General features: G+C 34.6%; 3 protein-coding genes across 4 annotated transcripts; 1 reads left to right on the top strand and 2 right to left on the bottom strand.

The window, feature by feature from the left end:
• The first annotated feature begins 2,282 nt into the window (after positions 1–2,282).
• LOC110635808 (4-hydroxy-3-methylbut-2-enyl diphosphate reductase, chloroplastic) lies at positions 2,283–6,509 on the top strand. Its single transcript, XM_021785273.2, has 10 exons — positions 2,283–2,717; positions 2,847–3,043; positions 3,495–3,674; positions 3,772–3,903; positions 4,069–4,143; positions 4,231–4,336; positions 4,434–4,528; positions 4,887–5,072; positions 5,174–5,260; positions 6,178–6,509. The coding sequence occupies exons 1-10, from the start codon at positions 2,453–2,455 to the stop codon at positions 6,241–6,243; spliced, it is 1,389 nt and encodes a 462-aa protein (XP_021640965.2). The 5' UTR covers positions 2,283–2,452; the 3' UTR covers positions 6,244–6,509.
• Positions 6,510–8,905: 2,396 nt separating this feature from the next.
• Positions 8,906–12,160, bottom strand: LOC110635836 (protein DETOXIFICATION 33). Of its 2 annotated transcripts, none has more exons than XM_021785319.2 (7): positions 11,269–12,160; positions 10,453–10,994; positions 10,292–10,378; positions 10,143–10,199; positions 9,806–10,044; positions 9,500–9,705; positions 8,906–9,286 (listed from the first exon to the last, which is right to left on the bottom strand). In XM_021785319.2, the coding sequence occupies exons 1-7, from the start codon at positions 11,551–11,553 to the stop codon at positions 9,200–9,202; spliced, it is 1,503 nt and encodes a 500-aa protein (XP_021641011.2). In that variant the 5' UTR covers positions 11,554–12,160; the 3' UTR covers positions 8,906–9,199. The 2 variants fall into 2 exon arrangements, with proteins under 2 accessions (XP_021641011.2, XP_057996976.1); XM_058140993.1 differs by having other exon boundaries at positions 10,453–10,990; positions 11,269–11,409.
• Positions 12,161–13,655: 1,495 nt separating this feature from the next.
• On the bottom strand, positions 13,656–28,845 carry LOC110635816 (uncharacterized). The gene is made up of 23 exons (XM_021785290.2): positions 28,582–28,845; positions 27,628–27,959; positions 25,861–25,964; positions 25,202–25,270; positions 23,899–23,959; positions 23,526–23,665; positions 23,206–23,395; positions 22,721–22,782; positions 22,298–22,386; positions 21,093–21,165; positions 20,912–20,971; positions 20,178–20,324; positions 20,027–20,065; positions 19,861–19,898; positions 18,556–18,642; positions 18,289–18,454; positions 17,758–17,835; positions 17,497–17,633; positions 16,109–16,185; positions 15,865–15,934; positions 15,583–15,648; positions 14,736–14,887; positions 13,656–14,073 (listed from the first exon to the last, which is right to left on the bottom strand). Exons 1-22 carry the CDS (start codon positions 28,645–28,647, stop codon positions 14,753–14,755), a joined length of 2,286 nt encoding a protein of 761 aa, XP_021640982.1. The 5' UTR covers positions 28,648–28,845; the 3' UTR covers positions 13,656–14,073; positions 14,736–14,752.
• Positions 28,846–60,948: the final 32,103 nt, after the last annotated feature.

Below are 60,948 nucleotides of genomic sequence, written 5' to 3'. Positions count from 1 at the left end.
AGCTTTTAAGAGTAAGTTAGGCCTGAATTATTTTTTTAAAATATCAGTAGAGTATTTTTCAATTAATATTTGAGTCTCTTATAAATATTTCACGCTTAGTATTTGATCTAAACTTAAGGAGGCACATTAATATCTTATATTGATTAAGGTAACGTGTCCTTTATAAAGTCTTATACACTTATTCCTTTTAAGTTAATTATAAAAATAAGTTAATAATGAATTAAATTTGACCCATTTTGCTAAGATATACAATTTTGAAACACTGATAAGAAGTCTAAGGCTGCCAAGAAGATTAGGTAAGAAATAAGAAAGAAAAACTAGAGCAGTAAAGCCACCAAAGTAGAACATAAAACAATTAAATAATTTTATTTATTATTTTTTTTTTCTAAATAGCAATTTGGGTTGCCTATTAGTCTTTTTCTTACTCCAAATTTTGTCTTCACCATAAGAAATTATATACTGATCATTAATAATACAATTCCCAAATGCTTATCAGTCAAGTTCAATTGTCTCTTTTGGTGACTCCCAATATCTCAGGATTAATTAAGACTTCTCTAAGCTTACAACTTTTGACCAATTAATTTTTTCATATCCTCATTTGACCAATTTTTTCCCCCATTCAATTCCAAACTTATGGCATAATTGCATCACAGCCCATTTTTTTTATTTTAAAGATCTTATTTTATTTAAATAATTTATTTTAAAAAAACTTACTTTTCAAAAAATAATTTATTAGAATTAAAATAAGTAAAATTTTAATTTTATAAAAGTCGAAGAATATGATCAATCAAATAAATAAAATTATAATATTTTTTAAAAATTTAAAATTTTTAAACTGAGTTACATTCAACTAAATAAATCCTTATTTTTTATTAAAAAAGTACTGAATTTATTTGGAAAGATAGTTTTTATTTTTAAATGTTATATATTTTATTTATTTAATTATTTATTTAGAAATTTATTCACATTAGGATGATAAAATGAGACCTTTACAAAAAAAATCCAATAAAATGAAGCAAAAAGATGGGTGCAGAAAATGACAAAAAATGAAATGGCCAAGAGACTTAAATGCGATTCACACACTTGGGTGGACGCAAAGAGCCACGTGTCACTCTTTTAACCACCTTAACGTTGTTTCTCATCCCAGCCCAAAAGAGTTGAATTGATAAATTTTAATTTTATAATATTATAATTATTTTTAAAATATAATTTTTTAATTTATGAATTAAATTAAAAATAATTAATTATTTAATAAAATTATTGAAAAATAATTTTAAATAATTTAAATATTTAATATTAATTTAATTTATTAAAATTATTAAAAAATATAAATATTATTATTATTAAAATCAAAATAATGATATTTTTAAGAAATATTAAAATAATATAATCTTTTAATTAATTATAATAGTTTTAAAATAAATATTTAATTTATAAGTAAATATCATTATTTATAATTTTTAATTTATTTAAAATATTTTTATAATTTATAAATCAAATTAAATATTAAATTACTCACCACTTTTACTTAAAAATAAATATAATTAATTTATAAACTAAATTAAAAACCCTTTAAATCTGTCCAACCTTAAATTGAAGACACACCATATACATAAAAATTTGTATATAAAATAAATAAAATTTTTATATTTATATTTTAAATTTATAATTAATTTATAATGATGATTTTCTTCAAAATTAAATTTTATTTTATGTAATGTCGAAGGTCAAGTTCAACATTTCGGTCAAAAATTGGCACCTTCTATATATATATATATATATATATATATATATATATATATATATATATAAAGATTTTTTGTGTTGTTTTTAATTAAGAAAGAAATCAAGCATTTGTTGATTCGTTATTAATAATTAAAAACTTAATATTACCAAATAAAAAATGGAGAAACAAAATCTTAAAAATACAAAATAACTAATTAAATTTCTATTTTAAGACAAATATGCAAAAAGTGTAATAATTTTTTATGAAAAATGCGAAATAATATTTTTTAGTGAATTTAGTTTTAATTTGATTAAAAAAATAAATTTAATATCATGCATAATTTAATAATATTATAGAAAAATGAATTTATAATTGATGGGGGCGCTCGCCAATTGAGACTTTGTTAGAAAATAATTAAAAATAAATAAATAATGAGCATGAAAAATGAGACTGAAGCAGGCAGCCACCAGACCACCACGTGACTCGTTGTACTTGGAATCAAGAATCAATACGCTCTATACCAAAGATCTGATCCCCGTCTACAAAACGACAACGCTTCCACGATAACGAAACCCAAATTTTTTATTTTTAATTTTCAAAAAATTATTGAAAAAAACATGGAACACGCGATTATATTTATTTATTTGTGCCCAATGTGAATTTGGCACCACCGGTCCACCGCCACTGCTTCTGCTAGCTCCACACTTTAGCTTTTCTCTCTCTGCCATGGCTGTCTCTCTGCAACTCTGCCGCGTCTCCCTCCGCAGCGAACTCTTCTCCCGTGAGAATCTTGCTCCTCTTAATCGCAGGAAGTTTCTATCTGTTCGATGCGCTGCTGGTGGCGATGAGTCATCTGCTGGTTCTGTCGCTGTGGAATCCGATTTTGACGCTAAGGTTTTTAGACATAACTTGACGCGAAGCAAGAATTATAATCGGAGAGGTTTTGGACATAAGGAAGAGACTCTTGAGCTCATGAACCAAGAGTATACCAGTGAGTTTTCCTTTTTCTTTTTTTTTGGGGGATGAATTTCATGTTTATTGAGAAGTTCTGTAATTCTTTCATTTTTTTTTTTTCGAATTGGACTTATGTGAAATTCGTTGTTTGTTTGACAAATTTCAGGTGATATCATAAAGACTTTGAAGGAAAATGGCAATCAGTACACATGGGGAGATGTTACCATTAAACTGGCAGAAGCTTATGGGTTTTGCTGGGGAGTTGAGCGGGCTGTCCAGATTGCTTATGAAGCCCGGAAACAGTTTCCTGACGAGAAGATTTGGATTACCAATGAGATTATTCACAATCCAACTGTTAATAAGGTATATACATATTCCGCCCTGTTTGTCTTGTGTTCTTGAGTTTGAAATTTGCTCCTTAAGTTGTGAATGTTTAGTGGTGGCATGTGGCTGTGGGACGATAAGAGTAATACTAATGATATTATGTAGTCATTGTAGTGGTAGTCCTGAATTGGACTTAGGATCTTGATGAGTAGGACATTAAAAGGTTATCATTTTCATCATCATTCGCAGTTGTTTGGGAGATTACTTTCTGGTAATTCTAATGAAGTCAGTATCGTACGTTAGATATTCAGAATCAGAAATTTTGATTTTACGATTTCAAGCTAGATTATTTTTTATTTCTTAACTGGAATTTTAAAGCTTGTTAACAAATTGGTTAAAATGGGTATATAAAGTTTGAATAGATGTGTTTGTTTCCCATCTTTCATCTTTAATATAATGGTTAGTGAAACTCTTTTGTTCTCCATGGCAGCGTTTAGAAGAGATGAATGTCCAAAATATTCCTGTTGGCGAAGGAAAGAAACACTTTGAAGTTGTGGACAGTGGTGATGTTGTGATTTTACCTGCTTTTGGGGCTGCTGTGGAGGAGATGTTGACCTTGAGCAACAAAAATGTGCAAATTGTTGACACAACTTGCCCTTGGGTATCCAAGGTATCTTTATGGGAGACTGTTAGCTGTTACAATAACTTATTGCTTGTAAATCTTTTATCTTTTCTTTGACATGTGTACCCTTTAAACTTGTGTGAAGGTTTGGAATACTGTTGAGAAGCACAAGAAGGGAGACTACACTTCAATCATTCACGGTAAATATTCTCATGAGGAAACTATAGCTACTGCCTCTTTTGCTGGAAAGCATATCATTGTGAAGAATATGGAAGAGGTACATCCTAAAGGCTAAAGGGGGTTATTATCTCTTTTTTCCCCCCTTTTTATATTTCAAAATTTTGTAGTGGGCTTATTATTATTATTATTATTATTATTATTATTATCAAGAGCATAAATGATCACATATTTTTTGGCTCTGAGAAGTTCTTAATTTCTACAGGCAATGTATGTGTGTGATTACATTCTTGGTGGTCAACTTAATGGATCTAGCTCAACAAAAGAGGCATTTCTAGAGGTAATGCTTTAGTTTCATATTAACTTTAAACTAATTATTTTGGTTTTTATGTGGAATTTTATAAGATAAATGTTGCATTGCTTGCAGAAATTTAAATATGCAGTTTCTAAGGGATTTGATCCAGATGTTGACCTGGATAAGGTTGGTATTGCAAATCAAACTACAATGCTTAAGGGAGAAACAGAAGAGATTGGTAGGTTTAAGTTATGACATGTTGTTCCAATTTTTTTTCTCTAAGATATTTCAGTTTGTTATTTTAAAACTATATATGTATTTTTTTTTCCTTACAGGGAAATTGGTGGAGAAGACCATGATGCGTAAATATGGAGTGGAAAATGTTAATGACCACTTTGTCAGCTTTAACACCATTTGTGATGCTACTCAAGTAATTCTCGTCTGCTATCGTGGTTTTGCATGTATTTTTCATTAGAATTGTAGGAAAAATATTATTTTTAAAGAAAATTCCTTACCTAATCTTTTTTTATTTTTATATTTACGAAACACAAAAGGCAGATTTTTTTTCCCTTTTTCTTTTAATTCAAAATTCTACAAGTTAGTTACCTCACTCTCCACGCATCGAATCTTGAGCTTTTTCCTTCTCAAAGGGATGGAAGACAAAAATGGATGACCTATGGTAGCCTGTAACCTGGAATGTGCACACATTCATATAAATCCAATTTGCAAATTAGCTAGAATGAAGTTGCTTTATTGCTAAATGCAACCTTCCTTTGCTTATTTCGCAGGAACGACAAGATGCTATGTTTAAGTTGGTGGAGGAGAAGTTGGATCTTATTTTAGTAGTTGGCGGCTGGAACTCAAGCAACACCTCACACCTCCAAGAAATTGCTGAGCTTCGTGGAATTCCTTCATATTGGATTGACAGTGAACAGAGGATTGGTCCAGGAAACAAAATAGCTTACAAGTTGAATGTAAGTATAGATGCTTGTACTCAACAGTTATTAAAGCAAGTTATGGTTTTCATTTTTCCCTCATTGATTTTTTTTTTCCTTTTCAAATTTTATTTTAATAGCACGGGGAGTTGGTTGAGAAGGAGAACTTCCTACCAGAAGGTCCCATTACAATTGGCATAACATCTGGTGCCTCTACTCCTGATAAGGTAATTCATTTATTTATGTTGTATATCTGTTTTCTTTATTTTGGCCAAATATGCTACAATTATAGATGGTTGAACCTCCCTTAAGCATTTGTGTTGTACATCGTGGAAACGTATAAACTGCAAAGAAACAAAATAAACATACAAAACACTAACATTTACGTGGTTCAACTTCTCGATATTGAGCTACATCCACGGGCATGCCATCTTCCACTATCATCAATAAATAAATTATCATTACAAGCTTATAGCTATACTACCCATCAACCCAATTACACCCAAGAGAACCCATATAACATCAAACTGTTCATAGTAAATGTATTAGTTAGTCCCTCTTAGTCTTTGCTAAACATAACCCAATATATTTACTATTACAACATTACACCACAAAGGGTGCCTTCAACTATATAGGCAACAACCCTCTCACCAATGGACAAGAATCCCTTTCCCTTGAATTCTATGTCCTTACTCCACCTTATGCCAAAGTCTCTCTCCACTGTAATGGGCAAAAGCCCCTCATCAATAGGCAGAGCCAAATCCGTAGCAATTGGCAAGACGCCTCTCTACAATGGGCAACAGGCTCACTCCATGAGCTGAAAGCCAAAAAACATTTTTCATCATTCTTTTATTTATAGTGTTAATTCTCTCAATTCTAATCTGATTAGAAGTCCTACTTAATTTAGGAATAACACTAAAACAAGAATTCTACTCTATATAGAAAATATTCCTTTATCCTATTGAGGAATATTTCTCCTACTCAAATTAGGAAAAGGTCTCTTCAAATCTTACTATGATTTTGAGTAATAATTCTAACAATTTGTTTCTGTTTAATGTTTCTTCTGTTTGCATCCTTGAGACACAGTATTTTTGAGTGCACAGGTGAACTAACTTTGTTTTGTGTTTTATTCATGTTTAATTAGGTTGTTGAAGATGTCCTTGTCAAGGTGTTCGACATCAAGCGTGACGAAGCTTTGCAAGTAGCATAAATGTACCTTGTAGTGCATCATCAACAATGGCAGTAAGACTATATAACTGAGTGTATCATTAACAAGAAAGGCTCTGCAAGATCTCTGATATACCATTCCTTGTACTCAAATTCATAATGTTGGTAATATAGAGATTGTGGTAGAGCTGCAATTAGTGGTTGGATATTTTGACTGGAAAGAACTCTTTAAGTCATACACAGGCGTGCACATACTTAACTAAGATTTCAGAATAAGAAAATTGAAAGTCCTAAGAGACCCTTCTTCCATTTTTTCCCTTAAAATTTCTTTTGCTTGAAGCTTGGCCACTCCCTATAACATGCCATGTGTTGCATTTGATACAAAGTTAACGTGTGGACGTGTAAGGGATACAGTAATTGTTGTTGTATCATGAACGAGGGGTGGCCAGCCGGCTGCCTCCTCTCTCTGTATGAGATTAAATATTATTATAAAAGTATGAAATTCTTATCAAATGCCATTAGTGTCATCATTTCAATTGCTAAGCATGTGACGTTGATGGTGGTGGTGGAGGTACTGGTTGGGTGGTCCATTGGCGACTGTGGTGCTCATGAAGAAAGCTGTTGAGCTAAACTAATGATTACTTAATTATTTATCCAACTAAATCGTAATGGACTATGCATGAATTGTCCGTAACCAACAGGGGAGGAATCACCTTCCTTGATGTTGATGCAGGCATACTTCATAGTTGTTTATAAGTCTAAAAATATTCATTACTCGATATCTGCGCAGATTATATAGTAAGTTGGGCATTTATGAATGATGTAGGTCTTGAAGGAATATCATGTTTGTCATACTTGTGTGGGATAGCAGTCGATGTCATATTCTAAAATGCTGATAGCGGTTATGGCTTTTAGGGTTGATGCGTTAGAGTCATGTAGGTTTCTATAACTTCAATGCATTAAATGTGTTCAATTAGTTGTTTAATGCCTTTAATAGGTTTAAAGTGAGTTGAAATGTAAAGCACCCTAGACCTACTTGATGGTTTTTGGTTTGAACAAACCTACCTAGGTTGTATATGACTTAAGCCTCAGCAATTTGTTTGCTATAACCAGCCAATTATTGGATACATTGCATGATCATAGAGGGTTTAAATCTTTTTCTTATATCAAATTTTAAGAAAAATAACTCATATAAAAAAATATATATTTAAACTCGATTTATTATAAATTATAGAATTTATTAAATAAAATATACATATTAATTAGAGTAAATTATATATAAAATATATATTTTATTTAATAGATGGTATAATTGATTTGTGATGTATTCTTTTTAATTATATATTTTGTTCAAAATTGCTTTGTAAAAATGTATAAATTTATTTTTACATTTTACATTTGGATTGATTTGTTTAGCTTTGTTCATAAGATAATTAAATCAATTTCAATTGATAAAAATATTTATTTAGTATAAAATTTCATTTAAAAATAAATATAAAATATATTTTCTTCTCAAATATAAAATTTAATCAATTGATTAAAAATGTCACGGTAAAGTATGATTGTATTCAAAACTTTTATGCATTAATCAAATAAAATTTTAAGTGCTACATTATAATTTACCGTTAACTTTTCAAATTCAATTTAAATATAATTGTAACAAATCTTAAAAGTTTAGATATTTAACACAAAATTAAAAATTTTAAAATAATCATGATTTAGCCTAAAAGTTTAGCTTTTTTTTTTTAATTGGACTTATAAATATTGTTTCAAATTTCATCAAAAATATATATTAATTTTGTTAATATAATATAATTTTTATGAGAAAAACATTAATTTTTCTTAAAAGAAATAAAGAAAAAGACTTGAAATTCAAAATACAGCATATCCTACCCGATTCGTGCCCCACCCTGCCCATGGAAATGGGATAATAAAATCTGTGTTGAAATATAGGAAGAGAACCGACTAGCTAATACCTACATGACATAATGAAACCTGTTCTTCTCCCGGTGAGATTTTCTTTTTTTCTCTTCCTCTCTTCTCATATTCTGTGTGTTGTTGTGAAAGTTCTTTTTCCTTTATCAAATCTACCCCACCCCAAAATTAAGCTTATCAGTAGATGAAATTTAGACAACACCATTTTTCACAATTAAATGAAGCTCACTCTCTATATTATAGAGAGCATCCATTTTTCTGTGAGAGAGGGAACATTATTTTTTAGTGTTTCCAATGTATCTAATAATTAGTCATATTACGAGAAATTATTAGGTGCACCTGGTGCATATGCACTATTTTTCACAATCATGTGAAACCCACTCTCTATATTATAGAGATGACTCACTTTCCTGTGAGAGATAATACTATTTTTTAGTGTTTCTAGTGTATCTAATAATTAATCATTTTAAGAGAAATTATTAGGTGTACTTAGTGCACATGCACCATCTTTCATAATCATGTGGAACCCACTCTCTATATTATAGAGAGAGAATGCTATTTTTTAGTGTTTCTGGTATATCTAATAATTAGCCATATTAGGAGAAATTATTAGGTATACCTTATGCACATGCACCATCTCTCGTAGAGATGACCTACTTTTAATGTGAGAGAGGAAATACTATTTTATAGTGTTTCCGGTGTGTCTAATAGTTAGCCCAATATTACTACTTCTATCAAGGTCACAAAACTCAAAAAATCTCAACAATCTGGACTCTCAAGTAATTCTACCTTCACTAATGTAATTTCCCATAAGATTGTGCAGCATCCATTAGATAAAGAGAACATAAAAGCGTCAAATTGAAGAGTAAAAACGCTACAACATAAAAAGAAACGGCACTTGCAATTTCAAGAAATGAGCTGCATGTACATTGCAAACTGAATAAAAAAAAAAAAAAAGAGACAGATTTGATGACCCCTTTTGGTGTATATTCAAGTAGAAAATCAATCAGTATAAACTGCAACCTGATATTGATTTTATCAAGTTTCTTTCCACAATGAAATCTTCATTCATTCATGTTGTGTTCTGATGAACTTTGCTGAGGTTCCTCAGAGCCACCCCAAGTTCTGATGCGCTCTTCAGCTTTCAAAGCCTGCATTATTATGTAACTCTGTTAATTCTGCAACAAATGATTGAAAATACTAACAAGAATTTAGGTTCTTGTTGGTGCCATTCAATTCTTAAAACACTTAGGAGACCTTGAAATTTAGTCATTGCCTGTCACCAAGTAGTAGCTATAGAACACGATTTCTACATTGGTTAATTTCTCTGATATCTATTATTCAAGAAAGAATTGTAGACTTACTTCTTTGTTCCAGTTAGTACGCAGAAAGACGAAAGTCAGAATGATTATTTGAAGAACACAACCAGCCAACATTCCTGACCATATGCCCTTAACACCTAGATTTATTTTATAGCCAAGAACAGCACCAATAGGAAGTCCTATGATGTAGTAACATCCAGTATTGATGAAGGCAACTAACAACTGCCACCCGGCACCCACTGCCACCCCTGTAAATGTCAAGAGAAAAACCTTTAGTCACTTGCAGAGGAAAAAGGAGCATGGGTTCATCCCTAGTGCTGTGGATACTGGAGAGTTTAGTTGCAATACCATGGAGCACAGGTTGGATGCTATTGAGGAAGATTGTTGCTGCCAAAAAGTAACCAAGCTTTGATGCCTCCTTCATGACTGCTGGTTTACCAGTGAACACCTTTGGAAAGTCATTCTTGGTTACCAGAATCAACGCTGTGAATACAACTCCAATTATTGTTGAAGTTAAAACGGTCACCACCACTGAGAATTTTGCTGCTTTAGGATTTCCAGCTCCAAGCTCATTTGATACTCGCACACTGCAAGCAAGTCAAGTTGAATTAAAATCCCAAAACCAAGTTTCTAAGTTGGATTAAATCTGTTTTCTGCTATATGCTCCAGGACAGAAGCAACTAACCTTATGGCTGCATTGAAACCAAGAGCAATCATCAGAGCCCACAGTTGCAGGTTCATGCTGCAATTAAGAAGAAATATGAGATGATAAGTATAATACAGAAATCACATTTTTAGCTGGACTAATTTGATAAATAGGAACAGAACTCTTACCAGATGGAAACGGCATCTACTGCAATTTCTGGATTGTCTAACCATCCCACCATGAGAATCACAGCTGTAAAATACCATAACTCCAAGCTGGCATTGCCAAGAAGAGAAGAAAAGTGAAATCCTGAACATGGATTTTGCAAAAATAAAATTTGAAAACTAACCATAACATTACAGCTGATGCAAGTGAGAGCTTTAGAAAACTGGTTAATGACTTCAAAGCTGACCAAGAAAAACCAGTCCAGGCTTCTGGGAAAAAACCACAGACCACATAAATAATCTGACCCAAAACCACAAGCCACCATGAGATGTTCCCTGCGATGGCAGCACCAAGTAGCCCGTGATCCAGTTTTGTGACAAGCACCCAATTCAACAACACATGAAATGCAAGCGCCGCTATGGAAATGATTGTCATAATCCATACTCTGCTCTGCGCTTGGAGAAACTTCTGTATTGGGAAATTTATGGCGTAGGCAAACAATTGAGGAATTACCCATATGGAGTACTTTCCAGCAAGCTTTGAAATGTTTTTATCTTGATGAAGTAGTTGCAGTAATGGTGAAGCAAAAACATAAAAAGGTGTTAAAACCAATGCTGTGACCCCAGTAATGATCCATGATCTTTGCATATAGATTCCAAGCATGTTGAGTTGTCCAGCACCAACAGCTTGCCCACATAGTGTCTCCAGTGCACTTCCCATCCCTAGCTAATACAGAGAAGATAATAAATACACAAAATACAGAGCTTATGTCCTTCTCAGGCATAGCAATTTTAATACACTTCACACATGCATAGATCATCATTAGGGAATTTTGAATGTTAGAATTATTTGGCATAACTTTACAGTATGAATAATATTAACAGCACATTTTCCTTCACTGGTATACTCATTGAACCAAGAAATTTCAGAAACTTATACAGTAGCCTAATTGAGAAAAGGATAAATTCAGATATAATTAAAATTTCTGCAAATTACTTACCATCACACCATAAACAAACCCTTCAATTACATTCTGAACAATGGAAACAGCAGCCAGCTCCACCTCTCCCAAATGGCCAACAAATGCAGAACTGACGAACCCAATAGAGAATTGGGCTACTGCTGTCAACATAGCAGGTGCTGCTATTTCCCACATCTTCTTTGATTCAACCCAGCTTTTCTTCACCATCTTTTTCCTACCCATAACCTCATTACTCACCTGCATCTCTATTCCAAAATGCTTTTCTTGAACTGAATCCTCTTTTTCCTCCATCAGAATAGCCATTTCTTTTCCCCTTTCACTTTATATTGTCAACTCTCTTCACCTATTACCATGTGAGGCCCCTCTCTTTCTGTATATGAATGTCAACAGAAACTTCTAATTCTATGAACTACTGGAGATAAGTTTCAAGTGATATAAACTGGAACAGAGGAATAACATCTGGATCTTCAAAGAATACAAGAAAGATTTACAGGTTTTACCTGAGGCGTAAAGAAAGACCACTGTTTTATGAACAAAACTAAGAAGCTGAAATATTTTTATGATCCTACTTCATATATTTTCTTCCTGGGTTGGTAGGAGAATCATGAGAGGGGGAAGAGTTATTCTCCTTTGAGCAACTCATTTAAAAAAAAAAAAGGATCAGTTAAAGATTCAAATCCCAACAAAACAGGACTCAAAGGCTGTAATAAATCTAAGGTTGTACAAGCTGCTATTGGTTTAATCATGTTGTCAAATTCTGACTTACAATGGAGACAAATACTATATTTTTAATTTACTAGTATTAAAATTTTTTGAGCTGTGAAGACTCGAGTTTAGGTTTCCGATTAGAATATACAAGTGAAAAGATCAGGTACTGAAACATGAAATGTTTTCCACTATAATATATTTACTATGTGAATCAAATAAAGAAACGACGCACTAGAAAAGATACTTTGAATTTGATTTGGTGACCGTCCAAAAAACTATTAAGGGTCAAAGTTTTCATCACTTATTGATCATGCATGTCAAGAAATTGTACTCTGCTGCCACCAACTTTCTGTATTTAGAGAGACTTTTAGAAACCCTAATGAAAATGATTGGAAACCAAAATCAGATATAAACAAACGGATAAAAGCAACATAATGAAGTCATCTAGGGATGTTGCTTACTGATTTGCTTTAGATGGACTTTTGTTGAAGTATCTTATACTTCAGACATAAATTTTTAACTTTATTATTGCCATGTCAAAATTATGGGACAGTGATGGTGACTTGGTTTTGTACAAGTGATCACCAACTCTTTTTTATTTTTTATGTTTAGGTAATGTATTAGGCAAGCAGTCTTTTGGCAACAGGTTTTTCTCCAGATTTCATCATCTTCAAAATAAAAGAATGAATCGGAAAACTGCATATCACTTGAAATCCTGGCAATAGAAAAGGTCAATTACAAGTTTGCAACCCCTTTTAACAAGTCCCACCAACTCTTAAGTAGTTGGCAACAACTTGGTAGGCAGGAGTTGAAAAAACACATTCTTGAAGCCTCCCTCACTTCTCAACACGTCCCTTCTTTTATTTTATTTATATGCATATAACAATTTGCTGATTTGGGTTGACTTTATAATCTTCAGAAACGATCACACAAATAGAAGAACAACTTTCTTAATTCCTGATGTAATAATTGGGTTCACATATGCATGCATGTATATTTCTACTTGTTAATCTTTAACATGGTTATTATTATTATATTTTTTTCCTAAAAGAGTGAAAAGGGAAAAGAAGAGGGACAAGGAGAGGCGGCTAGGGTTTCCCCTGTTGTCTACTGTTAATTTGTTAATTTTTCTAAATGATTTTTTTACGGGCCTTGGCAGCAGCCTTATTTGTTGTAATGCTGGCCTGTTTTGGCCTTGTAACACCTTTCTCCAGCCTTTTTTAAGGCCATTTTTAATGAAGATCTCATCTTTTGGAAAAAAAATAAAATAAACTAAATGCACATGTTTTGAACATCCGCGAGAAGCAACAATGTTCAAAGATCAATTTTTGAAGAGCGTTGGGATTTGACACAAGGAGGCGGCTAGTTTCCCAAGCTTGAGTACCTGTTGTAGGGGATGCAATGGAGCATGGAGGAGCTGAAAGAGCTTACATAATATTTTGGGTTTTGCTTGGAGAAGAAGATTGTGACTCCGCATTTACATTTGAAGGAGAAGAATGTACCAATTACGTTGAAAAGAATGTTAATGTGGAGTGATCAGAGATTGTATGCAAAACGGAAGTGAATAATTTTCTATGCAACTTCCAAACTTAATTTGCGGTTGGGCTAAAAGTTTCCTCGCCTATGACAGCAATTTTCACACTTTTGGCGCTTAAATTATTTCAATTATAGGCTACATGCAGCCCCCGGCTAACCAGTTTCAACTATAATAAAGCAACTCAATTAATTGGCTCTAACGTCAAGCATAAAAGCAGTACATACAGAAATTGATCAAGGAACATGATTGTTCAGCTAAAAACTAAATGATTTTCAGAATTCATCAGCAATTGCTTTCCTTTGTCCATAGGTCTGATACAATTGAAGGATCCAATTGTAACTATATTCTTTTCTTTTTAACCACATTACACCTTCACTTAGAAGTCCAGCAAAACATTCCAGAAAGTTGCAAGCATAATAGATCAACTTGCTGCAAATCAACGTTGTCTTGCATATCTCTAGATATCATGACCAGGTTTCCTCTTCCAACTGAAGGTTAAAACAACAATTCATGCTGTTAATTTCTTTTTATGAGTTCCTTTCATGAGTTCCTGCTAAGTGTTGATTGTTACACAAACCCTGCAAATGGAGAAAATGCAAGTGAGAAAGTCTTTAAGTCCCTTGAATCATCACTAAATTTTCAGCTCTAGGCCTTTGTGCAAAGCCACATTGCATATTTAGAGGTTAGGCAAGCACTTGGAATAGAGGGAAACTATTGCATGAGATATCTTTTGAATAATTGCCAATGACTACCTCCTTAACACCTACTTTCCCCCATAGTTTTGTCATCTTCAGGTCGTAGTTCTTGTTAACATACATGCAACTGGGGAATATCATAATCAAGATTCATGTCTAACATGTCCTCCATGCAGACTGGTGGTACCTAATTCACGTTATATAATACCTTGTATCCAGGATTAAATAATTAAGGAAAGAAAAATTATGAAAGCATAAAGTCATAAAGATTATCCTCAGGTTATAAACATCTGATGTACTGAAAATGAATAATGATACATATGGACCAGCATCAGAAGAAAATGAACAAATAGAGGGCTATCATTTAATGTGTACTATGTTCAACACTTCTCAGTTGCCACAAGACACTTTTCACATGCACATTGCAACAGATTAAGATTTTCTAACCACAAAGAAAATCAGTGACAACTTCAGCGACCAGTAGTAAAAGTAACCCACAGAACATCCATTTCAAATTTTAAATTTAGTTGATTAAAGAGACTTGCTCAACCAGGAAACAGATTCAATGCTGTTTTATTAACAGTTCAATGTCAGCTCCAACTTCAGCAATCTTGGCATCTCTAGAAGTCTTAGCTATTCTGGCAATGTTCTCAACATCAAAGTCCAAAGCTATTTGCTTCACCAGACCATCAAGCATCTGTATTAGGAAGGAAAGAAAAATATTATTAAACAACGTAACAGGTAACCCATAGGTGAAACTCAGATTTATTTAAAAAATAATGTAACCTGTAATACATAATCCAACAAGAATACTTCAGATATATATTTAATACATAATCCAACAAGAATAATTCAGATATATTTTTGCACGTTAATAAGTATGCTGTTCTTTACTCATAAATTCAGTTGATAATAGGCTTTCACCAACTCATTCTTAAAATCTTCACATAACATATTCTTTTACCCTAAAACCAAAAGAAGATGATCCTTGACGCATCAACTCTAATCTGACAAATGTAGATGCTGGCGCAGACATTTCATATTGAATACACCAAGTGATGTGGGTTCCATTAAGATTCCAAACTGTGAACATGACATACATCAAAAGCAAGAGCAAGAAAAGCTTTTTTTTTTTTTAACAAAAAGGAACTTATTATTCAAAGAGCCAGAGAAGTTCATACTTTATTTATCACACAGTGAAAATAAAAAGTTTACCATCAAATATGAGAAAAATGGCAAAGGATTTATTAAGAAAAAGTCATTTCCTAATCAAATTGTTATATATTTGACAAAGGCAAAGAAAAGCTGCCCATTATAGTAAGAGATTACCAAACACTAATACAAGAAGCAAAAACACTACTATTCATTTAATAGATAGGATTGGGAAGCTACCAGTGATCCAATGGCAACTAAAACCCGGAATTTTGAATCAACTTCTACATTTTCCTCTTCTGCAATCTGTGGAAAACCAAAGCCATAGCATCAAGATGAAGAAATTCTAACTCTTAACTCCCCTATACAGAAACACCAATTGAGCATAAAGTGACATATTTCATCTCAAGATGTAGGTAGACAAGGTTTACATTTGCCATACTGCAATCTTGACTCTTAAGGCAACAAATTAGGCGATTAAATGCATTTATGAAATGTTGGAAATAATCAAATAAGGCATACCTCAAGAGCAGCTGAAAGAACTTGTGATTGACCTTCTTGACCCTTTTTTTCTATTAACAGAACAGCATAACTGTGAAGCACAAAATAATGGCTCAGACGGAGGGAAGAAATGCCATTCATTAAAATTATGATACAAGTAAGAAGCCTATAACTGATGGTGCATTTTGAGGACTGATGTCTTATTTTGTCATATGCCGAATCACAAAAAATTGTTTGCACATGTACAACTGAGAAAAACGCTTACTTGAGTATCAAGGTAGAATAAGACAAATGCAAATTCTTGTTTGATGATGAATAACAACTTGAAAATGCATCAAGAATCTGCAAAATAGCCAATCATTAAATCACTGCATTACATACAATTGAAAAATGGAACAGAGTTCAAATCTGCCCCTAAACTTTTAGGGGATGCTCAAATAAGCCCAAAATGACCTCTTTGGCCCAATTAACCCACACCTTTCTATTTAAGTTCAAATAGGACCAACTTTTGGCCAAAAAATTAAAATTATAATATTTCTAATATTTAATAATAAAACATTAATTTATATATTTTAAATATTAAAAAATATTTACTATATTTAATAAAAATAGAAAATCATAAAAAAAAAATCTAATAACACTAATGTAGCAACCCAAATAGACAAACCCACACTTCTCCTTCTTCTCTCTAAATGGAACCCTTCACCTCTTTAAATTCCCTTCATTGAGCGTAGGGGAGTCCAAAGGAATCTTTCATTCAACAAACTTGAATCCCAATCTAAGGAACTTGCAGCAATCTAATGAAACCGAAAGCAAAAGGGAAAAACTAGAAAGGAAGTAAAAAAGGGGATTCTTAGCCAATTTTTGAGCCATTTTCAGAGCTAGCAGTAAGGACACAACAAAGAGTGGAAAAGATGCATCACAAAAGGATCTTTATCAAAAAAGAGCTCAACAGTGAAGACAATAGACATTAGGGAAAGGCTATAGGTGAACAATGATTGTGATGGTCTAGATACAATTGAAAATTGCAGAGCCATGTCAACCATGAGATTTATGAAAACACTAAGAAGATTTGGAAAGGTATTTGATCGAAGAGGATGAGGACCAGAATGTTCTAGAGCCATGACAATACCAGTCAATTGATGGAGACGTCTGGGTTGGAATGAATGTTGTTATTTGATTTTTAAACAGGGTTTGTCTTTGATTGAGAATTTTTTAATTAGTGTTCTTCATTTGAGTTGATGTTAAATTTTTTTTTAATTTTTTGTTTTTTATTTTGATAAAAAATATGTACATAATTTGTAATATTTAAAAATAAGAAAATTAATTTTTATTATTAAAAAATTAGAAAATTAATATTTCTGAGTTTTTTTTATTAAAAAAATGAACCTATTTGAGATTAATCAGAAAAATGTAGGTTAATTGGACCAAAAAAGTCATTTTGGACTTATTTGAATATCCCCAAAAAGTTTAGGGACAGATTTGAACTTTTTCCCCTTGAAAAATATTATGCAAATGCAAGATTTACCATGACAAATTGCATGGTCACGTGAGCATGACACATGTATAGATGCAAACAATGATAAGAATGACCAAGACCAGAAGATGAAATTAAGATTCTTTGACCTAAGGGGCAAAAAAAGTATTATTCACCTCACTGCGATGCCTTAGTAGCCAGTTGTGATAGCATGAATTCTTGAATAGGTTAGTTACCACACGAATGCTGGTTAAAAGGTTCGGAGGCAGCGGAGAATTTGTTGTAACTCTCTTAATCACTTCCATTAGTATATCTAATAGCAGATAAGGCCCACAGTAAAAATCAAATAAAAATAAATAAAACAACATCTCCAGTTTTCAACCATTACTAAACCTTGTCATTATAAAACAAAACACAATATGGACATGTCACTGTACCACTTCCATCCTCAACATGCTTGAGAAGTGCACTCGCCCCATCTGGGTGTAAGACGATCATCCTCAGGATATCTATAACTGTAAAAAAGGTACAATATACTTAATTGGGTAAATTTCATGGATATGGAGGGGGAACAATCCATTATGTAATTGGTACCACTAAAACCAAACACAATAAATTTGCATTTAAGTTAAATGGTAATCAACAAGAAAAGCATTTTACATAAATAGCAGATATATATCAACCATTTAATTGATTCTAAATCCCTGAACATATAACTTCATCTTTATGATAACGAAATTCAAATTTGCTCTTTGGCAAAGTTCAAAGGGAGTTTCATTATCAAATCCTAAATACATCAGCTGTGTGCCATAAATGATTCAATGACTGCTCAAACGAGACTTGTTCATTCAACAGCACCAGACACCACGTAAAGCACAAGATTAAAATATCAGAAAGAACAATTTAATGAAGAAGACCTCAAGAAAAGGTCCACAGATCAAAAGCCTTAAAAAGTGCTGTACACTGACCCGGAAATAGCATTGCTACCGGCCAAGATTTCATTAATTTCAACAGCAAAGCAATTTCAACATCTGCAAATTTACTAGTATGATAATGGGAAGTGTCCTTTAAAATTTTAACAATTGCACCAAGTCTGGATATGTCAAGCTCTGACAAGGACAAGTTCTTTTTGTCCTTCAAAAGAAACAAAAGATATTCAATTAACTAATTATGTAAGTATAAGCCACAATGATGTAGTAGAAAATTAACAGAAGTAAAAGTGCAGAACATCCTACTGGTTCAGATAGAAGAGCATCATTGAACTCATTTATCTTTTTCAGGATCCCATCAAATTGAGCCCCATCAAAAACTAGCATTCCTTTCTGGAAACAAAATTCTCAAAAAAGATAAATAAGATCACTACCAATAAATTTAACTTATCGCATCTCAGCATCAATAGAAATAAAGTATTAATATGGAGAGAACGCTAGTGCACCATGCTCGTATTAGTTAAATACGGAACCCTCATCTTTAGTTGACGAATCAAATTAACTATTCTACATCCTGTCCAGTTCATATCTAGCTTGCTTACTTCCTATACTTCCTTAATGTCAAGGGCTTAATAACTGAATTCTCAGCAAATTTTCAAGAACATAGAAGTTAACCCATAAAAGTAATGCACCACAGAATATGACACAACAAATCTAAAGTCAAGAAGTAAACTCAATTAAGGCACATATGCATCTTTGTATCTGCCATATTACATGCATTCTAACTGAAGAGGATTAAAAATTATTAGAATAATAAAATATACTCCCCCTGATAAAATATAAAGACTGGCCTCCAATAAGAGCATGCGAGACAGTGCCCACATTAAAGTATGGCCAGTTCAGTTTCAACAAAAGTTAGGCTGGCCAAGGCTGTTCGCTACATGGCACAGAAAATATAGCAAAGTAGACCCGATTACATGGCAAGATCACTTGCCTGTCTGAGCCAGACTCAATTAGGTAAACCAACCTGAACACAAGTTGGCAAATATCTGCAGCATCAATCATCTCACCAAGTCAAACCTTGACACTGCTGAGCCAGGTCTGACCTGATATAAGTTCAGAGGAAACAAACAAACAAAACATGGACAAGATAAAGAAGGTCTACATCCCCCAGATCTCCACCAATGTTTCATCAACTAGACGATTCACCTGATGCACACTTCCTCTCCCAGATATCAAAGGTAGGATAAAGGTAGGGGGGCCTCCCTCACAAACTCCGTCCCTCCCCTTCTATCTCTCTCTCTCTCTCTCTCTCATCTTTCTAATGCTCCCAACTTTTTTTTCAATTTTCTGTCACTACATCAGATACACTGACTTCTGCATTGAAGACTACTTGCTGATACACACCTTAAGAGCCTCCTTACCCATTTTTACCCTGTTTTTGAGGTCCCTCCAGCAAAGACAAAATTGTGGCACCCCCTTTATTTGAGGACAAAACTTTGACTTAATCACTATTTAAGCAAAACATGGAAAATCTCACACACAGGATAACTAAAGAATGGTTAATACATTATACATCCCAAATCTTTCTAGTAGCTTTAAGGGCTTTACCTTGGGAATATGCTTGAAAGTAGGCTTTGCTGATACAGCTGTTGTATAAACAAGAAAATACATATTAGAGCAATCAGCAATCCCACCCTTCTATTACTGCAGCTAAATCCCAAGTGCACAGAAGCTAAGCAAAAGTTGAAATCATTTTCAATCAATAGATGCATACCAGACAAGTTAGAAGGTTGCCCAGGTACATAAGCACTTGCTGCGATGTGAAAGAAAGGGAACATTATCGTGCGAGGAATGCAGTAAGGACAATACACTTTCAAAATAACAAACAAAATCCATGTCATAGAATCAAATGAAATTATTCTCACCACCAGTGTATGGGTCACGGAATGATGAATCAAGAGCAATGCTTCTTTGTCCAGAATTTTGGAGTATGAAATCTACAATTTGTTGACGATAGGAAAGAGGAAGATTCTCTTTGATGAGCCACTTATCAGCAACAGAGTATGGATTATCTGTAAATACCTCAGTCTTTGTATTGTCAATTTACAATGTAAAAACATAAAAGCATGATTATTTGCAATAAGCAATCAAGAAAGTCACATTCAAACAAGCTACAGTTATTCTTTGAAAAGTAACAAAAAGAGCAGACATCATCAATGAAATACAGGTGCTTTACACATGCTTTAGAAGTACATCTTCATTAATACTAGAAATCTGGAACTGCAAGAGTCCATAGAAATGCTAGATTTATATAAAATGCCCATGCTCTTGTTATCTGCTACCTCTACCACTTGGTACATTAGATAGGAACAACACTATATCCACTTATGAGCCTGAGAATTTGCATTCAGATGAAAACAATATCCAGCTTCAAATAGACATATATTTCTTTTTTTGGTGGGATGTGGGGCGAAAGAAAAATCAAGTTCCATAAAAAAAAAGCTAAGAACAATTAGAGGGCTTCCTCTCTGACGCATGATTTCCTTTCTCAACTTTCTTTCCGAGAAATAAGAGCAGAAGAACAGAACAGCTGTCAAAGAAAACCGGACCTATCTTGAAATTTCAAGCATCAAAAAATGAAAAGAGAGAATAAAGATACCTGATCGATTATATGGCAACTTTCGAATGGGTTCACCATCTCCGATATCAACATCAAATACTGAATCACAAACATATATCCACCAAAATTTAAATTAATATAAATGAGATTCAAGGTATTCAATGCATAAACAAAGTTTAGGTACACAAGACTCAGAAGTAGTCAAAAGTACAATCCTAACCATAATCATATTCAATTCCATCAAGAACAGGTCGCTTCATGCCATCATCCGGTCCATCAACAACTTCGCCAATCTGAAAATAAAAGAATAATAACCATAACATGAACAATCCTGTAGTTAAGGAATACAAATTCCAAGAAGAAAAGCAGTAAGAAGAGAAGGTGAACCCTATCCATCAACTAAGACATCATTAGCATTTTCATTTCGCCATCAAAAGCTACAAACTTCTATTTCGATATATATATACATATATGATCAGAGAAAATATACCTAATGTTTAGTTTTAATGACTTGGGAAATAAAACCTGACCACGAATTAAAGTTACTTCAAATTATGAGTACATCATACATTTCAAATATGACAACAACAATTCATGCAAGGGCAAGATATTCCTGTATTGTCAAGTCATGATAAAACCTTTCAACTTAGATTTCTTCCCATGTTGTGGTTCTTTATATGCAAAACACGACATTCGTCTTGATTCATCATTCATGCATATCCACTATTACACTTTTTTCCGCTTACAGACCAAAGCATTGTCGCCACACAAATGAAGAACCTACAAATCTCATTGTTTTACGATGAAACAGCTCCAGGACATTGACCAACTCAATTGCTGATATAACTTTATGCCCTTTGTTTGTTCTGAAACTAAAAAGATGACATGTTCTGAAACTAAAAAGATGACACATGATGTGAAGCATTGTGGCATCACTATATAAAGATTTTTCAATCAACAAGCCACCATCAATCAAAACAGTGAAGTGAATTAGAAGTGTCCAACTGAATATCCAGAAAGTTAGAATTTATAAATATCAATAGCTAATTAATGAGATATGACAAAATCCCAGACTGTGAAACAGGTACAATGAATCATCAGAAAGTTAGAAAAGTGTGTGTGTGCGTGTGATGAAGAATAAGCTCCCTTCAAAATGTTAAGTCTTTGTTTTTATCATAAAATAAAAATATGCTGCATCAACTTAAATAATAGAAAACCTACCATGGACTTTCACTTTCACAGTAAAGAGATGAGAGATAGTTACAGAGACAGAACAACAGAGCAAATAGCGCAAAGATCAGTTTATTACAATGGCATGTAGCAAATATGTATGTCAGCATTGCAATGAAATATACATTGAAGAGCTGCCTAGGAAACCAACATGAAGAGAAGTTGAAACATATAATAGTAGAAACTAAGTATTACTTTATCCCACTTCTGCTCTCTCAAATTCCAAGCATATGCTACACCATTGTCCCCTTCTCTGACAATTTTTGTCTGGCCATCAGTAGTTCCTGAAAATAAAAAAATTAGAATGCATCAAATAGTTAGCAAGTTACAACATTGTCTGGCAACAATTACACACCCATTGCCCACAATAGATCACAAAACTCAGCATACTCAGGTGGAATTATCTTGAAAGCAGTATACATAAACATATTGATGATATAACTACAATTCTGTGATATAAAATTCACATTCATCAAGCTTGTTTACTTCTACTTATAACCAATATCCATCAGCCAGAGATAATAGCTTCCATTATCTCAATAATGGAAATTCCTAGATAATTAAAGAGCCATTATACTGAGTAAAATAATTGTGTAGAAGGATAAAATTAAATTACACCTGGAATCTGTAAAGCATCTAGCCCTGGCAAATCTTCCAATTTCAGTCCTCCAACCCTCTTCCTGATACAAATAAATCAAAATTGGATCAGACACTGACAAGTATTAGAGAAAAGAAAACCAAAAACTTTTATGCCAATCCAACTGGAAATAAAAAAGCATATAACATACAACTTAGATGAACTTCCAGAAACAAAAAATACAAAATAAGTTTACATGCAAGGAATTGCCACAAATTATGAAATTCAGATCAGGGTTTACAAGAAATGGGTAACAACAACAATCTAACAATAAACAAACGCATTATATACTCATACATGCAAACAATATGTATGTATAATACCTCATTACAGCAAACATTAGAAAATTATAAATATTAAAAGACAAATTTAACACTGATCCTGATTGACAATGAAAAGCTCCCATTATTAGACATAAGATGCATAGATATCAAATAACATACTAGAAATAGAAGTGCAATTATACCTGCTTAACTTGTATTGAGAAAGTTGGGAAACATATGACTCAAGATCTAGTGGATCTGCAATCCTATCCTGATGCGATGTCCAGATACGTACAACTCCATCTGAACATGCTGTCACAATGTCACCATTTTCTAAGAATTTGGCATCCCAAACACAACCAGGATGCTCTATGCTCTGAACACAAACTCCATCTGCAACATGGCAATGACATCCCACATAAATAATATTTGAAAGAATAAATCACCCATTCTGTTGCAATAACCATTGCAAGCCTTTGAGGTCATAAACCAAATAGAAGCAGCAAAAGCTATAAGCAATCACCTTTCCAGATCTTAGCCGAACAATCTTCACTACCACTGACAATAAGTCCAGACACATGTGAATCAACCGAATAGACAATGGAAGTATGACCAACCATCTCCATCAATACTTGGCCAGTTAATGCCCATAACCTTATTGAACTGTTGCAATAAAACAGGATTAATAATATTGACAACTATATGCAACACAAATAATTTCAACATAAAATTATTCAATATAAAAATGCAGAAGTGCCAGTAAAATATCTACTTGACAAAGTCCCAAACTTGGATACTATCCATTCCACTACTAAGGCAAGAACTGTATAAAGCAGTAAATCCTAAACAGAACCTCCCATCATAAATGAGCAAAGAAATGGGAAAAAATGACTAACCCATCATGTGATGCAGAAAGAATACCCAATCCATGCATCTCTGCCAAGCCTCTAACTGTATCTGCACAATTCTTAAAGTTTATTAGTAAATATAAGCATGTAAGCCATTAAAAACCTACTTAATAATATATAATGTGTGTGTGCATGTACGAATGTATGCATAAGAAGCCTTGGTTACAAGCTACCCTACATAGTTGACCAAGACCTCCTAACAGACTGTCACTTGCAAGTTCTAGTGCATCAATCATCATCCAATGCAGAGTGTCAAGAGTCCCACATCTAAAAGAAACATCAAGTTTAAGGGGTTTATAAGGGTTAAGGGCCAACTAACTAATTGATTAGTTCTAACATTTTAGCAATGGTTGGTCCAAGCCCAAGTGAGCCTAATCTTCATATTGCATGGACTCTTGCCTTTCGCCCATTCATTCACCTCCACCCCTTCAATTTAGTAATATGGCATCTGCGCAAGTCGGGCTCGATTCCAATTTTAATTCAATTTCCTAATGTTGCCACTACATTTCAAGGTTCAAGTTCCAAGGGGGATTTCAAGTTTCAAGTGTCAACTAGATGTCCTTGTTGTCAGTTGAGGGAAAGTGTCAATAGTCTCGCATCTAAAAGAAACATCAAATTTAAGGGATTTATACGGGTCAAAGACCAACTAACTAATTGATTAGTTCTAACATTTTAGCAATGGTTGGTTCAAGACCAAGTAAGTCCAATCTTCATACTTCATGGACTCTTGCCTTTAGCTCACCTCCAGCCTTTCAATTCAATAATACATAGTAACCTAACTCTTAGCAAGTATTATCAAAACCACCCTTCGGGTATGAGTATTGCCATGGAAAACTACTAAATATCAACAAAACATATATAATCCCATTAATATTGATTAAATTACATCATTACCTACACATATATGATATATCTGTTCAAAATTCAAAAGCTCATGTAGTGAGTTAGAGAGTGAAAGGGAAGGTAATTCCAAAAATTTAAAGAGAAAATAAAAACAATACAGAACTGAGAATAGCTAATTTATCTCCGTTGAGAACTAAATATATGCCTTCACAAGCACTAGAAAATAGAGTTACTAAAAATCAGTAACCTCATCATAGCAACTTCAAACAAAAGCACATCCACATTTACTTTTCTCATGACTGGCACTTAACAAGCTATATGATTGCCTCAAAAATGCATCAAAGAACTCTAGCATCCAATTTCTTACCAGACCATTATGATTATAGACAAATATATGCACAATGAAGCAGTAATACAGTAATGTTTGAAAGAAAAGCAGAAAACTAACCTGTATGGCCCACAAAAGTATGCAAACATGTCTTCCCTCTCCAAAGTTTTAAAGTTGTGTCACTTGAACCTGAATTGTGATATAAAGCAGAATCAACACTGAAGGTTCATATGCAGCAACTATTGCACACACACACACACACACACACACACACACACACACACACACACACACACATATTGGCTCATCACATGAACATAACTAAGAGAAGGGGGTGGGGGGACGGACACACACCAACTGCTCCATACCCTACACCAGTGTGAACAAAAATCAAATAGTTTAAGAGATGGGCAAGGGTGGGAAGAAAGAAGTTTGAGTAGTATGAAGAGCCCAGCACCACTTTCATTATATCATGAGACTCAAACTTGACTTAACCAAAGTAATCAACCAACAATAGTCAACATGGCCAAAACATCTCTAATGAATCAATACCAATAATGACACAGAATCTGACTATTAGAAGTACGGTTTTCATTATGTCCAAAAACATTAAAATCAAGTAGCAAAGCAAGCAATGATTTGCTAAGTTAAATATCTCAGCACACAGGATAGTTTGATATTAACAATCGTCCTAAAAAGAAATGAGAAAAAAAAATGCAAAGTCATATCTGATACCTGCAAACAATATATGTTAAACTGCAACAAGCAGAAATTTGTACCTGTAACAAGCTCACCAGAAGGCAGCTTTATCACTGCCTGTATAGCTGACTTATGAGCCTCCCAAGACTCGATACCCTGGCCTTTCCTCCATCGTCTCAAAGTACTTCAATGAAGAAAGCCAAGAGGAAAACAGGTCACATATTAAGTGAAAGCAATAGAATAGTCAAAATTTTAAAAAGAAGTTAACCACTTGTCTCAACCAAATGAAATAGCTTGTTAATAGAGGGAGAATTTAGTCAGCAAAGGACAACGATTTGCTTTTTGCGGGGGAAAAAAAAAGTGCAGCTGTAATTTTGATATGAACTGCCTAACTCTACCTCAAAAGCTAGCTCACAAGGGAAGGTTTGCAAACCCACATATATCCCCGCAGAACCAATGTGGGACGCATCAAATTTGTTCAGGTAATGGATGTTCTGTGCAGATTGGGGGCGTGGGGGAGAACACTCAACTAACTGAGAATGAATTTTAATTGCTGAACACAGGTGGATCTCAATCTACTGATAAGAGTATTTGGAAAAGTAACCAGAAATTCTCAGCGTTAGTGCTGTACTGCTGTTGGCTTTTCTGTAAGCAGAGTAATAAAAAGAAGTTTGCTGCATGCCACAAAACCGCAATGGAAAAAAGGGATAGAATTTTCCAGGAATATTGGATATAGAAGCTAAATGATTCGTACTGACACTTAAGTGCCACTGGGCTTCTCCACAAGCAGGATGCTTGGAAGAGTAGGCATATTTCAGAGGAAACAAGCCAGATTGAAGCCAGTTTAGAAGTGTTTAGCATCAAGCATGTGCATACCAAACTAGTAAGTCGTTACAAATGATGAAGAAAGTGATAGTCATGTTATGGGATTCCATTCCAGATTCTGAAACAAAGTGGAATCTGGTAAGGAGTGAACATAGCAATTACAGTTGTTGACTGATTCTATTTAAAACCCATCCAATAAGCCCCAGCCAAAATTAAAATATAAATAAAGGCCAAACTCCTGCATAATAAACAATAAGGAAAGCTAAACAAACTGAGTTGCATTATAGAGACAAAACTAGTGACATGATGTTTGCAATCTCAACAAATAAACTCAATTTCGTAAATCTAATTATACATGATTGCTTATTTGTAACATAAATTCTTTGGAGATATATATTTCAGGACAACCAAAGCTACCAAATTTGAACTGCTTAAGCTTGCCAGTTTCCAGCTAAATTTGCTCTCTTTGTACTCCCAGTTCGATCAAAGTTAACCAGTTTCCCCCTAGTTTATTTACATGAAACTTCGTTCCTCTAAATAAATTTTCAGCTTTTTGGTAGTATACTTAAGTGATCATGCATTAAATGACAAGCAAAATGACTCTTATATATTTCCTTTCGACAAATAGATCTTCCCAATAGAAATCAACCCCAAAATTTACTGCAGATCCCATTGTGAAGTTACAATTAAAGTTCCATATTGCAGTGTTCAAGTGTTATAAAAAATTTTCAACAGCCAAAGACGCTTGAGTTCGTGCAAATTAGAACTACTTATGTTTATTTAGATAGAAAGATAGCATTGAAAAATACATTAATCTAGTTATTAAAAGTTGATGCAAACCTCTATCAGTCCATCAATATACATATAAGTACACTGAATCTTATTGGAAAGTGTACAGCCCAAACTCCTTGCTTTCACTTAATAATAAACTAATTACTCAATGAAGTACAGGGAGTTCCAAAACAATTAAATAATTAAACCAGGATTTGAAATGGAAAATAGCCCACAATAAATAAGCTTACCAATCAACAGAGGATGACACAATGTCCCCATTATCCAATGCAATGCCAGTGACTTGCAACTGATGGCCCCTCAAAACCTGCACCTTGTCTCCAGTACTCGAGTTCCACACCAAAACCAGTGTATCCATGCCACCAGAGACAATCCCACCTTCTGGGTACTCTTCATTTGGTGGAATCCAAGCCAATGGACCTACAAAACTTGAATGTCCCAACAAAATTTTTGATGATGCATACTTGCACTTGTCTGATGGGTCAAGAGGCCAAAACCTCACAGTCCGGTCTCTAGATGAAGTCGCAATGCCAGTATCGCCACATATACATATACCACGAACCTAATATTCAAATCAAACAATTTAAGTATTTCAAGATACAGTAATAAGAAAATTTGTTCAAGTAACATTTTTATTCATCTATGATGTGATTAACACCCGCCCACAATATCAACCAACTCAGAAATCAACATTTTACAATCTGACTTTTCATCCGCTTATATTACCACAAACACAATCCTTGTACCTTATGTAAGAAACAAGTCATTTCAGGGACCAGCATCAAAATTCAAGTAATTGATTGACAAGAATTGCAGCATAAATGAATTCAAATGTGTGTATTATAAGTCAATTAACTTGAAGAATCAACCATCGTCATTGCAAGTTTTAAAATACCCACATTGCCTTGATGTTTAGAGGATTTTAACATGCAGAAAGGTATCAAAATTCAAGTTATACGAAATTGTTAATGTCCCAGAGAATGTGTGTGCTCAAAAAAAAAAATCATTTCCAGCGTAAATTTTGATGTTATCTGATCTTATCACTGCAAACCAATTGAATTTGTTAGATGAAAATTGAAAAATAAGGGATAAGTGAGTAAAAAATAAAATTCCCGACTAGAAATGCAAAAACAAATAGAAAAAAAGAAGCAGAAGAAAAGCAAAAGAAGAGTGAGAGATCTTACGTCGTCTTCGTGACCTCGAAGCTCGGAGCTCAATTTGTAGTGTTTGAAATCAATCTCCATGTCCATAAGAGTAAATCTCTTGTAGAGAAGCAGACAGACAAACAGAGACAGAGAGTGAAAGGCTTTAGGAGTAAAAGGAGTCAATTGCAATGAGAAGCATCTAAAGCGAAGCGTAATGACTTCCTATTCCTAACTTCCAAGCCAAGTACCTTCTTTGCAAAATTCACGAGCCCCTGCCCCGATTTGTTTTTTTTTTTTTTCTCGTATAAAAAAAACAAAATCGACTCCATGTAAATATTATTTCTTTAACACAAGCCCAGCATTAATTGAATGTACCTCGTTACTGCTCATCAATTCCTTTTTATTGATTAAAAGAATATTTAATAAATTTTAAATAATTTATTACCTATTATTATAAGTTTTTTTCTATTTTTTATAATTAATTGTTTTCCCTCTTTTAATTTTTAATTTATTCACTCTCCTTCCACCTTAATTAAAATAAAACCCCCATTCACTCTCCTCCCACCTCGTTAGAGGTGAGCAATCGGTTCAAATCGAATCGAACCGAATCGAATTAAATTATAAAAATCGAATCGTCAATTTTAGAAACCGAACCGAATCAAAATTAATGAAAAATCGAATCGAACCGAATCGCTTTATTTCAATTCGGTTCGATTTAAACTGATTAGTTTGATTTTTGATTGATTTTTTAATTTAGACTTAATTTTCAAGTTATTTGGTCTAATTTTAACTTTAATTTGAACCTAATAACCATTAATCAATAAAATTAAACAATTAATATATAAAAAATTAAATATAATTCATAATTTTTTCATAAAAATAAATTAATTTAAAAATCAATTCGGTTCGATTTGACTATATGAATCACTATTCGGTTCGGTTCGGTTTAATCGATTTTTTTCTCTTCAAAACCGAACCGAAATAACCAAATTTTTATAAATTAAAACCAACCGATTAAATTTTAAAACCGAACCGATTGAACCGAATTGACTCTGTTCGATTCAGTTTTTCGGTTTGAACCGAATTCTGCTCAGCCCTACACCTCATTCACTCTCCTCCCACCTCAGACAAAACAAAACCCCCCTCTCCCCATTCCTTTCTTTTTTTTCCTCCTATCGTTCTCCTTTCTTTTGATTTATTTTTTAAAATATTTTATACTTTTCTTTTATTATATTAACCTTTTATCATAGAACTTTTTATTTTGAAGGCTAGTTCTTTACTAAATAATAAGGACTTCAAAAAACAAAAACTTTTTAATAGTTGCACATCTAATTTATACTTTTTTTTTAATTAATTATTTTGGACACAAATTAACTTTTTTTTTTTAAACTCCCAATGAATTATGCTAGGCTCTCTTTTTTTTTAAAAAAATTGATTATTTAGACACTCTATTATATACGTACAGTTACTTATATATAATTTATATATGTTGATAATTTGAAAGACCTCCTAATGAATTTTAAATCCTCTGTATATGGTAGATTTAGGCAAAAATTTGTTGGACACTATTTTTTTCATAATAAATATGTTTAATCCACTTAATTTCTATAAAAACCGAAACTTAAAAAAGAAAATCCCAAAATGGAGTGCAATAATTTGTGATTTGTTTGAACTTTTTATAATTTATTGTAAATAAATTGAAAATTAAACAATGAGATGGATAAATAAAAAACATTTTTTTAAAATACCAAAATGTTATTTTTTATACTCACAATCCTTTTTTTAATAAATCTAATGGTGACATCTAGTGTTTTCATCTTATAATTTTATTTTTTTTTGTGCAGATAGTTACCCTTTTGAATTTTTTTTTGCCATCTTTCCCTCGTCGAAGGACACTCTCTTCTAGAATTGATAAACTGGTAGAGATATCTACTCTTCCAGAAGGAGCTCAAGTATCAGAATCTCTTATCCCTTTTCTCAGCCCATATAATGTCTACCATAGACCTAGAACTTATGAACGACATATAGCCTCAAGGATGAGTAGGGAGACTACACCAAATATGAGTTGCCAAACACCCCAGCCTGCCTCTATTCCTGTCACCCAACCTTCCCTTTCTTATTTAATAAATTGTCGTAAGGTAATTTGTGGTTGCCTGGACGAACACTCACTGAAGTGAAAAAAGTGAGGAGTCGCAATTTTAATTTTCAGGGAAATTAAAGAAAACCATTTGTGAAGGTAAATAAAAAAAATAACCACTTCGAAAACAGATATTCAAGGTTCGGGGTCCGTATACGGGTGGGAAAGGTGTTAGGCACCCCACCTCGTCCCTCAACGAGAGTAAACAGATTTAATGTTATACTCTTCATAAGTTAAAAAGATAATTAGAGGGTTGGGATAGTGATGATGTTAATCCTTTATACGAAATAAAGGATATTTGATATTTCACTTATTTTGGATTGCCCCTAAGAACACAAGTTCATGAGATGACCCTGTAGTGAATAGGTGTCGTGTAGAGTTATTTTGTGTATTGTGTTATTTTAATTTGGGTTTTTGTTAAGAAAACTCGGGTGAGAAGCTTCTCCCGATCTCTAAATATGTTTTATTAAGAGTTTTAAGCGGGAAATTTCAGATAAGAACTCTCATCTGAACTCCGCATACATTATCAAATTTTGAATGAGAATCAGGTAAGAACTCTCCCCCAATCTCTTAAAATATTTGGTTTAAGGTTTTTTATTTTTTTAGTGGAGGATCTCGGATAAGAACTCTCCTCCGATCTCCGTGTTTTATTTAAATGAGAATCAGGTAAGAACTTTCCCCCGATCTCTTAAAATTTTTTTTTTTAAGTGGAGGATCTCGGATAAGAACTCTCCTCCGATCTCCATGTTTTATTTAAATGAGAATCAGGTAAGAACTCTCCTCCCCCGATCTCTTAGAGTGTTTGTTATGATCGCATATCGTAAGGACCTTGAACTAAGGATTTTAGCGCCTGAAGGCGTCAGAAACCCGCACAAAGCTTCTCTTAACCCACTGATGCCTTATAACTAGAGGGTGAATACAAGACCGAACTTTTCGATGATCTCCTATGCGATGGCCTTGTCAGAACTCTTTGGCTGGAGATATCCGATCTCCTTTGTTTACTAGTCCAGGACCCGATCTCTTCTCGATTCTCGCTCTATTATGTTGTGAAAACCCATATACAATTATTATTTATTATTATTTTATTTTAATTAGCTAACAATAATTTAATATATTTATAAAAAATATATATATTTTATTAGATGGTCTGCTTATTTATTTTTAGATATATAAATATATTATTTTTGAAATTAAATATATATCTGCAATCTGAACAACCCAGTTCAATAATAACTCTTATCCCATTCTACACCTAATAGAACTCTTGAAATATATATATACCCTAATCATTTCTTCTGCTAAACTTTGCTTTCAAAACCTATTTGTCACCTCCTTTTTCTATCAAATACTCTCAACAGAGAATCCCTAAATTTTTACTAATCTATTCATCACATTCGATTCTGTTTTCAAGATAAAAATTCTCATTCTTTATTCACTAATGGGTGAATTTGATTTTATTTTCTTTCATTAATTTGTTACAACTACCCTAGAAATTTATCTTTTTTTCTTTGATCATTAGTATTGAATTGGTTGATCATAATTGCTATTGGACAATAATTATTTATTTTATATATATATATATATATATATATATATATATATATATATATATATATATATATATATATATATATAAACTTTCATCCCCTGTTCATCCACCATCGTCCCCTGTTCGTCCATCGCCGAATTCGTCCCACCCAACATATATATATATATATATAAAAGTTATTATATTTTATTATTATTTGATATTTTTCTTTAATATTTTGGGTGTGTAGGAGATTTGAATATTTAATCAGTCAGTTGAAATTGTCTCTCTTCTATTGAAATAACTATTATCTTGGAGGTTCCAGGTGAGTGGTAATTATAGTACACGGCACCGTTTTAGTCCCTTTTAAAATTTCTTAGCATTAAGTTTGTTATTAACTGAAATTTTAAATTAATATTTTAACAATTATTTTATATGTGATTTTCTACAGTTTTATTTTATTATTGAATTTTATTTCGATTTTGATTAAATAATTGATTTTGTCAACTATCTCTGCATTAGACCCATTAGGATTCCGGGAACAGGCCTTTAATGTATTTATATTGATTGATATTTGACTATAAATTTATTGATGTATTACTGAATTGATTTGAGATTGATTTGATTTTACTGAATTGATTTGAGATTGATTTGATTTTATTGAATTGATTTGAGATTGATTTGAGATTGATTTGGTTTTATTGACTCTCTGAAACTATTGAAATACACTATTGGAATTGCACTATCAGTTATTATTTGCTATCTGAAATTTTTTATTGATTTTGATTGATTTGTACAAATTGATTTTCTATTTTGAATTGGTACCGTGCGATTCTGCTTACGTTATCCGCCCCGCCGTGGACTATCACGGTATTAGGTTGCATTGTCGAGTCATGCATCATTGCGCTTTATGGTTTGCATTAGTATCATATGCATTGATATCTGTGAAGGAGGAGGAATGTATCTGATATCTGGTAGCGCGCTTACCATCTAGCCTTTGGTGATGTGGGGTATCATCACCCTGGTGCACTGTACCATAAAAAAATTTTATTGAATGAATTTATTTTATATATATGTTTTATGAAATTATTTTATTAATGATTTTGACAAAGATGAGCATGATTTTATTGAATAGAAATTTATTGTGAAATTAATCAAGCCGCCCATTGCCTATTCCGTTGTGTGCTATAATTATCATTCATCGAGCATCTAGCTCAAACCACGTTTTCTGTGCATTATCTGCTTTTGCATCAAGAGAACTCTGCGGTGATCCAAATATTCACCCATTTTCGGAGAGGGACAACTTTGATTTGTTCTCATGGTATGCCCGAATTCATGTTTTCTCGGGCTAATAATTAATTTAGTTTATTGAGCTTTAAGTTTTTATTTGAAATCAGAGACTCGCAGCTTTACCTATGGGATATTTATGATGTTTATTCAGCATCTTATTTATTTGGATTTTGTCTATTTTTAGGATTAGTAATTGACTATATATTCGTTCAAGATACTCTGATAAGGCTTGCATGATTTAAGAATACTTAAATTATGCGATCCTGATCAGAATTTTGGGTCGTGACAAAGTTGGTATCAGAGCTCGGTTGAGGTCTAGTAAACTTGCGGAGCATAGGATCCTTAACGTCTCTTCAGTTTATCATTGCTTTAGATATCTGCGTCCTTCATACTATTTCACCTGTCTTAATTTGGGTCACATTTTCATATTTAATACTTGTTTATTAAAATGAATAGGTGCCTGAGTCTGTTAAAATTTAAGAGGAGAGCTAGGGCCAAGGGTATTAATGGTGCAAACCTTGATCTAACAAGGGAGGTACCACCTCAAACTATTAATCAGACATCTAAACAAATGCCTATGGCTAAGATTGGGGCACAACCATTCTTTTGTTTCTCCATTCTTTTGTTTCTCCATGATATTTAGTACACCACCTACTTTGTTAGAGTATCCTTCATCTGTATCAACACCTATGAGGAACGCAATAAACACTAATATGGTATATAGGGGATGTATAGTTCACATTGGAGATAGGGAATTAGTTGCAAATCTTGTTTCTTTGGATATGTTTGAGTTTGATGTGATTTTAGGCATGGATTGGTTAGCCACTTATCACGTTTCATTGGATTATCATAATAAAGTTGTACTCTTTAAATTCATGGGGAGGCAGAATTTCAATTTCAGAGAGATCGCAGTATAGCCTCTAGTAATCTTATCTCTGTAGTGAGTGCTAGATGATTATTGCGAAAGAGGTGTAAAGGGTATCTAGCTTATGTTAGAGATGTTCAGGTAGAAGGTGCAGGTTTGGAGAATGTTACAGTGGTTAAGGAGTTTCCTGATGTGTTTCCAGAAGATTTATCAGGTTTACCCCCGGAGCGAGAGGTAGAGTTTGGTATAGACTTAGTTCCTGGAACTGAGCCCATATCTATGCCACCTTATCGTATGGCACCCACAGAACTTAAGGAGTTGAAGGAGCAGCTACAGAACCTACTAGATAACGAGTTTATTCACCCTAGTGTTTCTCCATGGGGTGCTCCTATGTTATTTGTACGGAAGAAGGATGGGTTTTTGAGAATGTGCATTGATTATAGGCAATTGAATAAGGTAACTGTGCGTAATAAGTATCCTCTTTCACGCATAGATTACCTGTTTGACCAACTTCAAGGTGCAAAATATTTTTCCAAGATTGATCTTCGATCTGGGTATCATCAATTGAGGGTCAAGAAAGAAGACATACTCAAGACGGCCTTTAGGACTAGGTATGGACACTATGAATCTCTTGTAATGTCTTTTGGTCTTACCAATGCTCCGGCCTCTTTTATGGATCTCATGAATAGAGTTTTCAAGCCTTTCTTAGATCAATTTGTTATAGTGTTCATCGATGACATTCTAGTGTACTCAAAGAGTAAGGAGGAGCATGAGCAGCATTTGAGAATTGTCCTTCAGATCTTACGAGAACACAAACTATATGCCAAGTTCTCAAAATGTGAGTTTTGGTTAGATAGTGTGGCCTTCCTAGGCCATACAGTATCTAAGGATGGGGTGTGCGTTGATAAGAAGAAAGTTGAGGCAGTGCTTTATTGGCCTAGACCCACAACTGTGTCAGAGATTCGTAGTTTCTTGGGTTTAGCAGGGTATTATAGACGGTTTGTTCAAGACTTCTCTCGTATTGCAGCACCTTTAACTAAGTTGACACAGAAGAATGTAAAATTTCAGTGGTCTGAGGCTTGTGAAAAAAGTTTTCAGGAGCTTAAGACTCGTTTAACTACAGCACCAGTGTTAACCCTTCCATCTGGATCAGGGGGTTATGTAGTATATTGTGATGCTTCTAGGATTGGTTTAGGATGTATTTTGATGCAGCATGGACGGGTTATTGCATATGCTTCTCGTCAGTTGAAAAGGCACGAGCAGAATTATCCAACTCATGATTTGAAAATGGCTGCAGTAATTTTTGCTTTGAAAATCTGGAGGCACTATCTGTATGGTGAGACTTGTGAAATCTTCACTGACCACAAAAGTCTCAAATACATCTTTGACCAACGTGATCTTAATCTTAGGCAAAGAAGATGGGTAGAATTGCTGAAGGATTATGATTGCAACATACAGTATCACCCTGGAAAAGCTAATGTAGTGGCTGATGCTCTAAGCAGGAAGTCTTCTGGTAGTTTAGCCCATATATCTACCAAGATGAGGCCTTTGATTGGTGAATTACATGAGTTACTAGATCAGGGAGTAGAGTTTGAAATCATAGCTGGATCACTCTTAGCACATTTTCGAGTTAGGCCTATCTTGATTGATCGAATTAAGGCTGCTCAAAAGAGGGATTCTCAGCTGTGTGAGATTATAGATAATATTCATCAAGGCCAAGCTCAAGGATTCATGTTGAATGATGATGGAGTTCTTCGTTATGGCACTAGACTTTGTGTCCCCAATGTTGATGAGTTGAGAAGAGAAATCATGGAGGAGGCACACCATTCTGCTTACACAATACACCCAGGTTCAACTAAGATGTACCGTGATTTAAGGGAGCATTATTGGTGGGGTGGCATGAAGAGGGATGTTGCAGACTTTGTTGCTAAATGTTTGACTTGTCAGCAGGTTAAGGCAGAACATCAGAGACCATCTGGGTTACTTCAGCCGTTGCCTATCCCTGAGTGGAAGTGGGAGCATATTGCCATGGACTTTGTTGTGGGTTTACCTAGTACACGAGGTGGTTACAATGCAATCTGGGTGATAGTGGACAGATTGACAAAATCTGCTCATTTCCTTCCTGTAAAGACTACATATGACTTTGCTAAACTCGCACAGTTGTATATAAACAAGATTGTTAGTCTTCATGGAGTTCCAGTTTCCATTGTCTCCGATCGTGGTACTCAGTTTACTTGTCGATTTTGGAAGAAATTCCAAGAAGCTTTAGGAACACGAGTAGACTTTAGTACTGCTTTTCACCCTCAGACGGATGGACAGTCAGAAAGGACCATACAGACATTAGAGGATATGCTTCGTGCATGTGTTATGGATTTTGGTGGCTGTTGGGATCATCATTTGCCTTTAGTGGAGTTTGCTTATAATAACAGTTATCAGGCAAGTATAGAGATGGCTCCATATGAGGCATTATATGGTCGAAAGTGTAGGTCACCGGTTTGTTGGGATGAAGTTGGAGAAAGAAGGCTTACTAGACCAGAGTTGATACAATTAACTTCAGAGAAGGTTCGACTAATTCGTGATCGACTTTTGACTGCTCAAAGTCGACAGAGAAGTTATGCTGATCCTAAGCGTAAAGATGTAGAATTTATGATTGGTGATCATGTATTTTAGAGTTTCCTATGAAAGGAATCATGAGGTTTGGGAAGAAAGGAAGCTTAGCCCTAGTTTTATTGGTCTATTTGAAATTTTGGAGAGAATTGGAGCAGTTGCTTACCGTTTAGCTCTTCCACCTGGTTTTGCACATGTACATCCAGTTTTCCATATTTCTATGCTTAGGAAGTATGTACCAGATCCATCTCATGTTTTACAACCTCAAACCATGCAATTTAGGGATGATATGTCATATGAGGAGTAACCAGTAAAGATTTTAGATCGACAAATTAGGAAACTCCGATCTAAGGAAGTGGCTTTGATCAAAGTGTTGCGGCATAATCACTCAAGTAGTGAGGCCACATGGGAGGCAGAATCTGAAATGCGAGCCAAATATCCTCACTTATTTGATTCTTCAGGTTAGAACTTTGTCTATTCAAATTCGGGGACCGAATTTTTTTTAAGAGGGGAAGTATGTGAAAACCCATATACAATTATTATTTATTATTATTTTATTTTAATTAGCTAACAATAATTTAATATATTTATAAAAAATATATATATTTTATTAGATGGTCTGCTTATTTATTTTTAGATATATAAATATATTATTTTTGAAATTAAATATATATCTGCAATCTGAACAACCCAGTTCAATAATAACTCTTATCCCATTCTACACCTAATAGAACTCTTGAAATATATATATACCCTAATCATTTCTTCTGCTAAACTTTGCTTTCAAAACCTATTTGTCACCTCCTTTTTCTATCAAATACTCTCAACAGAGAATCCCTAAATTTTTACTAATCTATTCATCACATTCGATTCTGTTTTCAAGATAAAAATTCTCATTCTTTATTCACTAATGGGTGAATTTGATTTTATTTTCTTTCATTAATTTGTTACAACTACCCTAGAAATTTATCTTTTTTTCTTTGATCATTAGTATTGAATTGGTTGATCATAATTGCTATTGGACAATAATTATTTATTTTATATATATATATATATATATATATATATATATATATATATATATATATATATATATATAAACTTTCATCCCCTGTTCATCCACCATCGTCCCCTGTTCGTCCATCGCCGAATTCGTCCCACCCAACATATATATATATATATAAAAGTTATTATATTTTATTATTATTTGATATTTTTCTTTAATATTTTGGGTGTGTAGGAGATTTGAATATTTAATCAGTCAGTTGAAATTGTCTCTCTTCTATTGAAATAACTATTGTCTTGGAGGTTCCAGGTGAGTGGTAATTATAGTACATGGCACCGTTTTAGTCCCTTTTAAAATTTCTTAGCATTAAGTTTGTTATTAACTGAAATTTTAAATTAATATTTTAACAATTATTTTATATGTGATTTTCTACAGTTTTATTTTATTATTGAATTTTATTTCGATTTTGATTAAATAATTGATTTTGTCAACTATCTCTGCATTAGACCCATTAGGATTAGGAGCAGGCTTTAATTTATTTATATTTATTGATATTTTACTATAAATTTATTGATGTATTACTGAATTGATTTGAGATTGATTTGATTTTACTGAATTGATTTGAGATTGATTTGATTTTATTGAATTGATTTGAGATTGATTTGAGATTGATTTGGTTTTATTGACTCTCTGAAACTATTGAAATACACTATTGGAATTGCACTATCAGTTATTATTTGCTATCCAAATTTTTTATTGATTTTGATTGATTTGTACAAATTGATTTTCTATTTTGAATTGGTACCGTGCCAGATTCTGCTTTCGTTATCCGCCCCGCCGTGGACTATCACGTATTAGGTTGCATTGTCGAGTCATGCATCATTGCGCTTTATGGTTTGCATTAGTATCATATGCATTGATATCTCGTGAAGGAGGAGGAATGTATCGATATCCGTAGCGCTTACCATCTGGCCTTTGGTGATGTGGGGTATCATCACCCTGGTGTACTGTACCATAAAAAAAATTTTATTGAATGAATTAATTTTATATATATGTTTTACGAAATTATTTTATTAATGATTTTGACAGCATGAGCATGATTTTATTGAATAGAAATTTATTGTGAAATTAATCCTGCTCTTATTCCGCTGTGTGCTATAATTATCATTCATCGAGCATCTAGCTCAAACCACGCTTTCTCATATCTGTTTTGCATCAAGAGAACTTGATCCAAATATTCATCCATTTTACGGAGAGGGACAACTTTGATTTGTTCTCATGGTATGCCCGAATTCATGTTTTCTGCTAATAATTAATTTAGTTTATTGAGCAGTTTAAGTTTTTATTTGAAATCAGTAGAGACTCATGATTTACCTATGGGATATTTATGATGTTTATTCAGCATTTTATTTATTTGGATTTTGTCTATTTTTAGGATTAGTAATTGACTATATATTCGTTCAAGATACTCTGATAAGGCTTGCATGATTTAAGAATACTTAAATTATGCGCCGGTCACGATTCAGAATTTTGGGTCGTGACATATGTCATCTCCTGGGCTCGTTTCATAGCCTGACCTTATAACTTATTCCTCTGACCTACTATTCGACCTTTTATTATTTTTATTTGTTCGAAAAACTTTCACGTTAAGATACTTCTACCAATATCTTTTAAGTTACCTACGAGTTGCTCACAACCAGGACACCTATTTTCGAAGGAAATGAAAACTAAGAAGAAATAAATAAAGTCTACGAATAAATAAAAGAAGTAGACTCAGGAAATAACTATCGGCCTGAATAATCTACATTGGGATTTTTAATGCGACTGAATATAATAGAAATTTCAAGAATAAAAACAGATAAAATGAAACACGAGCATTCGGCAAAATGACAGTCTAGACACTTACCTATGGGAGGTTGAGGATGTGGAGCTGACTCTTGTATCCACAAACCTTATGGAGGTGGAAACCGATGGCCAAAAGACTGAAACTTACTCAATGTAGCAGGAACTAGGTCAGAATGAAGTTGGATGAGGGGAGTAATATACTGATATCGGGGAAGTGGGAATGAGATTGAGTAAAGAAAATGGCCTTTCAAAGCAATAAACAGGCACTGAAAATGGAGATTTCAGGGTTCAGAACTCCTTCGATGAAGATACTCAAGAAAACTGGTTTCTAAAGTTTCTTGAAAGCTCAGAATGGCAAAGTAGCAAGACTGAATTAAATTTCAGAGCCTTTCTACTATAATTACCACCACCTTTTTTCGTCCGTCCCTTCTACAATATTACATGTAGGTATTTATAGGGAACGGGTGCTTCTTATGAAGGGTCAGGATCTCATCATAGGAGATGGAGGGTTTAGATTCAAAAGGACACAATCCGACGTCTGAGAATTAAAGAGAATCAAAATAAAGGGTTGAGATTTCATTCAGAACATCCGTCCTTTCTTCTCTTAATCCAATGACTCAGGGGCTTGCCTTACAAGATGGATCCGAGGGCTTGGAATGAAAAGCGCCGATCCTGTCGTTTACTTTTTAATCCAAGGGCTCCGGGTTTGTCCTTATAAGTATGATCAACGGTGGAGATCAAGGTGTACAAAACTGCCATAACTGTTTTGGTGTCTGTCAACTAGGTAGGCATTTCTGCAACTGAGGCGTGTGGTGAAGATTTGATCCGCCTGTAATGCTTTAACTAACTCGGCTCTGATTATGAAGAGAGTAGATTGGAAGTTATTTTAATCCCTCCGTGCTTTTCGATCTCTATTTCTTCCGATCTCCCTATTATGACCTTTTCTTTTTCCGATCCCTCTAGTATCAGGTCCCTTTTCATTCCCCGATCTCTCTTATTCTAGATCTTTCTTCCTTATCTATTTGCCTTGGTCAACGCAATTAATTCTTCTGTTACCGATGCATCCGCTTCAGTTTTTGCATGCAATAAATGCTCAAGCCCTATATATATACACCAACGAGAAATCCCCTTCACACTTCACTTTTCCTCCTTTAGTTTCTCCATTTCTCCAATTCTAGTTTTTCCAGCAATATTTCTGACTATGGTGATTGCTTTTGATCTTTTTCCGTCTATTTTCTTCGCCCATCGCCTGAAAATTTATGACACCAGCGATCGGAGAACCATGAGGACAACATCTAATGACAGCGAGGGAACCGGACTAATTTACCGATCAAGATCAAAAGTGACGATTGTGTCGATCTCGAATCGGTCCACTGATAAAATCGGTGAACCGATCTCGGGCAAGAAGATTGCTAATTTCAATCTTAATGTCGGTGACTGCCTCTTGAAGTTCATTTGGCTCCTCACCATATCGGGTGTCTCGACTGCAGCTCGGTTCTGGTCGATGAAATCGACGATGACTCCGCTCACCATCATGAGAGTCATAATCACCCTATCTGAGTTGTAGATCTATCCGATACTTGTGGCTGGCTTTCTGATCAAACACATCTTTTGATTCAGCCATAAGACTAGGCTTTGACATAGGCCCTTACTGGGTAAGATATTGTATTAATCCTTAGAGATCACACAAATGATGTAATTTGATCTTTAAAGATTCCCTTAATGATGTAGTCCGATCTCTTGAGATCGCCCAAATGATATAATCCGACCTTTTGAAAATGAAATGAAATTTTATTTGAAGGTTATTATTTAATTATTGCATTAGTTATTTTCCGATCTCTGATGTGCATATCCAATCTGATCTCTAACTAAATCGTCATTAACCGATCTGTGGCTTTGAAAGTTTGCTCAATCCGATAACCCTAGCTAACCGTTCTCATTTGTTCGATTTTATTATTATGTTTCTAAAACCTTCCCGTGACGTGTCAGGAAAGCGAGCCGATTCCTCTAATCGATGCGTCGCTTGGGACTTTATGAGCATTAAATGCTCAGACGGGTATAAATAGGGGGAGGGTAAATCAGCTGCTCCCATATGTCACTTTTAGCACTTTACTAGCAATCTCAACATTCTCTCGTTTCTTCAAGTATTTCCGACACCGATCACATTCCAATAAGGATTTTGATTCTTTTCTTAGTTAAACTTCTTTTGTTTTCTTGAAAATGAGCGGCGTCGAGGGTCAGAGAGCTGCGAGGCCACCTTCTGTCCATGTTTCGTGGACCTCAGAAGAGGGCGACGTAATTAGATCAGGTGGTCAAACCAGCACGGCCCTCGTTCCAGTTACTGGTCCAGCTGCCAGACCGAGGTGAGGGTCATCTTCCAGAAGAGAAAACTTGCCATTGGATGAATTGCCTTCGGTCCTGAGGGAAACCGATCTTCAATCTATAAGTCAGCAGTACAATCTATGGATCGACTCCTTTGAACTAATCAAATGCCACGGCGATCATCAAGCTGATCACTTCTTTAATGAGAGTGATCTCATCATGGTGTATAAAGAGCAACTGAAGGCCGGGCTCTGTTTTCCTTTGGACGAATTTTATAAGGCCGTCCTAAAATTCCACCATGCCTCGGTAGCTCAAGTGTATCCGAACTCCTGGCGGACTCTAATAGCTTTCCGGGGCCTCTGCCAAGCTAAGGGACTGGAACCCACAGCTAAAGCCATTGCCGAACTACATAGGCTTGCCCGAAGGAAGGATGATGAGTTATGGTTCTTTCAGGCTAAGCCTAACTGCTCCCTCTTTATCGATCTCCCTTCTTCGTTGAAGAATTGGAAGAACCGTTTCTTTATTTTGAGGAGCAAGATTCGGAATGGCTTTGAGGGTATCCCACGGAGTTGGCAACACCTAGTCACTCCGATCCCAAAGAAGATCACCTTAAATAAAGACGAAGACGCCGTGGTAAAAGAGTTAAAGTCTCAGGCATCCACCCAGAAATTCTCTTGCTTAGACGCGGTGATGGCCGAACTGAAGTATTGGATGATGCGGTTGATCACTTATGAAGAATACAAGCTTCAGCTCTCTGACCTCGGCCCTGGTACTACCCATATCTCTAGTATCTAAATCTTAGTGAACTCACAGACTTCTTCTTTGTGCAGGTATGGTGGGCGGCGATGCTTCCAAGGAGAGCCACAAGTGAAAGAGGGAGGTCTCCAGAAAAGTAAGGGCGATGAAGGGGGCCACCATTGCTGATGCTCAGACCCCTCATCATGAATCAGTAGAGATGCCGAGCTCTCCTCCCCGACTCAGGAGCAACTAATCCTTGAGGTAGAGGTCGTCTCTCCTGCTCCTCAACAAATCGAGCTTCCGCCTCCCCCACCTCCTCTGATCTCTTCCAATGTGGAAGGAGAATCTTTGGGTCTTACGGTTAGGACACTTTCCCGGGGTGCTCAACTTCTGATCCAATCGTTGGAAAGGAACTGCTCTACAAAGGGAAATCCCAGCCTGGCCAAAGTCATGGGAGCTTCCATCTACTTCCAAGAAGATCGAAACCGGTTGGAAGAGGAGAGCATGGATGACATCTTAGCTCAAACAATGAGCTTAGGCTTAGAGGCCATTGCAAATCAGCACGTACTCAGAGAGAAAGCTCACGCCTTGAAGAAGGAGATCCTTAAGGCGGTCTAAGACGCCTCAGCTACACAAGCTCAGCTCTCCTCTGTTAACGACTACATCGCCAGAATAGAAGATCAGATGAGGCATTATGAGGAGAGGATAGCGGAGATGGAGCGAGAACTTGAAGACTCCCGAGCTAGTCGGTTTGCCGATCTTGCTTGTTATGCTGAAGACCTTCGGGCGAAGGAGGAAGAACTTCGAGCCAAGGATGAGGAACTCTAAGCCAAGGAAGAGGAGAGCACCACAAAGGAAGCCGGGGCTTATGTGAACGCCCATAATGACCTTCTGGCTGAGCTGAGGAAGCGGTATCCTAAAGAGGACTTCTCCTGGATGAATGAGCTCGCCCCAGAGGCTGAAGATGAGAGTGACGAGGAGCCAAAGGGAGAGAGAGAGAATGAGAGAAATGATGATGTACCTAGAGAATAGGCCGAGGGAGACCCTCTAGCTGAATGACTTGTAAATTTTATTTTGAAATGAATTGAAGTCTTTTTTTTTTTTGTTCAAATTCTTGATGAGATCGGAAAGCGTGCAAATTGTATGAGTACTTAATTGTTTGGACGTATTGGATATCAAACCTGAAAGCCACCATTAACCTAAGTATAAGAGATTGGAAAACATTGTAAGCCTGAGACCGGACTTAGCCACAACCAAACACCGAGTAAATCTTTAGAACATTGGAAAGACTTAATTTGAATTGTTAAGATCGGGATTGTCAGTAGACTGGAAAAAAACCTTTAACTTTATTTTAAGAAATATCTGAGACATACAAGTGAGGAACCCGATTCTAGCATTAGCTAAATGACTTTCCACAATATTCGTAAAGAGAGATCAGAAAACAATTAACTGAGTGTGGGATCGATTTATTTCATGATCGATCAATAGATGTATTCGGAAAGGTCATTTGTGATCGAAAAACATTGGCTGAGAGCGGCTTTAAAGTCCCTTGACTTTGGTGATCGGCCAAAATATAGTGTCGATATAAATCTTACATCTTCTCTTTCTATATCCTCTCCTTATCGGAGGACACTCTCTTTTAGAATTGATAACCTGGTAGAGATACCTACTCTTCCAGAAGGAGCTCAAGTATCAGAATCTCTTCTCTCTCTTCTCGGCCCATATAATTTCTACCATAGACCTAGTTCCCTTACTAGATGTATTAAATCTATCCATGCATCACGAAGATCACTTCCAAAGGAATATGTCCAAGCTTCTAAAATAGATCAATGTAGCCTCTAGTCTACAACAACTAAACAGTATGTTACTATTGAAATTCCTGCTACTCTGGTTTTTACCTGGAGGGCACAAGGATATTCAAATCTCCATTTTGGTGCAATCAGATTGATGCTTAGCCTCCATAGCAAACGTGGCCTTCTAGTAACTGCCTGGGTGTCTTTGTTGGATACTTGATTCCTTTATTATGAACATGTTGTTATTGGAATATGTCTAACTACACTTCATGTTGTTATTGGAGCATGTCTAACTACACTACATGCTGGAAGTGTGGTCTTGACTTTCTTTCCAAATTACAACATGTCACTGAGAGATCTAAATCTTTGCATTACCTTGAAGGTCTAAGTCCGAATCACTAAAGCAGAACAAGTTACTTCCTCTATGATAGCCACCTTGCATCATCAAATTATTTAGAGACTTCAAGATCAGGCAGTTGATCTGTCCCAACAGAGTGTTTCTAATGAAGCTCTTCTTATCTTAGCTGATACTAAAACAACCCCAATAATTATTCAAATTCCCTAACAGATACCATGGGAAGAACTTGAATAGCTTATTCCTCAAGTATGGCTGACAAATTATGAAAGACTTTATGCTAACTCTAGACCTATCTAGTCTACAAAGTCATCCTTTCATCGATAGCCAGATGGCACTGTTTGAACTACATTTTAGCCTCCTCGGAGTTCTACAAGCACTCCTTCTATCTTTCAGTCACTTATGATTACTCCTATTGATGAGGAACAAGAAGATATCTCTTTCCATTCTATAACTACAGAAGGACATTACGTTGATCCTAAAAAGATAAATGGCCATTTTCTTTCGGATATTCCTAGATCGGGTATATGTGACCCCGACTGTCACTGTGAAAATGAAGATTGAGAAGGAGACAATGATCATCCCTTAGCTCTAAGACATTGAAAAAAACTACAGTGCCATTCTCATTCTCGATGCTTAGCTTTAAGCTCGGATTACTTAACTTGATAAAAACCTTAGGACTCTTCTTCAACAGAAAAGGTTTGGCCATGAATTTAACCAAAAGAAATTAGAGATTAAGAGATTAAAAGCTTAAATTGCCTAGATTGAAGCCAACCTTGCATCTAAAAGGAAAACATATTTTTTTACAACCTTCTTTCACCCATTTAAACCAAAATCCTTTTATTGCCCCTCCTGCTAGTCCTTCATACCCTATGTCTCCATTTCACTCCCTTGTCCCTTCTAAACTATTTTATCAACAGCCATTTTTCTCTTTTTCTTCTAAGACTCGCCCTTCTTACTCAATTGCTTAGCCTATATGCAGTCTCTCCTCTTTTGAATCTATGGAAGAAGATAAAACAAAGCCTAAACCCAAAAAGGACAAACAACACATGTATCCTGAAACCCTTCCTCAGTAAATGGCCTATATAGCTTCATCATCATCCTCTAAAGATGAAGAATCCTCTTTTACCTCTGATTTTGAAACAAATATAGCAGACGTTATCAACTTATGGCAACCTCCATAGGTTCTAATGAAGGGGTCATAGAAACTCAGGTTGAGCATCCACCTGAAATAGAATTTGTAGAAACAATGGGTGTTGCTCATACCAAACCTACCACTGGACCCTGGTTCACTCTTGATGATATCCTTCCTTCAAAATGGAGAGATCGTCTCATAGAGTTTAGAGCATGGTTAGATGTTTAAATACTAAGCTTGATGCCAATTTACTGGAAGTCTTAAAAGAATTTTCCTCTCAAGCAATTGGCTCTCTATAAGAGTGTTTTTCCACCTTCAAAGAATATAGATTGCTTTAATTTTATCAGTTGACTATAATGGGTGTAATCAATGTTTTCTACCAAGAATTCATTAGTAATGCTTCTCTATAAAACAAACAAATGAAATAAGAATTCTTTGAAATGAGATTTTACTCATTAAAGCGGAGAGATATTGAAAGCCACTACCAAAGAATGTCGTAGTGGTATTATTTACTGAATAGGTATAATGATGTCAACTTGCAACATACATACATAGCCTCCTTACCAGAACAACTCCAGCCTGAATTGTAGAGATCAATTTTGGCTACCCATCGAGAAGTTGCACAAATCACCCTAAGAGAAATTCACCAGATAACATTGGCGACCCTCGATAAGATGTGTGGCCAACAAAAGTTTTTTAATGAGATAATGGAAAATAGCAAATCTCTGAGATAAGCATGTAAGAAGTCTCACTTATCAATCAAGTGCCAAGATAAGAATTACACTTGCCACATAAAAAAGAAGTCTCATCACCAGAAATATTTCAAACTCAAGTCTGGAAAATACAAGGGCAAGAAGAAGAGCAAGTCATTCTGATTCTTCAAACTAAGATCAGCTCATAGAAAAAACATGAAGTCTGTAACAGATGTTATATTTGTGGAAAAAAGGGACATTATGCAAAAAACTATCCCCAAAATCCTAAGAAGGTAGCCAAGCTAATCCAACAAATTTACCAAAGCACCCATCTAGATTTAGAAGATGCTAATGTTGAATCTTTATTCTCAGGACAAAATGTTGCTGATGGAGAAACTATCTTTGCTCTCGAAGCTGTATCAACAGATAGTGAAGACTCCTCAAGACTAATAAGTTTTGATGATGATTCTAACTATGTAGCCATCAATACTTTACAGCCTTGTTATTCTGCTCTGCCTTTTATCCCTATCCCTCTGGTGCACATTCATTTCTTGCCTTCTAAGTATGATAGACCTATCCCTATTATCGGATTTATTAATACTGGATCACATAAAAGCATGATGAACCCAACTATCCTCCCTGATGTAGCGTGGGTTTCCCATTCAGAGTATTTTCATGCTACAGATGGTAAAATATTCAAGATAGAGCTAATCATTAAGAGACCTATAAGAATATAGTTTTTCCTGACTATATTATATGGACAAAAGTCAGCACAAAACTTCTAGACAAGGATTTGTTGATTGGGTTTGATGTTTATCAATAAGCACAGAAGTTGCAGATCCTCTCCACAGGATTAAAATTCAAAAGAAACTTCAAGCCTTTTATCATAGTTCCAAAGATGTTTTCATTATCAGAAGCTCCTCCTAATTTTGAATAACACCGAGATCTACTCCTTTAATCCTATGCAAATTATCATACAGAGTTCACTCATCATAGCCTTTGTGGAAAAACAATGATTTCTTCATAAGGTTTCTTTTTAAGCCAAATGAAGATGTCAATCTTACAAAGGCATCTCATCTTGGCATGACTCCATCAAATCTTGCATTGGCTCAGACAGAATATCAATAATTACTTCAACAAGGCCTTATTGAACATATCAGCTCAACATAGGCATGTCAAACTTTTTATGTAGAAAAATGATAAAAAATGCTTAGAGGAAAAAAATGGCTCGTAATAAATTACAAGCCCCTAAACCATTTTCTTCAAGATGACAAGTTCCCACTGCCTAAAATGAGCTCTCTGTTCACTCACCTTTATGAAGCCCACATTTTTTCAAATTTTGATTTTGAAAGCAGATTTTAGTAGCTTGGAATTGATCCTACAGATAGGCCCAAGACGGTATTCCATATTCTCAACGTCTAATACCAATGGACTGTTATGCCCTTTGGACTCAAAATAGTACTCTCGATATTTCAAAAGGCCATGGTCTGAATATTCGAGCCCATCCTACACAGTGCACTTATTTATATTGATGACATCCTACTCATCTCAAAGGATGTACAAGCCTATAAGGAACTTCTGGCCCAATTTTAGTCCTTAGTCCATCATTATGGTATAATGCTTGCGGAGAAAAAGAGCTATATGGCCCAATCTAATGTTGAGTTTTTAGGCATGAAATTCGAAAATGGCAGATATTAGCATGGTATACACATTGCTTAGGAATTGCTAAAGTTTTTTTGTGAGAATCTGATGATAAAGTAAGTCCAACAGTTTCTTAGCATCACCAATTATTCGAGAGACTTTATTCCTCATGCCTCAAAGCATACCAGTCAGCTTTTTAAGATGCTAAAGAAATAAGCCCCCCCAGGGAAAAGAGCAAACAACAGCTGTCTAAGCACTTAAGCAGATAGCTTAGAATCCATCTCCTTTAAAAATTCCTAGTATGAAAAAAAGGATACTCCAAATTGATGCCAGCAATGAATACTGGGGAGTTATCTTGAATGAATAAATTGATGGACAAACACATTTACAGACATGCTAGTGGACAATTCAAATAATCTGAAAAGCATTACCACACAATTTACAATGAGATCTTAGCCATTAAAAATGGCATAAAAAAATTTGAGTTCCACCTCATAGGTCATTGTTTCCTAATTATAATGGAGAACTCGTCTTTTCCTAAGGTCTTTGACTTCAAGAATAGGAGTCTTCCTGAACCGCAATTATTGAGATGAAAATACTAGTTCTCCAAGTATAAATACATAGTCTAGCACATCCAAGGTTGGCCAGGAGCCCCTTACCCTAACAAACCTAACAAAACTCATGCAATGCCATAAACAAGGCCGTTACCGAGGCCATAAACAAGGCGACACCCTTTTATTTTGCTAGCCTTATCAGAATAAGAGGACTGTAGTAATGGATCATGAATTAGGCATTTTCTAATACACAAGATCCTCTAATAAGGCAAGTGTAGAGCATACCCATGCTAGGAAGAGCTAAAGAATGTCATAAGCTCTTAGACTTTTGGGAGAGAGAGAATATTTTTAGAAAGCTATAGATAGAGAAATACACTGAAAGGTTTATTTATTTTGTCACAACCCAACCTATGGGCCAGACCGGCACTAATACTTGGGCCAACCTAAAGCCCCTGAGGCCCGTAGTAAGCTTAACTATTCCTCAACCCAATCCTAAGGCCTATTTGAGCCCAATTTCAAGAATTCAACCGAATACAGTCCGATTATAAAATAGACCATTCAACGGGGAGTTTTTTACTCGCTCCACCTGTAAACACAATATATAATAAATTGGGGAGCTCAGCTCACCCTTCACATACTCGTAATATCACAAAATCCAATGGAAGCTCAGCTCCCTCATCCAATCCTATCATACATGCAATTAATAATCTTACAAATTCAACACCATATTATATTATAGATCCAAATTAATTAAAATACTCCTAACACATGCAGAGTCTAAAATTTAACTCAATTGTACAAAATACATTAAATACTACTAATTGACCTGCGAAGAAGAAGAGCAGGTTAGTCACAACAAGTAATCATCCTGTAGCCTGAAAAAATAGATGAACAAGAGTGAGCGTTCGACTCAGAGAGTAAAATACTAATTTTAACCACAATTTCTATAGCCATCTAAAGCTAATGCATCCTAAGGAATGAATGCAACATCATCATAAATTTTATACAAATTACATCATAACAGTAAAAAGGAAATTTAGAGCACTCACACACCCAACACTGTTCAAACAGTACATTTATGGGAGCTAATCCCCTATACAGCCCTCTTAATCCAACCTCTGTCAGCGAGTTCTCTCAAGCCGGACTTTTGCTTAATAAACCAAATGCGGAGTCCCAGCGAGTGTCTCTCAAGCCGTGCCTACCCCAACTTATCCATAAAGGACTGAGTCCCAGCGAGTATCTCTCAAGCCATCTCTACCCGTCCTGTCCATATCCAATACCACACCACACACACACCAACGCACGCACGCTGCTCCAAATTACCACAAATAACATTCATGGCACTTCATCAACTATGAATGCAATGTGCCTAGTGTTTAACTATATAGATACATATTTATAAGTGATTCATGGGCATGCTTGAACATATAATAATATCAAAATTATAATTAAAATTAATATTTTACTCACAGACTTAAACTGAGGAAGATTGTCCCAGCTCACCTGACAAATTTTATTGCAATTATTTAATATATTTGACTCAATACAAGCTTAGAAAAGATCAAAGATACCCTAAGTCGTGTCGAAAATCCGACAGAGTCTCCCCTACACCTAGGACCTATCCAACCTGCAAAAGGGTTCAAGATGCACTTTTATGTCCACAATTCACACATCCACAACTCAATCACATCACATGGCCCCTTCTGGGCCCACCCAAATAGTCAACATCCACAATTTAAAAAATTATAATTTAGTCCCTACAATACCCCTTTTGCAAAAACTATCCATTTGAGCTCCAAAAATTCTAAAACTTTGCTCCGCGGTCCTTAGCAATATTATAGAGCTAACGCAAAAGGAATTATATTTTTTTAACTTACCACGAATATTTTATAGATTTTTAATCGAAATTAGGCACTAGATAATTAAGAGAAATGAGGGTTTGGGTTTACCTATGCCAATTTCGACCCTGGAGACGCGTCCAGGACATCTAAAAATGGTGGGGCAGCCTATAACCTCGACCCAATTCAGAGACTTTTTTGATAGCCTGTCTGCCGGGCTCGAAATTGCAGACCTGAGCAACTGTTGAAATTCCACGAATTAAAAGTACCTATGCAAAGTCCACAACACGGGAGTTAGTATAAAATTTTTACGAAATTTTCTAAGCTCATTTAATGCTCGGAAAAACACTATGAAGTCTCGCGGGACCCACAGAAAAACGGTGTCAGAAAAATTTGAAATGGATATTGCCGCAAAGCTCTCGACAAGTGAAGCACTCCGGTACTCTCGAATTTTTTATGGGGTTTACGGCTTTCGAGAAATCTAGCCTGAAAATTAAAATGTGCTAAAACTTTCTGGACAATAATTGGACAAATCGCTAGATGGATTTTGGTGTTATTGGTGTCTATGGAAAACTCTCGAGGTGTAGATATGTTTTGGGATAAGATCCGATCCGATTAGTGGCCGGATTGGCAGAAATCGGCCTGAGAAGGTGAAGCGAGGCGCGCACACAGGGGTGATTAAGCGCGATGTTTTTGGCGATCTGGAGGCTTGCCCGGAGGGGTGGGGGAGGTGTGCCGGAGTGTGGGGGAGGGCTGGGTGGCGGTGGGGTGGCAAGGGGAGGAGAGAGGAGGGAGAAAATGGAGAGTGAAGAAGAGCAGTCGGGACGCACGGGGGAAGGAGAAGAAGAAAAGAAAAGAAAAGGTCCAATCCGATTCGATCGGTCTGACTCGATCCAGTTTGATTCGACTGATCCGATTTAAGATACTCGAAATTGAATTTTTACTTTGCCTTGGGACCAAAAATGAGGCCTAAAAATTTTGAAAAAAAAATTCAAAAAACTCAGAAAAATTTATAGAGTCTAAATATATTTTTAGTTTTGCCACGTGGTCTTTAAATTAATTTTTAAAAATCATCAAAGTTTTATATTTTCGAAAAATCGAACCCGATTTCTAAAATCCGAAAAATTTCAAATAATTTTTCAAAATTTAAATAAAATAAAATATTAATATTTACCCATAAAATAATAAATTTAAAAATTAGGGTGTTACATTTTCTCATGATCCTTTCATATTACAGACCCTCTCTTATATAGGAGAAAAGGGCAGGAAAAACTAAATATAAATAGTAGACAGTAGGACCTTATGGTTCTTTCACATGACTTAAAGAAGATTGACATCATTATTACAGGCACCTTTAACTCTTTTAGTATAGACATTGACTAAAGCTTATAGACTAAAGCAAACGCATTGGAGATGATCACATGAAGGCATCCAAAGAGCATCCAAGGCTGAGGCAGTCACATGGAGTTCTGATTGGGGCTCAAGTTGTAGTTATCATAGTCTAAGTCATCAAACCCAATATCTCCATATAGATGCTTGTACCATGGGCCTTGTTCTTTTTCAGGACTTGGAGGGATAACATTTTGGATGGCTTCTTGTTGTTTTACATCCATAGGATCTTGGAAATCTTGCCAGAGTGGATGTGTGTAGTCAGGATGTCACACCTTACCACTCCGTAAGGCATAGCATGATCCCGTAGTACACCTAATGAATTACCGAACTTCGCTTATCGGTAACCCATTAAAAATACTATAAAGAATTTAAAACAAATTCCATTTATTTTTAAAGTGGTGGGTAATTTTGAACTGGTATTAAAAACCTTTAATTGATACTAAGTCATAAATCAAATTATTATTTAATTTAAACTTTTTGCACATTTTCCAGAAAATTCGGTAGAGTGCCGACTATAATTTGAGAAAACAGTTCTTCAAAACCTATGAAAAATACTCCCAATATTTGATTTAACCACAACTCCAGTAATTTCTATATCATCCGACAATTCAATACCATCAAACTCAAGTTGAATTAAATCAAACACTGAAATATCTCATTTCATTCTCATAAATTCAATTATAAAGAAATTAATTCATCCTTCACAAACCTTGGAAAGAAATTTAAATATTACATTCAATGGGGCAATAAAATTAAGTTTCAAAAATATACGGGTAAATAAAATTGTAGATTAATATTACAATAATTTGCATTTGATTACATTCCAATATAATATTACAAAAGAGTTTATATAACTGCTCGAATAAAATTATACACATATAATTACATGATTATATCAAAACCTAATGTACGAGGGTATATCTATGTTATACCCGAAAATAGTCCAAATTCATCTTCAAGTGGTCTCACTCAGCTGCTCTATATTTTCTTTCACCTGCGACAGTATACAAAGCTATCGCTGAGCGGTGAACTCAGTGATGCACAAACTAATAATTTAAAACTTAATACAAGTTATACTTTGCCAAACCATAACAAATAAAAATTTGAACATTTCTAAATTCTTCAAAATTCATGACACCCAAAAATCAATATTTTCAATTATGCAAATTATTCATTTGAATAACATTTTGATCAAATAGTAACAATTTATCCACATTTCTTTTACATCATAAAACAATATAATAATTTTCAATCACTGAAAAATATTTATTTCGATCACAATTTATCAAATTATACATAATTTAAAGGGTGTTGTTAACAATTCACACAGTTGGACCCATGACACAAAATTTCACGATCGATGCCATATTGTACACTACGACAAGGCAAACTCTCACAATAACCGAGGCTAAAGGGAAGAACAAAAACTAGCTAGTATATATGAATACTCATCCAATCTCTATCTCAGCTGGTGCACACCTCAACACTTCAGCCAAAGAGGGAGGAACTCAACCCCAACAAGTGGGGTAGATATCTCACTAGACAAGCTAATGAGAATACAAAGCATATTACCATGTCAAATGTGGTTTCAAATCATATTCAAATTAATTTCTATTCACAAAAATGTTTACAAACCATTAACATATTTAATCATTATAAATTCATACTCAAGGTTGGCAACACACCAAACTCACAATTTACAATTCTCAAAACCATGCAATAAATCCTTAAATGCATAAGAAAATTTATATTTAATTCACACCTTTTCATTCAACAACTTAAAGTTCTCAACACTATTAAATATCATAAATCATGCAAATAAATTTATTCAAATCAAATTCGAAGTGAAAAACAATAAAAAGAGTTAGTTGTGCACAAACCTCTTTTATTGACTTAATTTAATCCAATTTTCTTTCTTCCTTCAAAAACCCCTTTTTCAACTAAAACACATAAATTTAAATTGCTTCAGTATCCCTTCAAACCATTTCTAATAATTAATTCTAATAATTTCATTTTTGTGTACTAAGCTAATGTATTAAGTTTGATAAGTTGAATTCTTGTATTTAGGGTCATAGAGTTACTATTCATTTGACTAATTGGGCAAAATGTTGACTTTTTTCATACTTAGTAAGTATGTTAATTCTAATTACACCCACATGCCACATTTTGAGTTACAATTGTGTTGGCATTGGTTGCCAATTGAAATTTTAAACTCCCTAAGTGTATTTCCAAAATTTCAGTTTTTGTGTCCAATGTTCACTATTCTATTGGACCTATCTACAGTGAGAATTTGGCTAAACTTTTTCCATAAAAGTTGTTTCTTATTGTGTCTAGTTTAATTCCCTTTTTGAATCACTCCATTTAGAGTTTTGTAGCTCAAGTTATGGTCATTTAACCAAAACTGGTCGGATTGACCAAAACCCATAAATTCTGGGCAATTAGGGTTCTAGCAGATTTGGGGACCCAACTTTGGGTGGCAAATAGACTAGTTTATGGTCAGAATTTGAGTTTGTGTTCTTCATAAAAATTTTTCTACTATGTCATAGCTTTCCAATGCCACAAAAATGAGGTCATTTGGACCTCTCTACACCAATTTACGACCATTTGAACATATACTGTTCATATGGTCAGTTTTGCCCAGTGGCAAGGTACCTAATCCGGATTTGACCAAAATTTTCACCTACTTATTATCAGTTTTAGGGCAGGGTTTTTGCATAAAAATGGTTGCATTAGGTATTAGCTTTCATCTCCAATTGGCCTCACACCAATTGGAGCAACAGAATTCAACTTATAATAGTTTAAGTGGATAGGGGTCAGGCTGTCCAGATTGAGGTAGCACTACATTCACAATTTCACTTAATTCCAATCATTCAATCACACTCATAAACTCACTAATTGACCAATTCAAGCACCAATTATGTCAATTGGTCATCAATTGACCAAACCCCTAATTTTTCCCCAAAACCTTAAGTGCTATAAACCCTAATTTTTGCAATCATCACAATTCCATGAAATTTTTATGTCACTTAGTATTCTAACCATACATGCCATATTATTTAAGCTTTAATTCATGTTTAATTTAACTAGACACTATCAAAACCCTAGGGTGCTATGGCTAGCCGAAATTTATTGGCCCCCTATGTTCATGAATCCCTTTTGTTTTCTTACAATTTCTACTTATTTCAAGTCCACTTTAATGATTAAAAGAAGAAGAGAGGGAGAGAAGGCACTAACCTTTACTTGAGCTTTCCAATCTTCAAATTCTTCTCTAATTTCTTTATTTTTCTTTGCCCAATCTTTCAAACTAGGGTTAATTAGAGGTTTTCTATGGAGTTTGGTTAAGATTTATGAGACAAATTCAAGCTTTGAAAGCTTGAAAATATGTAACAATGGTGGATGAAATAAAATGAAAGAGAGAAGTGAGAAAGGGTGTAACACCCCTATTTGTATAGCCTGGTATATTTCACTATTCCGGTGACCGGTGTCGATCCGGACAATTAAGGGGATTAGAACCATATTTAAGACAACTAGAGAAACCATAAACACAAATAATTAGTAATGTTTAATTAGTTAACTATAAATAAGAAAAATAGAACATAAGAGGTTAAACGAGCCGAGAGTCACAGCGATGAGTGACCTCCTGAACGATCAGCTGAAGTCATTTTAAACTCAAATTTCGAACCGTAAAAAGTGACGCTGCGGTCCTTAAGACCCTTATGAACACAGTGGAAAAGAGAAAATCACGAAAAAGAACTGTTAAGTCAGTCAAATAATTAGGTCAGGGAGCCGGAAGAAATATTGGATTATTTGCAAACCGGGATGAACCGGCGAGGGGCAATTTGGTCAATTGACCCCGAGAGCTGACTCCTGACCTAACTGTCGAATAAAATCAGAGAAAAGAACTTCGGGATCGAGAATTAAATTAAAGAACTAATAGAAAAAAATAAATAGAAAAAAAAAAGAAGAAGATGGAAAAGTCAAAGATGATGACATCATGAATGATGTCATAAAGAAATTAATTAAGTTATTTATTAATTAGGAATTTTGTGGTCTTTCATAATTAAAATAAATAAAGAAAACAAAAGAAAAAAAGAAACAAAAAAAGTCTTCTTCTTCTCCCAAAGTGCCGCCCCACTTTCTTCCATGAATCCTCCATGAAAATCCCTCCTTTAAGCTTACTTTTAAGCTTAATTTTCTTCACCCAATCAACATAACTCCCCTAAAAACTTCACTAGACCTTGCAATCTCAACCTAGGAACAAGAAAGAAAGAGGAAAGGAAGAGAGAAAGTGAAGAATTGGCATTTAAGTTAAGGTTAGTATGTTAAACTTCTTATTTCTTCATTTAAATGCATGATTAATGGTTGAAATGAACTTAGGATTAAGGAAATGAAATAAAAATATGGGGGAAGGGCCATTGCTGAATTCCGGCCAGCTTGAAGAAGGGACATAATTTGTATGGTTTGATGTATTAGAATGAGTTTAAAAGCTTTAATTAGTTGAATGGTTAAGTTGAAATTCTTACATGTGATTAATTGCAACAAAGTAGTGAAATTAGGGTTTGAATGTTAGGGTTTGTGAACCAAATTTTGGAGAAATGCATAAATGATATCTTTGACCAATTGTGGACTGAAAAATGGTCAATAATGACCAAAGGAAATTTGTGGGAATTGTTAGAATGGAAGTCAAATTCGTAGGTCAAATGGTCATGCTGCTGGTAGCATGACCAAACCAACTTTGAAGGACCAAAACGGAAATTTTACAAGTCCAATTGATATGCCACCAATTGGGGATGAAAATAGACATAAAAGGGCACAATTTTCATTAAGGAACCATGCTAAAAAACTGACCAAAACTTGGTAAACCAATTGACCAAAGTAAAATGAGAGCAGGCTGCCACTACACCAAACTGACCAAATGAACAGTAACTGTTCATTTGGTCATAATTCGAGCTACACAAGTCAAATTGACCTGAAATTTTACCAGCAATTAGATAAGATATAGATCTAAAACTTTTATGAAGAACACCAACCCAAATTATGCCATTAACCTATTCAAATTATTGAGCAAAGTTGAGTTACTGTACCTGCAAAACTGCAGGATTGCCATTTGAGCAGTAATGTTTGAATGGCTATAACTCTCTCTAGAAAACTCTGATTTAGGTGATTCTTAAACCGATGGAAACCTAAGACATAGTAGAACATTTCATATGAAGAAAGTTAGACCAAATTATGAACTTAACTTGATCAAATTACTGAACAGAATTTGATCAAAAACCTGCCAGAACCATAGTTGCAGTATGAGCGATTATGCGTGAATAGAATCGTATTTTGGCTATAACTTGAGCTACAAAACTCCGATTGGGGTGATCCAAAAATGAGAATACACTTAAGACAATAAGGAACATTTTCTATGAAGGAAGTTTTGCCAAATTCCAATAGTAGATTGACCAATGGAACAGTGCAACTTCGGAGCACCAAAACCGAAAATTGGCAATTTTGCCAAAATGACCTAAGCTTTGAGAAAATGACCAAAACCAACAAGTTTAGTGACCAAAATGTGATATGTGGGTGAAGTTGGAATTCCCATACCTATTAAGCCTTAGAAAGTCAACTATTTGACTTGAATAGTGCAGTGAATAGTAACCCGAAACACAAAATTTAAAGAACGTCGAATTTAGCGCGTTAGAGCTAGGTAATTATGAAGCTAAATTTATTTTGGATTTATGTTAAGTTCTAGTACTGAAACATTATAAAATTGTGTATTTCAATTAAAAAGAATATCGGGAAGGAACCCGAGGAACCGAGTCGAGGCTAAGGGACGACTCGCTAGAGGTTTGTGCACAATAAACCCTATTTAAGCATTTTATCCTTGAAAAATTGATTTAGTACGCATTATGAATTTATGAACTTTTGTGTTGCCACCTTGTGACCAAATTGTAACTTTGGAAATTGATTTGATTTTTGTATGCAATATTTGAATGAAATGTTTGAAATGGATTTTTGATTCACACTTAGCATGATAGTTACTCATTATTCCTCCTCCATTTATGGGGTTGAGTTCGTTTATTTTCCTCCATCTCTGGCTTGCCAGTTGAGGTTGTAGATCAGATGAGTACTCATTAGCTAGCTAGCCACCTCCCTCATTGATTTCTATTAATGGGGTTGTAGATTGCTTTGTCGTGGTGTACAACACGGCATTGATCGGAAATTTTGTGTCATGACTTAAGATGTGTATGACTTTGGCAACACTGTGATAATGAAATTGTTTGACTAAACTGTGTTAATGGATTGTTTGACAAAATAGTGTCATTATGGACTTTGATATTTGCAAAATGTGACTGAGAAATATTTAAATTGTGTTTGGCAATGAATGATTTATTTATTGCATTTTAAATCTTTATTGTGCACCACTGAGTATCTTTATACTCAGCGATAGCTTATTTTGTTGTCGCAGATAAGAGCAAGGAGAAAGCAGTGAGTGAGTCATTAAATCGATGACTACTCGATAATTTTATGCGGGTATTATTTTATACCCTTGTAGATAATCTTGATGTAAATATAGAAATGTTATTTGTATCAATGTAAGTTGAGCAGTTGTAAATAAATTGTAATGATATTATTTTGGACTTTCTTCTGTAAATTTAATATTTGTACATATGAAATTTCTACTTTATGCTTTGTGAATGGAATTATTAACTATTCTGAGTTGATAAATTTTATTTGGATTGTGGAACTGTTTTGAAATGAATTGATTGGAGTTGAATTGTGATTTATTGGAGATTGGAAATTGTGAAACATATTTGGGAGTGTTTTTCTCAGGTATTTGAAGAACGGTTTTTTTCCAAAAACAAACAGAACTCTGTCAAAATTTTTATAAAATTTGCGGCAAAATTTAAATGGACAAAAATTTTTACTAGTTTTTAAGCTTTGAATAAATGGTTTTAATTCTCACTAAAATGCTCACCACTTCCAAAATGTAAGAAAATCGTTTTAAAATCCCTTGTAGGGTACTTAATGAGTTATCGGTAGGTGAAGTTCGGTAGTTCATTAAGTATTCTACGGGATCATGTTATGCCTTACGGAGGGGTAAGGTGTGACAAAGGGGTGGCAGCAATGGTTGAAGAAGAAGTGAATTATTTATTTTTTTTCTTTTTAATTGGTCACTTTTGTAAGTGATTATCCACCATTTTCAAAATTAAAATTATAAATTTATTATGTCATGCATGATGTCACAATTCCTTTTAATTTCATTTTCTTTCCTTTTCTTTTTTCGCCAGCCTCTTCATTTTTAATCAATCTTCTATAATTTTAATTTCTTATATTTTAATGGACATTTAGGCCAAGTGTCACCTTAAAGGGTGAATTAACCAAATTGTTCCTTATCGGTCTGATATGATTTTTCAATAACACTGTATTGCTTTTGAAACCCTGATCCAATTATTTGATCTGGCTCTCTATCTTTTTCTGTGATTTTCACATTTTCTCTAGCTTCGCAATTTTTCCTAGGCCTGCAGTGTTACAGGGTCCCAGACAAAATTAGGGTAATGACTGAGCTTGCAGCCACTTCCCGGTACGATCACCCATATCTGTGGCCTTGGCTGCCTCGGCTCATTTAACCCATTATGCTTTGTTTTCTTCATTTTCATTTTTTCTTCATATAATTGCTATTTATTTATATTCATGGCTTTTCTAGGTGCCTTAATTATGGTTCTGAACATCCTAATTGTCCAGACAGACATCTATCGCTGAAACAGTAGATTGTACGGGACTGTCCAGTGTGAGGGTGTTACACAGGACCAGAGGATTTAAGGCCAAATTTTAAAGTATAATCTAGCTTAGAGAGTAGCCATACTTTAGCAATCTTGGTATGTTCAACCTCTTGTGGATTGGGTTCAAGAGAGGTACAGTTGAGCAATTTTCCTTTGGGCTAATAATTGTTTATTGCATAGAGGTGAATGTTTAACTCAGTTCTTATGTCCACCATTTGTTGGTAATTGGTGATGGTGCCTTCATAAGTTTTCCATTCATACTGAGAGTTTTGAGACCAAGGATTCCTTTAGGGTTCTTAAAAAATAGTTAGTGGAGAATGAACAGAAAGTGGACTTTGGTTGCTTGTGCAGGAGGCTTTTCCCATACTCTATTAATTTTAAGAATCCTTTTGCCAATATTAGGAATCTTGAGTGGAGGAGGGTCCTGAGCAACTCTTTTCAAGGTTTTGACAACTGTAGTCTATTCTTTTCCCCATAGGAAAAGGATTCTTCAAACAGATGCTAGCAATGAATACTGGGATGCCATACTCCTTGAAGAACTTGATGGGAAAAAGCATATTTGTGGACATGTAAGTGGATAATTTAAAGAATCTGAAAAGTACTACTATACTATTTACAAAGAAATCTTGGCCGTTAAAAATGGAATAAAAAAATTTAAATTCCATCTCACTGGCCACTGCTTTCTAATAGTGATGGACAACTCCTCTTTTCCAAAGGTGCTAGATTTCAAAAACAAAACTATTCTGAAGCTACATCTCTTGATACTTAAAAGCTGGTTTGACAGATATAACTACACAATTAAGCATATAAAAGCAGATCACGACTTAATCCTGATCTTCTCTCAAGGCCCAGAACCTGTAATCTCATCACAACAACACACTCATAATAAAATAAATTTA

The sequence above is a fragment of the Hevea brasiliensis genome, chromosome 18, assembly GCF_030052815.1.
Source record: "Hevea brasiliensis isolate MT/VB/25A 57/8 chromosome 18, ASM3005281v1, whole genome shotgun sequence".
Classification (NCBI taxonomy): domain Eukaryota; kingdom Viridiplantae; phylum Streptophyta; class Magnoliopsida; order Malpighiales; family Euphorbiaceae; genus Hevea; species Hevea brasiliensis.
This window is presented reverse-complemented; position numbering and strand designations above follow the sequence as displayed.

What these genes read in the sequence shown, in the direction of transcription:
- LOC110635836 (XM_021785319.2), bottom strand. Translation starts at nt 11,553, where the DNA reads ATGGCTATTCTGATGGAGGAAAAAGAGGATTCAGTTCAAGAAAAGCAT. An exon ending in GCATCAGCTGTAATGTTATG is followed by an intron (nt 10,379 to 10,452) that starts GTTAGTTTTCAA and finishes TGGCAATGCCAG; the next exon opens with CTTGGAGTTATGGTATTTTA. An exon ending in CATCCAACCTGTGCTCCATG is followed by an intron (nt 9,706 to 9,805) that starts GTATTGCAACTA and finishes TGACATTTACAG; the next exon opens with GGGTGGCAGTGGGTGCCGGG.
- LOC110635816 (XM_021785290.2), bottom strand. Translation starts at nt 28,647, where the DNA reads ATGGACATGGAGATTGATTTCAAACACTACAAATTGAGCTCCGAGCTT. An exon ending in CTTTCTGCATCACATGATGG is followed by an intron (nt 23,666 to 23,898) that starts GTTAGTCATTTT and finishes TTATTGCAACAG; the next exon opens with TTCAATAAGGTTATGGGCAT. An exon ending in CTTTCAAGCATATTCCCAAG is followed by an intron (nt 18,643 to 19,860) that starts GTAAAGCCCTTA and finishes TTTTGTTTCCAG; the next exon opens with AAAGGAATGCTAGTTTTTGA.
- LOC110635808 (XM_021785273.2), top strand. Translation starts at nt 2,453, where the DNA reads ATGGCTGTCTCTCTGCAACTCTGCCGCGTCTCCCTCCGCAGCGAACTC. An exon ending in TTGTGAAGAATATGGAAGAG is followed by an intron (nt 3,904 to 4,068) that starts GTACATCCTAAA and finishes TAATTTCTACAG; the next exon opens with GCAATGTATGTGTGTGATTA. An exon ending in CAAAAGAGGCATTTCTAGAG is followed by an intron (nt 4,144 to 4,230) that starts GTAATGCTTTAG and finishes CATTGCTTGCAG; the next exon opens with AAATTTAAATATGCAGTTTC.